The 72,089-nt window shown below is 31.7% G+C and overlaps 1 protein-coding gene and 3 long non-coding RNA genes across 6 annotated transcripts in view; 2 read left to right on the forward strand and 2 right to left on the reverse strand.

The window, feature by feature from the left end:
- Positions 1–1,310: 1,310 nt before the first annotated feature.
- LOC132735846 (deoxynucleoside triphosphate triphosphohydrolase SAMHD1-like) lies at positions 1,311–13,929 on the reverse strand. The gene is made up of 8 exons (XM_060722861.1): positions 13,636–13,929; positions 12,597–12,688; positions 12,180–12,236; positions 11,543–11,723; positions 4,316–4,420; positions 3,817–3,924; positions 3,385–3,522; positions 1,311–2,744 (listed from the first exon to the last, which is right to left on the reverse strand). The coding sequence occupies exons 1-8, from the start codon at positions 13,735–13,737 to the stop codon at positions 2,736–2,738; spliced, it is 792 nt and encodes a 263-aa protein (XP_060578844.1). The 5' UTR covers positions 13,738–13,929; the 3' UTR covers positions 1,311–2,735.
- A 4,504-nt stretch (positions 13,930–18,433) lies between these two features.
- LOC132735845 (uncharacterized) lies at positions 18,434–26,166 on the reverse strand. The gene is made up of 4 exons (XR_009626508.1): positions 26,062–26,166; positions 25,494–25,541; positions 18,745–18,905; positions 18,434–18,567 (listed from the first exon to the last, which is right to left on the reverse strand). It is a non-coding gene; the product is annotated as an uncharacterized LOC132735845 (long non-coding RNA).
- An 18,730-nt stretch (positions 26,167–44,896) lies between these two features.
- LOC132735847 (uncharacterized) lies at positions 44,897–48,564 on the forward strand. The gene is made up of 3 exons (XR_009626509.1): positions 44,897–45,057; positions 47,613–47,788; positions 48,417–48,564. It is a non-coding gene; the product is annotated as an uncharacterized LOC132735847 (long non-coding RNA).
- A 17,816-nt stretch (positions 48,565–66,380) lies between these two features.
- LOC132735844 (uncharacterized) overlaps positions 66,381–72,089 on the forward strand; it is a 10,910-nt gene continuing 5,201 nt past the window's right edge. For 2 of the 3 annotated variants that reach the window (XR_009626507.1, XR_009626505.1), the window contains exons 1-3: positions 66,381–66,507; positions 67,043–67,210; positions 69,281–69,341. This is a non-coding gene — a long non-coding RNA (uncharacterized LOC132735844). The remainder of the gene's footprint in view (positions 66,508–67,042; positions 67,211–69,280; positions 69,342–72,089) is intronic. The other variant, XR_009626506.1, reaches the window with a different exon arrangement.

The following is a 72,089-nucleotide window of genomic DNA, read 5'->3' on the forward strand; positions in this document are numbered from 1 at the left end:
TTTCGCTCCTCGCCCCCGCCATTTTAACTTGTAAATTTTCGACTTTTCGCTTAGCGGGACCGCGTGGCGAAAACACGAATGGCACAAATCAGCCACCATATATGACTGAAAATGTCTGAAATGATTCATCAGTGTCTTATGCTGTCAAATGCCGTGTTGCATTTCAATAAAGATTTAATCAACAAAATCACTCTCAAACAATTGATTTTAAGGGAGAACCATTCTATTACGTTGTCTGCCTTTCTTCTAATGGCGCAATGAAAATAGGGGAAGTATCTTTAATATGTTTTTTTAAAGGGAAGTAACAATGATAATGAAATGTTATACATTAATCTCAATTATTTATCTAATAATAATGAAAAACTACCAACTAAAGGCTTAAGTCATTTCAAATAAAATAAGAATATAAAATCGTTGTGGAACTCAACGAGCAGCCTTTCTGTCAAATAGTCATTGTGGTGCGGGTAAGCTATACAATTCAATATAGTCATATTGATATACAGAAGCAGGAACGGAACGGAGAAGTAAACTACCAACTTTTCTCATATACGTGAGAGTATATTAAGTTTCTAGAGAGGACAAAAAGTCAATATTTGCATGAAATTCAATTAAATGTATCTTATCGAACCCTAAAGGCAGCCCAAATCGACCCCAAACAATGATGATTCATATCTCTATAAAATTGAAATAATTCAAGAGCAGACTATTTAGAATTCTACTTAGCATAGAGTTAGTTTCACTTAGCATATCGTATATAATTTATAATTACATCAAACTATTTAAAGATGGGTATTTTTACATTAAATATTGTTATGAATTGTTAATATCTTAATAAATGGTGGCCATTTTAAAATGGCGGACACCGTTAATTATCTTATTTTTTATGTTAAAACTTAAAACTTTTTGTATAAATCATAAAACATATATTTACAACTCAAAAAAAAAAATGTTAAGATCACAAACTTACTCCGTCATAGAGAAGATATCTAAAGAAATCTTATAAAACTTATATAGAAAAATATGATTCAAGGGGAGATAATCAACTTGTTCTATTGGATTAATTGTAAACGTTTCAACTAAACAAGTGCCAATCGATAGCACATACCCTAAGTTTCAATCCTATATAAGTGTACAAAATACCCAGGGGGCGGGGGGGGGGGGGGGCTAGCCCTGTGTCTATTACTCATAGGAGAGATGTACTGGATACTGAAGCAAAATAAAAAACGCTAGTTTTATGGCACTTTATTAGAAACAGCTCAAACATTTCTCAAATGGAATTTGATAATAGGAAAGATCCGTGCTGGATGGATTTCCTTTGTGTTGACAGATGAGCAGAATAAACATGCGTTTTGTCGTTTTAATTTCAATGCACGGTATTCCGCAAATGTCTTCACGTGAGCTCACACGAACAATTTAGAACAAAATATGGACAACAAAGTCTGAAAAAGACCGTGCATTAAAAAGCGAATCATAAGTTTTGAACACAAAATTGCAAATATTGACTGGCCATATAGGCAAGGAGCGGTTAGTGTATTGTAATTATTTATTAATTATAAAAAAAGTCAAAACTACACAAGGAAAACCTGATCATCATTAAGTTTATTCTTGGAACCTTTTTTTTATTTTGATTTTTAACACACAATAAAAAAATAATTATATAAACATTAATAAAATAATGTATTACTTACGTAATACAATAAATAAAAGGCCATGGAAGTTTTCTTTGAAGTATTATTGTAACAAATTGTGCAACTACATTGTAAATACTTAAAATACAATAGGTAAAAAAAGATATCACATGTATTGCATAGTGGGTAGATGGATCGCCAATGAAAGACCAACGCCTTATTTCTAATGGGATCCATTGCTTATACCAACTTAATGACACATCTTATATACCATACATTAAAAAAACCTCGATAAAAATGAATGTATACCAGAAGATTTGACCTGTTTCTAAATAAAGAAGTGACATCTGAGCGAAACTACACAAATAACTTTCACAACACAATGTTACATAATATTTGTTTTATATTTTGAATTAAATATTAAACACCAAAGAAGTGTGCTGATACGCTGACAATATTTCTTATTTGGAAGATGAAGTATGCTAATAGTATAAAAAGATAACTCTCTGATTGTCTTTTGAATCCCTGCAAAAGTAGACATGAAGTGAAAGGGATTGAATAAATGAAATGATCAACAATACGTCTTAAGTTACCGAAATGATCAGCAATGAGCAAGATTCAAGAGAATGATGCAAACTATAAATGTTTCTATGTTGAAAATATATATAAATGTTTATATGTTTACTATTTTAATTTCATGATTATTTTTACCTTGGTACATGTTGTCATTGTGTTTTGCTAAGAGTAAGACTCACATAGGCTCATATCTTAAATGAAATAAGTATAACTATGTAAAGCTGTGGACAATAGGAAAAGTACCGAATCAGTTATCAAGAGGCCATACTCGGGGCAGGAAAAAAATCTAAGTGAAATTTCTCTTTTACATTGAATTTAATGGTCATTTGTTTAATACCATTGATTCAGAAATGGTGTGAGGTTTAGTAGTTTGTCACTGTAGGAAAAGCTGATAAATACTTGTTACTTATCTAGGAAAACCAGTTCGGAGGATTAACTGTTTAAATTGACTGAAAAAACAAACAAAAAAATGTACACTTCTGTTCCTTATTTGACGGATGTGCTCCACACCACATCGCAATCCCCTCCAGATTACTTGTCCTAAAATATAATTTAATTTTCAATTAAGAACGTGCAATGCATAGAACGAAGGTTCAATACACTGTTATAAAATAAAGTGACGAATGACTACTCACGACTGGTTTTAATATGATATACAACGACAATAACGTGTTACAAATAATAATCATTTATTGTATTCTTAATGAATTTTAAATATCATCAGCACATGTGACTATGTCTATAATTCATAAACTGTGTTTATATAAGCATAAAATATTAAAATCAAATTTACATCTAATCATTCTACTCATGGTTTTCGCAGTTTTTATGGTAGATTCAGATATTTTGCATACATAGATTATGTATTTCATCAAATATTATTAGTTTTATATTACAGATTTGTCACATATCTGGCAAATGTTTGAAAATAAAATATGTGTTAAAATGTCAAATTCGAAAAGTACTACATGAGGTATAGAATGAGTTTCCGTTAGTCCCAGTTTTTTGTATTTATTCTTTTCTCCATTAGGCAATGGCTACGTATACATTAAGTATTTTTGTTGAAGCAAGGGATAAGTTAATGATCCTTCGTTAGCATGAAGTGGCTCTACGAAAGATTCGATTGTTCAAAGAATTCTAAAGATAAATGAAATAAATAAAATAGAAAATTGATACAAACCTTTGGCTCTGGATATCCTTCATCGACGCAACATCTTGTAAATGCTTCTTTTACGATCGATAAGTGCTCACTATCATTGTCTGTACAATAAACACGCACAATTTTCTCCGAAAAGGTTTCCGGCAGTACAAATGAAACCTAATTGAATAAATGATTTATTCGCAAATAAATATTTGTTCATAAAAATTAAAAAACTTCGAAATATTGCATAGTAGTAATAACAATTAAATATTTAGATACTTTAAAAAGGTAACCCAAACACTGCCAAATATTCAAAATCCAATTCACAAACATAAACCGGTTTATTATTATTGCTAAAATATACATATATTTATCCAAAAAATAATTATTTTTGTAGAAAATCGTCAAAAAATGACTTTTTAATTTCATTATTTAACAATTTAAATAGAATGAACGGTGGGTAGATTTTACCTGATCCCTGCTGCTTATCAATATAGCCTCATCTCTTTCAACCTTAGTGTAAAATCTCACATTTTTCAATGGATCTTTGTCATCCAATCCATAATTTAATGTTACTACCTAAAGTTGATAGAATAAAAACCATATATAAATGTCATTTAACTTAAATAATTTGCGTAACAACCAAACCAGAAAGAAATAGGAGAAAGTAAATATAAAAAAGGAATTTTAAAAGCAATCAGAGGTTATTAATCATAGAAAAACTTAAAATCAAAATCAATAACAAAACAACAACAACAAAAACCCAAACAAAACATATCCTAAAAATGATTATACCAAATTCATATAGGAATACGGGAACCACTCACTTACAATAATGACAAATTAAAAGAAATTTGATATACCAGAAACCAGGGCTAAACAAATGTCTACAGACAACAATTCTGTTGTACTAAATGATCGTCTAGGAGCGGAAAAACATTGGACAAAACGTTCAACTAAATATAATTACATCGATTTTAAAACCATTACCATCATGTCTAGCCGTTCTCTCTTCAGCTTCTTTAATCTTTCTAAAAAGTTTCTCCTTGAAACCATTTTCGTCAAATTGCTGCACCTAAAAATCAGAAAACAGAAATTATTTTTTATGATGTGAAAACAAAATCATGTTGGTTTTTGGGTACAGTATTGTCATATGGCGACGCTCCAGCTTAAGTGTGGTGGAGAAAGACAACAAGTTTAAATAGTACAGTTTTATTATGTTGTAAGGATAAATTCAAAGAATATTAGATGATAGAGTTGTGGTGAAAGCGAAAAATAGTTATTAAGGTAGAAAAATGTAACACAGTGATATCTTGTATCCCATACAAAATAAATAATCACTTTTACTATACTTGTCACCAACTTCATCATCGTTTACGTGAAAAACAAAGTCTTTGTGATGTTTATATGGTTAGTAAACGTCTTGCATCAATTCACAGCAAGCAACAAGTAGCTCCTGTCCTCTTAGACTTGAGTAAAACTTTTAATATGATGAGTATGAAAAGCTTTATTTGACAATTTATAACTATGTCACTAAAGGCCAAACAGTAAAATAGGCCAAACTCTTTTTAGAAACAGGCACTGTAATATAAGAGGAATCATCTGAAGACGGACTGGTACTTCTTGGTGATCCAGGGGTCGGTGCTTGGACCACTTCTCTTTCTTGCATACATAGATGATCTCCCACAGCACGTCCAACCATAGTTCGCCCGTTTGCTGATTACACACTTGCATCAGGTTAGCAATCAATATCTCTTCAAAATGATTTTAATACACGAGAAAAACGGAAGTTGGATTGTGACATAGTCTCTCCGAAAACAAAACCGAGAACCAAATATTAACAAGGTGCCACAGCCCTCGAGGCAAATCAGCAGGGTATCAAAAAGGCACCGAATCAAAAACGACAAAGGGCACACGGACTGAGAAGAATGGTGGGACATGTCGATAACTGTGACTTTAAGCAATGCAATAAGTGATATGCTGAGAAATAAAAGAGCTTAAGAACTAACCAATGAAAAGAACTAAAACTCAATCTAAATGTAATCCATGTCATAAGAAGGTGTCATATAATATAACAACTAAAACTTCTTTTCATGTAAATAGTGAAAACCAGAATCCCTAAAGAACACAAAAACGGCAAAATTTACAATGTAGTTGGCTTTCTTTGATTGAGCCTGTTCTTGGACGGTACTGGTATTTGCAAGCTACCATCGATGCTACGTCGGCTTATGCAGAATTCATTATCTAAACATCTTGAACAGAGAAGTCTGTACGGCGGTTATCAAAGAACCTTATATGTAACAGTTCCGTGCTTTTCCATGAAAATCTGCGTATGTTTCCCGAGTATAAAAAGCGTGTGCCTTAAACGTGAAAACAATGGATGGAACTAAAAAATACAATTTTGAAAGGGAATAAAAAGGTAATGAAGCCTGTATGTCGCAGATTAGACGTCAAAAGACAAATTTAAAACACAGGCAATATTTACGTGTAATTCAAGTGGCACTATTGGAACCTCTAATTCAGAAATACGATCAAATAGAAGGAACTAAAACACCAAAAATATGCAAAAACAACAATGGATGTGCTAAAAAATTTAAAGGATAAAAAATATAATATATTTGATTAAATACACGGGTTGACCTTTTACGGACTTCATACGGCACAACTTACTCTGAAGTGACAATGAAATAGAGAAAACAGAGTAGAGGCAGTTACTTCGGCTTATAGAATGACCTTTCAAGGGACCAGCAGATAAACATTTATCAAAGACAAACAAATCCTAAATATGATTATGCACATACATGCAGTGTTACCAAGATGCTAGAGTATCTTAAATGGTGCCGATTAGATCTCCGTCGTATTGACTGATAACAAAATCACTTATGATATTGTCGCCATTCCCATTGTAGGTTATCTCGCACCCTTTAGGATGAGCCATCTGACATACCTCACATGCTGAGCAATCCCAACTCAAACAACCTACTACTTACTGTCATTTTTCCAAAAAAAGTCTCCACTGGAACAGGCTAGCCCTAATATTGTTTCTTAATACCTAACAAAATATATGGTATTTCAGGGCCATTATGGCAAGATCTAGGTCATTATGCAATGTTGGCCGCCTTACTATTCGGCATTATTTTTCTATAATAGCCGAGTGAATGAGCGCCCGTGCAGAGTGACGTAATCAACTCTCAGTGACTTTCAAGATGGCTGCTGACGTTGAATGAACTGTAGTCACTTGCACACAAACTATTTTAAAAGTTTAATGGCATTATTAATCACAATCAGCAAAGCTTAACATTAAAGATTTATAAACGCAAGAAAGTACATGACCCTCAGAAATTCTAAAAAATGATTAAAGATTGACGGTAGGAATGAGATCGGATCGGTAGCATTCAGACCTGGACATAAGTCTCAGTAACCGTTCAAGATTGAAGGCACAAAACTTCATAAATAACTGGCACTTGATCTCACAAAAATGTATAGAGAAGGATACTGTATTTATCGATAAAAACAAAAGTAAAACAACATTTCCTTATATTTATTTTTTGTTGTCACGTTTTCCAAGTTAATCGGATGGTTAAACTGTACATGACAGGTAATTGTTTACATTGACAACTGTTCGTTTCTTAGAAAGGGCGACAACCAAGATTAGCGGCGAAGTCTAAACGCCGTATTTTGGACATAGGTATTAAAGACGTTAATACTTGGTTGCTGCTCGCCATTATGCGAAAATGGCCCTCGAGTTCATAATGTCCTTCGGGCCTGCGGCCCTCAGGCCATTATGCACATCTTCGGGCCATTATCGCATGTATTAACCTCTAAATTGTCCACAATTACCCAGTTTTATAAGGCTGTTAACCGTATTGGTGTTGTTATATTTTTATGGTCCTTCGGGATCTATGAAGCCAACACTATTAACAATCGAGAATCGAGTACCGTTTAAGCCGGTGTTAGGGGGCTTGATGGATGTTGCACTTATTCATTTTCCCTCATATACAGACTCAATCAAACCGATTTTGCAATTTTCTTGTACTTTTGTTGTAATTAATGTTTACCGAAGGATCACTTTGTTTTCAGATTGGTATTTAACATGTTTCACCATGAACTTAAAACGCTTTCTGATGCAAAATAAAGCAGTATTTTGTTTTCAACACAAAAGTATTTGAATCAATAGTTAAGATTACAATAAGACAGAGAATACCTTAAACTGTTGATCAAGTTTTTAAGAGGACTCACGAATGGAAAGCAAGCTAACACATCTAATTTCTTTGAGAGAAATCATGTACGAATCTATGTGTTTCAAAACAATTAATATGTATATTGTATTGTCGCCGTATAAGGCAGACTTGTTTTTCTGTGCTCCTGGATTTTTATTATTTTTTGACGGATTGAAGGTGCTGAAAAGTGCAATTTTGTGACACATTGTAAATGAATGTTTTGTTGATTTTTATGTGTATTTAACTAGCAACAATTACATTTTTTAAATTGTTTATGATGGGTGAAAGTTACAGATATTTAAAAAATATACATATTTCGGACATGATTGAAATCAATAACCAGCCAACCATAAATCAAAAGTACAGGTATTGTCGTGACCAGCTATTGAAAATAGGATTAACGGTTTCGAGTAATTGGCAACTTCATAAATTAGACCATTGTGTACACGGTGTTATACATAAGCTGAACATCTCTCAACCCAAAACACACAAAAGGAGCAAACGTGGTGGTAAAGCTAAAATCCTGACTAAGCCTTCTTGTGCAAACCTACACAATTTGAAATACCCCTCAATACAAAACACGCGTGTTCAAATTGGTGAAAAAGTGTCATGTTTTACACTTAACTGTAGATCTGTTGTTAACAAGGATAATTTTGTTGGCCAGTATTTGAGGGAACAAAGAATTGACTTTGCTTTGTTGACTGAAACATGGTATTCTGACGAAAAACAACATCAGTACGAAACGTCTGATCTTAATCAACACGGTTACAAAATCAGTGTTGCAAACCGCAAGAACAAAATTGGTGGCGGTGTTGCTTTGACTTGTAAAACCGAAATTAAAATGAGAAAGATGGAACATGGGACCAAACAAAGTTTTGAGTTTGGCATATGGAAACTCATTTTCAAAAGTATAACAGTACACGTAGTTGGTTTATACAGACCCCCATCCCTAGCCACATGTGAGCAATTTGTAACTGACTTTTCAAATTTCATAGAAGATATCTTACCTACATACTCTAACTTGTTGATTATGGGAGACTTCAACCTTCACCTTGACAATGGTAGTGGTGCATCTACAAACTTTCAAAATTGCCTTCATGCTATGGGTTTAGAGCAACATGTCAACTTTAGTACACACACTGCTGGAAACTGTTTAGACTTGGTTATCACTGAATCGATTAATGGTGTATGTGTACTTAAATGTGAACAAGGACCTTTTCTCTCCGATCACTGTGCTGTCCACGTAGTCATTAATGTGAAGAAAGAAAACATTACCAGTAAAACTGTACAATTTAGAAACTGGAAAAGCATATCCCATTCTGAATTCTCTGATGATTTAACGAAGATTTCAGTTGATAGTGAAGATGTCAATACTTTTGTAAACTTGTTTGAATCAGAAATCCAATCTGTTATCGACAAACATGCTCCAACAAAGGAACAAACTAGGATATGCAGAACTCAAAAACCTTGGTTCAATGAGTCAATATTGGAATCTAAGCGTATTGTCCGGAAAAAAGAGAGAATTTGGAGAAAGTACAAAAAGCCAGAACAGTTCAAGAAATTTAAAGAAGCACGGAATAGATACTGTAAAGAAATTGATTCTGAGAAAAAACTAGTAATAAGTGAGAAAATTCTAAATGCCAAAGGTGATTCAAAAAAACTCTATGGTTTAATTTCGGAATTAACTGGTACTAAAGCTGAAAATCCTATGCCACAGTCTACAAATGACGGTGAGCTAGCTGAGAAGTTTGCAGACTTTTTTATGGACAAAATAGCTAAAATTCGTAAATCACTTCAGGATTTTCCAAGCTTCATTCCAAATGTCAAACAAATTCAACCTTTAAAAAATTTCGAGGATCTTACAGAAACACAGGTGAAGAGCCTTATTTGTGAACTAAATACCAAATCGTGTGAGCTGGACTTAATACCCACACATATATTAAAGTCACATCTAGATGAGCTTCTGCCAACCATTACCAAACTGGTCAATCTATCTCTGTCTAAAGGCGTATTTCCAACACACTGGAAACAGGCGATCGTTAGACCCCTTCTTAAGAAGTCTGGTTTAGAATTACAATTGTCAAACTACAGGCCTGTCAGTAACTTAATATCGTTTCTTTCAAAATTGATAGAAAAGGCTGCGCTCTTCAGACTAAATAACCATGTCGATACCCATAATTTGTTACCAAAAAAATCAATCAGCATACAGGCGTCATCATTCATGTGAGACTGCTTTACTCATACTTGTCAATGATCTTCTAGACGGTATGGAGAAGCAAGAGGTCACAGCTCTAATTGCAATAGATCTAAGTGCAGCTTTCGACACCGTTGACCACAACATTCTACTCGACGTGTTACACAGTCAGTACGGTGTCAATGGTACCGTGTTAGCTTGGGTGGACTCGTACCTGCGACCTCGTGGTTGTCGCGTCAGTGTTAATTCTACTGAATCGACTCCACGATTGCTGGAATGCAGTGTACCTCAGGGGAGCTGTCTTGGTCCATGGCTCTATCTCACATATGCAGGAACCCTATTTGATGTGATACCACCATTCATATCTGTGTACGGCTTTGCTGATGACCACATTGCTAGTCAACGCTTTCGACCAACTTCAGTGACCAATGAACTTAACGCTATAAAGCAACTTGAAGACAGTGCTGTAATCATCAATGACTGGATGAATGCCAATAAACTCAAAATGAACACCACTAAGACAGAATTCATTATGTTTGGTAGTAAAGCCCAACTTGGTAAATGTTCAATTAAAGAAATTGATATCGCCGGTGATAAAATTCAAAATGTCAGTGTCATAAGATACTTAGGTGCCTACTTAGACGAGGGCCTAAGATTCTCAACACATGTTAAGACCAAGTGTAGAACTGCCATGTTAAATTATTTGAGAATAAAGAGCATTCGCAAATATCTGACTCAGGACGCCACAAAAATCCTAGTATTGTCGCTTGTAATCTCACATTTGGATTATTGCAACGCTATATTGTTTGGCATTTCAGAAAGTGAGTTACAGAAATTACAGCGTATCCAGAATATGTGCGCTAAACTTGTTTTGCAACGCGGAAAATATGATAGTTCCAAAGACTCTTTGTTGGAACTGCATTGGTTACCAATTAAAGCTAGGATCAATTTTAAAATACTATGTACAATGTATAACTGTTTTATGGGCAATGCTCCGGTTTATCTAACAGAACTGTTACACAAGCCTGTCATAAAAAGATCAAATCTCAGATCTGTTGATAATATGGATTATTGTTTTGCTGTCCCCTTTAACAAAAGGAAAACATTTAACGACAGAAGTTTTAGTACCGTTGGTCCAACTCTCTGGAATAAATTGCCTCTGTATATAAGACAGTCTTCGACTTTGGACATGTTCAAGAAAAATGTCAAAACCTACTATTTTAGAGATTTTTACGCTTTGTTTTAAGATTGTGAATAACTATTCTTTTTTTTTTTTTTTTTAGTACAAAAAATGATAACATATTTTTTTGTAGTTCATTTGTCATGCATATGTGTTTTGTTTTTTTATCTATGTGTACAAATTTTTATTATCCTTTTGTACAACGCCATTGAATATGTATATAGAAATAGGCGTTTAATTAAATAGAACAGTTTTAGTTTCAGTATATACGAGGAAGCTGAGAAATTATACATTAATTATTTTAACCTATTTGCTGATCGGATTGAAAACTCGACTGTAAACGTGTATACTCGTGTAGACATTCCTACTTAATGCTATCGAAATGCACAACAATAATTCAGAAAATATGGTGATATGGTTAAATTTGTAGATAAATGTGAGAAATATAGCATAAATGGTTTTCGGAACACGGAAACAAGTCCTTAAATAAAACAGCGCCATGTAAAATATGTGATGTTCCTGTAAAACAGTCAAAATGTATATGGTTGTAAATGTGTGTAATGCTTTTCAAAACTTTCCTAATCTTTTAAAATGCTAGATTACCTCTTTGATCTGTGTTTGACCCACACATTTGTACAGCTTTCTGTTTAGGACACGTTGAATGATTTCTTTTGGTGCTTTTAACTTTTTATCAGGTGACTGATATATCATATGCAATACATCATCGGTGACTTTCGAAAATGCTTCCATATCATCAACACTTTCCTTTAGCTGATACGATTTCCTGTGAACAAACACAGTTTATAAGATAGAATATTAACTTAATTAATTAATTAATTAATCAATTAATCAATCGTCTTTTTTTTAATTTCCTTGCCGGTTTCGTTTATTTCCTTAAATGTATCATTAAAGTTATCACTCCCTCCGTGCTTTGTCTTGTGCCTTGTCCTGGTTTTGCATAGAAATCCTGCTGGATTCCTTGTCGGTGGCCCTGTGCTGAATCGTGTATGGGTTGCGTTCATTGAACACAATCCCTCCTTGATGATTTTGTTTTTCATATTTAAAAGGATTAGAACAAGCACCATTTCACTTTATATTAATTTTGTTGATAGGATTGAACAATAACGTTCATTACTAATGTTGCAAATATCGCTGGTTTATATATTCAGCAAATACTGTTTTGTAGTTCTAAAATTATTCATCAATAAAATCATTTTAAGAAACCAATAAAATATATTACCCGTTTATTCCCTCAAAGAAGAGATTGTCATTTGCTTGAGTTAAGGCATCGCACACCCTATAAAAAACAACAACAACAACGAATAGAACAAACAACAACAACAACAACAAATTCGACACGAAGTAACACATAAACAGTGATCATTTCTCATAGTAACAAATATGTATGCTTAACATGAGGAAATAAATACCCCAGTCTTTAAAAACGTTAATATCGGTATTTCAATATTTGGAAAACTAAATCAAAATATGTCTCAACATCAAATTTAATTTGTTCTGTTAATGTGAGAAGATTTAGAATGAAGGTAATTAAAAAACCTATTCCAAAATGACTCGCAATCACGGAAAGTTCATATTTGTACATGTACTCCCTCAAACAAAATGATTAATAATAATATACGCTATTATCTTAACATACATTTCACTGATAATATTATTTGTCTTATGCTGGTATGCTCTTCTATGTAGTGTCATTCTTGTATAAAACATATCATATATGTCCTGAGCTTCCTGAATAATAGAAAAAAGAGCACCGCTAGGCGGAGCATTATATGCCCGAAAGTGTTTTTTTTTAGTAAGGAAGAAGCATTTGTAAGACATGGGAATTAGCTGTTTATCCTATAAAATTTAACAGCTGTAGGTTGATTAATACTTAAGTCTTTAAAAATGACCTAAACCTTTGACCTTGTGACCTCAAAATCAATAGGGGTCTTCTACCCAATATGGACAATCATCCAATGAAGTTTGAAAATTGTGGGCCGAATGGAACTTAAGTTATGCTCCGGAAACCAAATTGCTAACGGACGGACGGACGTACGGACGGACGGTCGTTCCAACATTTTGGGTTTAGGGGCTATTTTCTTTGTTATTTTCTTTGTTATCTTAAGGGCTACTATCCCATAAACCCTTTGATCACGGAATTAACCTATTGTTCTCTTTTGTTCTCTTTACTGTTACATAGCCCCTTAACCCAAAATGTTTGCTCGGACAGACAGACAGACAGACGGACGCCAGGGGATATAACATAATATGCCCTTTCGGGCATATAAAAAGCATGTTTAAATGCTGAAAATACTTCATATACATGTACATATATTTCTAATGCAACATTCAATATTTACAAAAATAAGATATATTGGGCATATAATGCGGTATTGAAATACTTGTTCATTATATCTTAAATACAAAATCATCAGAAACTTTGTAATATCAAAACTTAGAAAGCCAATATTAGATCTGAGAAATCAGTTCATAAATAAAACAGCATTTAAGTGTTTTTGCTTTACTCGTATTAACTAGATCTGAACGTTCTGCCTTAATGCTATGCTCCGGTTGGTAGTCTAATAGTATTTTGTTTATTCCACGTACAAACAAACAAACGATTGTCAGACTGATATGACAAACAGACGGACATACTGACTTAAATTAACAATGTCTTACTATTATCATTGTACTACCTTGTCTCTGAAGCATATCTGTGTCCTCTCATCGTTCACTTTAAGAACTCTTGCATTTGAAATACATCTGTCGAAGTCAAAGATGCTTTTCATGCCAAGCATATAACTGTCTCTAGCGAGATAATCCCATCTATCGACGTCAATGCCCGTGCTTTTATTTTTTACCACCTTTAATGTTAAACGTCCAATGTTAAGCTTTAATTATTTTTCAATTATATCAAATATACAAGACGAGAATTTAGATACAGAAATCACATCACTCAACTCGAACTTCGTACCGCAGTCTTCGACCAAAACAATAATAATTCACCAGGTATAGACACTCTACTAAGTGAAATTTTCAAAACAACTTATGATATACCATCTCCATTTTTACTCAAACAATACAATAGGTTATTAAGTTGTAGCGAATATCCGACAAGTTGGGGGAATTTATTATAACTCCAATTTTCAAAAAAGGTGATGTAAATGATCCACAAAATTATCGAGGAATTACCCTAATAAATTTTTTAGCCAAAATCTATTCTCAAATTTTATTGAACCGACCACAAATGGGTTAAATTTGTCATGAAAAAATAACACAGAACCAGTTTGGTTTCCAAAAAGGCAAATCAATTACAGACTGCATTTTCATTTTTCATTCGATTATGTCCAAAGTGTTAAACTCAGGCGATCAATTATTTTGTATCTTTATTGACTATGAAAAGTGTTTTGATAAAATTGATCGATCATATTTGTGGCAAAAATTGTTATCAGAAAATGTAAGTTGCAAATTTTTGAAAGCAATTATAGATCAATGTACTATAATGGTAAAACATGTGTTAGATATAAAGATCTCTTTAAAAACTTCTTCACCTCCGACATAGGATAGAAGCAGGGAGATCCGAGTTCACCTTTGATTTTTATGTTGTTCGTGAACGATCTCATTGATAATATAGACAGTAACTTAAGTGATATATTTACAGTAAATGAGCTCAAGTTATTCCTTATACTATTTGCAGATGATCAGGTACTCTCACGAAACCCCTCAGTCAATGTTAAACGATGTTGAGAATTACTGTATCCAATGGGGCATGAAAATTAATGTATCAAAGACAAAAACTATGATATTCGAAAAGGGTATGTATTTTACATATATAATACAGCAATAAAGATCGTTCAATCATTTAAGTACCTTGGGATCACTTTGTTCAAAAACGGTAATTGGCACCGTACACAAAAATGTATAGCACAACACGCACCTTTTGCGCTGCATAAACTTTTTTTAATATTTAAAAATAAAGAAATAACGGCCGCACATAAATGTAAACTGTTTGACTCATTGGTCGGTTCTATTCTAAATTTTGGCTCGGATATATGGGGCATGCATAAGGCAGCTGACATAGAACTTATACATAATAAGTTTCTGAAACGAGTACTCTGTGTAAAAAGTCGACTTTTTTAACGTCATTATATGGTGAACTAGGGCGATTTCCACTTCATATATATAGAAAAATAAATATGATAAAATATTGGATAAAAATCTGAAACAAAATGATTCATCGTAAATTAAGAAAACATTTTATTTTTAAAATCCGATACAGACTAGGGTTATATGTACCGAAATAATAACTGGGCTTCCCACATTAAAACATTACTGACTGAGATAGGGCTAATGTATATATGGAATGAACAATTTGAAATTGACGTTCCTTTTGACATGATCAAACAACGCATTTCCGATACATATCTACAATCTTGGTACTCCGATATAAATAACTCTAGTCGTTTAAAATCGTATTGTATATTCAAACATAAATTAGAGTCAGAAAATTATTTGAGAGTCATAACGGAAAATAAATATAGAATCGCGATGTCCAGATTTAGAGTTTCCGCACATGAGTTATTTATCGAAACCGGAAGATATCATAACATTCCTCGTGAACAAAGAATCTGCAAATCGTGTAATATGCGACAACCGGAAACAGAATTTCTTTTCCAACTCGCTTGTTCGCGTTATCAATATTTAAGAATTATATATCTAAAACCGTACTAATCATCACTGGCCATCAATCAATAATTTGAAAAGTTAACCGTTACTCTAAATAGATTATCTGTAACCTTGCTGAATACTTATATTTCGCAAATAAGAAAAGAATTGTGTAAACGATACTCGATGTACAAAAATATTCTTTGTTTATTTTCACATACATGTATAAATCAAATATTTTGTTGTTTTTTTTCTCTCATAAAAACGTTGCTATCACTACACTTTGTTACCTTATCCTTATAATGGCATGTCATCAATATATTTCATGTGTACAACGGATAAACATTGATGTTAACAGTTTCACTTAAAATTCAAATATTTCGTTCATCTGAAAAATGTGTAATCAGTATACTCTATATTAAAGAGAAAATGCTTTTTCTTTATACTTTATGTAAGAAATTAGAAATCTTTGTTCTTCTGGAAAACATGTTAACCATTACTCTCACTTTGTATACCATTATTAACATTTTTTTATTCATGTTGGCTATAAGCATTGTATAATATGTTTAATGCTAAATAAAATTTATGTTATGTTATGTTGTGTATATCATTTTGTTGTAAATTAAACTATATATGCTTTTGTGTAAGAATGTACTATCCTGATATAGAGAACTGACCTTTAAATGGTGATTATGGAGATAAATATAACTGCTTGTTTACAAATATTTACAATTCAATATTTTTTATACATGTCTTTGTATCCCTAACGTATATTCTCTATTAACAAAGATCGGCATTTTTTTCAATTGATGAAATACGATGGATCCAGAAATACCCGGGATAAATAGAGGATATTGAATGAGTGTAAGTTCATTACTGAATTTATTGCACGAGTTGAATAAAACTATATTATGCGAGCCTCTGGCGAGCATAATATTATTTTATTCAACGAGTGCAATAAATTCAGTAATGAACTTGCACGAATTTAATATTCTATTTATCACATACCCAAAATAAAGACCGTTTAAAGTGAAATAAGAGTCATTTTTCATTGACGCGCCTATAGTTTAACGCTAACATTTAACGCGTCATTACACTATGTTTGTATATCGCCAATGACGTCACGTCAAAATATATGCACGGCTGTGCAATACCATATTTACGGAGTCGCAAAATCGGCACGGGTGTGTGATAAAACCATTTATGCAATAAAATTTATTAAAAATTCACGAGGGTGGAAAAAAATCAGTAAAATATATGTGAATTTCCGCGCTTTTACTCGATATGTGAAGGAGAATATAGGTCAGTTACAGAGTAACTCTTCAACGTATTAAAACTTTATATTAAATTCAAAGCTTTTTTTTCAGTACTTTTTTTCTTTTGAAAATCGAAATGTGATTCTGTCCTCCTTGTTTTTTTTTCTATATTTACTCATTTTTATTGAAATTTTTATGCAGTTTATATAGAGGATATTTGTTTAGTTCAGTGTAAGATCGAAATATATTTCACTTTGTGAACACCAAAAGTTCATATTTCACTCGTGGCTGCGCCACTCGTGAAATATACCTTTTGGTGCTCACTCGGTGAAATATATTCCATATTGTGAACACCAAAAGTTCATATTTCACTCGTGGCTGCGCCACTCGTGAAATATACCTTTTGGTGCTCACTCGGTGAAATATATTCCGATCTTACACTAAACTAAACAAATTTTCTTTTTATTATATGCAAAAGACATTAAATCTAATACTGAATGAAAAGCGCGCCAAATGAAAATACAACGTGACGTCATTTACGACGTCACGTCATTAAGTTGGTACCCAGTACTGTGTACGCTGGTATTTCACTGAAACAACGTAAGGGGTTTAAATTCAAAACAGTGAAATTATCAAAGTGGTAATTTCACTGTTTCAAACCTTTAAAATAATTAATATTGATTAAACATCTGATGCAAGATCACTTTTGTTATAAAGCTACAAGTTTAGTGTAATAAAAACCTTTGTGTTTAAAATGAAAATAAACAAAGAAACATAACGACAGATCTGTAACTGGTCTCGTCCTTTTTGACTAATGTATTTGGCAAGAGTGGATGTTTATTGGAATATCATCTTCATATTATTATGAAATGTTAGTTGAAATACCGATATTGATAAAATATTTCTATTGTTTGTTTTGATTGGGTTATACGTCGCACTGACACAGTATATGTCCAGGTTTGGTGGTGTAGTTTTCTATAGGGCATTATTTCAGGCATGAACCTGCACCTGAATAGAGCTTGGTGACGTTTGTAATACAAATACATCATAGTTACTATTAAAGCTGTTTAATCGTTCTGCTACCAGCACGCCAACAAATAAAGAAATGATGACATACTGGATAATTTATTGCGATTTGTACTGAAATTGAATGTTTTAACAATGAAGACAAAAAACTACAAAGAAGGTTACTTTCGACACTTGAATAGGCCCCAAAGAACTACATTTAGCACACCAGTTTTCAAATAACGAATACAATCTAGTTGCGAATGACTTGATATATATGAACGCATATTCTAAAACACTGGAGATCTATCAAGATTTATACGTGGAAATTTCTACTCCGGTCCGATTGAGTCTGCTTACAGGAGACAAACAAACGAGAAATGTATTTAACTTCCATGCAGCACAATCAACCTTTCAAAACTTGCAAAAATCGCGAAAGTAATAAGGCAACTATAGATAAAGACTAGAAAATCACCAGGGTACTACCATAAAACACTCACATACCTTAAATCCGTCGAAGCGATAAAAACAAGAAAAAGGTATTTATAAAATTGGCATTGAAAAAAATCAACATTTCAATATTACTTACCTAGGTCATGGCACAGTCCTGCAATCTGTACACATAAAATATCTTTTGGGTCCAGTATTCCTTCCTGTTTGTTTCTTATTTCCTTCAATAATTTGCCCGCAAGAAAACATACACTGGAAATTATTGCACAACGTTGTTTTAGTGTGTGCTTAAAGCTATCATATGAAGCAGCTTGTGTTTAAAATCTAATTTGCATTACATTTTCACACATTCTTAAGAAAAACATAAATAAAGTTTATAAATACGGGAACGAAATCAATTCATTTAGAAGGGATTTATAAAACACTTACCCAAGCGAATGCTCAAATCTGTTGTGACTGGCTCCCGGGTAAACCAAATAACAGGTTCCAATTTGTTTTATATTTCTCAGGCGTTGAAAGTACGGCGTGTCTATTATCTTCACACATAATTCAGGCAATTCTATATGCCCATGGATAGGGTCATTGAAGACCTTGAAAATTTTTCATAATAACAATGTAAATTCAATGTTTATTTATGAACGTCTTTAAAACTAATAAAGTATTTTCCACGTGTTTCTGGGAGTAACTGTTTTGGAGATATATTGATAATCATGATCGGTAAATATTCAATATCTTTATTGTACAAGAGGCCTCCGGCCCATACAGAGTGTATACAATATACAATACAAATTGGCAATACGAATTTCTAATACAATTATAAAATACAATCTGAATATAAATTATTCAAAACATTTAAGAAAATTATCCCTTTCTTTCATTGCATAATACATATACTTAGCAACATTACGTATCAATGACTCGTCTTCAGTTGCCATCAAAGAGTAGAACTTTTGAACATTCGGATATTGATAATAATACAATGGTATATAGTAAGAACGTAAAATTGCATATAAAGAACACACAATAAGAAAGTGATATTCGTCCTCTAACATTGATTCACAATACATACAATCACGATGTTCTCTATCAATATTAAAATGTCTACCCTTTTCAACCATTAAACAATGTGAAGAGCTTCTAAAACTAGCAAAACATTTTCTATATTTGTCAATATCTATAACAGAAATATATTTTTCACTTTTAAAGGTAGTCTTAAACATAACATAATGATTTAATTTTACATTTTCTAGACACTTTAATTGCCAATTTTGCACAAACTGGTCTTTTAGACGCTGTTCATATTGCACTATAAATAATTTAGGATTGGCTACAACCTGTGCCTCCCATACGTATCCAAATCCATTTTTATATAGGTTTAATCGTATATCAGTCACCCAATTTTTGTATCCAATACTGTCATAATACATCAGCATTTCATAACATAAGCGTGTATATCTATCTCTAGGGAGATTTATAAGTCTCAACCAAAATCTATACAACGTTTTGCAGCAAATATATACATTGGGTATCTACCTAGATCGCCAAGAATAGCGTCATTACAAGCAGAAACATTGACATTCAAAAAACGTTTACAAGCATATAATTGTACAGTTTCTATACATTTATTGTCTTTAAGACCCCACAATTCTGATCCATATAGCATTATGGATGCTACTTTACAATAAAAAATCTTAAAAAATGTTTTATGTGGTAAACAAGAAATATGTTGAAATGAACTGAGAATATACAAAAGTACTTTTTTCGCTTTGGTGGCCATAGCCTCAGCCATTTTGTACAAAGATAATCTGTTACTAAAATATATTCCAACATATGTGAAACCACTAACAATTTCTAACTGGTTACCATTATACTGTCATTTTTCTCTTCTAGATAACTGACCACCTCTTTTAAATACAATTACTTTAGTTTTTTCAATATTAACTACAAGTTTACTACTAATGCAAAATTGTTGTAACAAGTTTAGTTGTTTTTGTAGACCGACAATAGTATCTGAAAGTAATGCTATATCATCAGCAAACATAAGTAAAAATACTTCAACAATATCAGGAAAAAGTTGGATACCTCTGATATCATTTTCCACCATTAAAATATACAATTCATTTATAAACAAAGCAAACAAAATTGGACTCAAACTACAACCTTGACGAAGTCCTATTGGACATTCAAAAATATTTGAAAGATTCCCATTTGAACGTACACATGATTTAACAGAAAAGTATATACTTTGAATTGTATTATACAATTTACCCTTAACTCCATCTCTTCTTAAAATATCGTATAATATTGTGTGGTCCACGGAATCAAAAGCCTTCTGAAAATCTATAAAGGCTACATATAAAAATCGACGTTTCATATTAAAATACCTAGAGACAATTGATTGCAATACAAATGCGTTATCAATAGTACTATATCCGGCTCTGAATCCTGCTTGGGATTCAGAAAGTTTATTAAAAGCGTCGGCGTAAAAAGTAAGCCGTTTAGTAACAATTGTAATATACACTTTACTAAGTACATCAAGAAGTGCAATGCCCCTATAATTATTGGGATCATTTAAACTTCCTTTCTTATGTAAAGGAATAATAATTGAAGTTGCCCAACTAGTTGGAAATTCACCTTTCGTAAAAAGTCTATTAAATAATTTACGAATATACGGTAATATATATTGAATACCGTAGGCAAGTTGCTGCGGCAAAAGATTACCACCCGAAGCTTTATTAAGTTTAAGTGATTTGATACTTGTCAGTATCTCTTCATCAGAGATATCAGAATTAAATATCAACTGCTCAATTTCATCAAAATGTGTGTTTAAATCTACATCTTCTGAGCCGGTTTCACTATGCTGATTTGTATTAGTATTAGAAAACAAATCTCTAAAATGATTATACCAGTCATCTAATGATATGTTAGATTCAGTTTTAGATTTAATAAGTACACTTTTTATTTCCCGCCAAAATCTACGCGGGTCATGAACACATGAGTCTACTTTAGATAAATACTTTTTAGTATATAACCAATGTTTATGTTTACATAAATTTCTATAATACCGTTTACTTTCTAAATAAACTTTTAATGTTTCATTACATTTTCTTTTTCTAAACTTTTTAAGCAATATTTGCGATTTTCGTTTTGCTTCTCTACAATTTGAATCAAAGCATGCATTTTTTCTCACCACTCTATATTTTTTCTTATCTTTTTAAACTCAGTACAACTTTTATTTATTGACATTTCAAATTCTTGTATAATATCATTAATATCACAATTGTCATTATTTAACATATTGTCAACCGACTGGAAATTACCCTGTAAAATATTTTCAGATAAATTCCTGCGGTATTCTTCGCAATTGCCACTATTTAAATCATAATACACACAGTCGGATACCACATGTTTATCCCTGCTTTGCTTTTGTGACGTAATCATTGATAAAGACAGTGGAAAATGACAACTTTCTGTATTTGATTTGATTTCAAAATTTTTTACACGATCCATCAAACTTTTTGTGAGAATATAGTAATCTATTGTACTGCATCCATTTTGATTTACAAAAGTATAACCATCACTACCAGTACTTCTGCCAAATCTTCCGTTAATGATATAACAAGAAAACACTTTACAAAAATCTATTAACTCTCTCCCAAACTTATTAATTTTAGTATCATTTGAAGCTCTAAAAGTACCAATATCACCATCAACAATATCGTTAAATTCATCAAGCTCTGGAATATTGTGCGTACCAATAATAAAATCACATAAAGTACCTGTTCTAGCATTGAAATCTCCATTTAGCATCAGATCAGTATTTAAGAAATTGTTTCTTATAATAACATCTTCTAATTGTGTTAAACCGGAAACTATATTGTCAGTATAGAACGGTGAATGTTCTGGTGGAAGATACAGTGAAACATATAAAACATCATTTTCTATATTAAACAATTTTTTACTTATCAGTAATATAACACCATAGCTAAACTCATCACAAACGCGCTTAACAAACTTTGTATAACAGTTTCTAACCAGCACAAGTACCCCACTCATAATTCTTCCACCGCAGGTAGATAATTTTGCAGACAAATAAAAAGATGACAAATCAGGGAAATATTTATCACAATAACTATAGTCATCATCCTATGTCTTTTGCAAACTAATGATATCATATTGTGATAAAAAGTCAGAAATATCAGAATAAAACAATTTCGATTTCAAACCTTCGACATTCCATGAAATCAAGTTTATATAGTCATTACTTCGTGTTGGGCTTTGACCTCCATCCTATGCGAAAATTTCTAAATTAATTACATCCTTCCTATCATCAGAGGTAACCACCTCCATATCATCTACATCACCTGTGTCCGGATAATGTGAGGGATTAACACTCTCACCATCTGATCGCTGAGATTTATTTTAAGATATCCCATTTGTAAATTTTACACGAGTATCATCACCGTGTTGTTGCTTAGGTTGCAATTCAACTAGCTGGCCCCTATAGAAATACCCATGACGACCCTTTTCCTTTAGCTCCTTCAAGCACCTACGTTGACGTGCTGTTAGATCATCACCAACGCGAATACCTTTGTCACGCAATCGAGATCGACCGGCATAGACATGAGCCTTGTCATCCTCAAACCGGAAATGGACTATTGTAAGTGGTGTGCTATCGCTGGTAAGTTGACCAAAACATTGTACGTGTTTGATATCATCAGAACGCCAGCAAATCTTATCATCAGCAACTTTGAGCACATTGTCAATAACAAATTTTTTACGGCTTGTCAAATTACTCTCAGGGTCTATTTTAAGCCCAAAAATTCTAATTTTTTCGCGATTCGCATATCGTTCTAAAAAGTCAAGGCCACTTTCAAGCTTCGAAATATTATCTTCATGTCTATTACATCGACCATCTATATAATCGGTATCAATCCTCAGATTTTCACTTAAATCTTGCAACTTTAGGACATCCTTTTCACATTTTCCAACCCGTATTTCATTTATTTTCTGTTCTTTAGACACTTTAGTTACATCAGATCTAAATTCATATTATTGAAAACTTGGAGGGTATAAAGCAAAATACAAATTTCAAAAACTATGCAAAGCAGGTCGTTTAAATATCAAAAACGAGTGTTTACAAGCGTGTCTTGGGGCATCCGTGGCCGAGTGGTTAAAGTCGTTGACTTCAAATCACTTGCCCCTCACCGCTGTGGTTTCAAATCCCGACAGGGACTTTGGATTCTTTTATGTGAGGAAGCTATCCAGCTAGCTTACGGAACGTCGGTGGTTCTACTCAGGTGCCTGTTCGTGCCTGAAATAATGCACCGAAGGGCATCTGAGGTCTTCCTCAACCAGTAAAGCTGGAACGTCGCCATGTGTCCTATACTGTGTCGGTGTGACTTAAAATTCAACTAAACAAACAAACAATCAAACAAACAAACGTGTCTTTTTTATTTATGTTTGTTTAATACGCAAGAAATCATAACAGACTAGTTTCCTATCAAACTTTTGAACTACTTATTTAGCAGGTTAAGAAGCGATATTTTTGTGCATTTGCCGCTCGCTGTATTGGATATAGAAAGGAATCAGTATATCTGGTAGCAAGAGTTAACATTTATTAACAGTTTGAATATAATCTTTGGTTACATGTTAACAGCCCGAGGGTTGAAAAGTAAAAATTGCAGAATTATGTTACTTTTGGAAATACGTTTTTCCAGTTTAATCCTTCAATTTTTGAATGAAACATCATTCCAACTTAGTTCCACTGGACGTTACGCCATACAGTTTCGAATACTTTATGCAACTTGTACGTTTAAACCCTTCCGCATTTTACACGAATCCAAAATTCTGATAATTATTAAATTTAAGTACAAAAAAACCATTGTGTTGTTTATAAAATTCTCTAAATTTTGATACCAAATCTGCCACTATTTTGCTCAATTAAGTACAAAGAATTTCCATATTACCAAGAGCTGACTTTCTTTTGCAATAAAATACGAAAAACTGTGATATTTTCCGACAATATATAAACACTTGATAGATATTATGCATTTTCAAAACTTTAGTTCAATATATGCAATATTCATAAAAGTCAGAGAATGTTTGCATTTTACAAACTTTGCATCACCCTTTAAATAATATCCAGCTAGCTTATGAAAAGTCTGATTCTAAGACGATGCATCGACAAATAAATACAGCCATACCTGAGGGCAAGCTAAATTGTTCATGATTTGTATAAATACTTATTTTCACCGCTCAGATTACGTCACATGCCTAAAAATGAATCATCAACAGTGATTTTATTGCGTATTTACACACACTTTTGGTCCTTATCTCTGTTCCAAAAGAGGAAAATATGGGTTGTGTTACAAAATTTAATATCATAGAGGTTTCCCTTCACAAGTTTTGTTGGATAGTCGCCATATGATCTATACTGTGTTGGTGCGACGTTAAACACAGCAACAACAACAGCAAAATCTTAATCATACGGAATTATGCGAAATTTTAACATTTTCAAAACTTTGCATTAGTTAATATATCAACAGGTTTCAAAGTCCTGCGACCTTTCCAGACGTAATATGAACTTTTGATAGATGTTACGCATTTTCAAAATTTTGTGCCACTTCAAACCGAAGTGTATTACGTTACTTGAGGGTCATTTATGAGCTCTGCATTTTATCTGTTATGTTTATATTGTTTTATCTGCACAACAGGAGCATCTTCAGTCCACTAGTAGATAATGTAGGTAAACAATACAAATATGATAACGGAAATTTATTTAGATATGAAGGATAAAACAGCAACAATTCAGGAGATATGGACGAATTTATTGATTTAACTAAACTTTCTTACATCACGGAAAAATATACAATTTTACATGCATGGTGGAGTTCAGGGGAGGACATTCCAAGGACAAATTTTAAAATAGTTATCTTTAGAATTATTTGATGTGTCTAAGAAATATGCGGCATATCATTAATCTGCTATGTCACATTTCTTTACCATTTTTCTAGAATATTAACATTTATACAGTATTACAAATTTGCGTTTTAAATAATGATTTCTTCAACATAACTATACTGTTATTTAATAATTCAGGACACTATGATCTCGCTCAGGTTTTGCAATGATTGGTATTTATTGTTACTGTTCTAGCTACTTTTGAACAATCTTACCTTGCTGCATCTTCCCATGATTTCTTCCATAACTTTAGTTAAGTTCACCTAATAAAGACGTTTAGAAAGAATGTATTTATATGTAATTAATTGCTTATACCGTTTTGAATGTTAAACATTACGTCGACAGATGAATGTAAAATTAAATAAAAAATTAAGATTATGTTCAAAAAATAAAACCATAGCCAAGCATATAAATAAAGTATAGCAATCAAGTATACAAATAAATAACGTACAGCCAAATATACAAATATAGTTTTACCAAGTATACAAATAATGCATAGCCAAGTATAAAATAAAGTATGGCTAAATATACAAATATAGTTTAGCCAATTATACAAATAATGCATAGCCAAATATAGAAATATAGTTTTGCCTAGTGTACAAATTAACTATAGCCAAGTGGTGAAAAAAGTAAATTAATAAGATTTTGCCATAGCTTTCATACATCTTATAAACAGTCTAATGAAGTATCAATAGTTTTATAATTGTAACATATTATTTCTTTGAGATCTCTTTTCTCCAAAGTAAAACAATGAAAGGACTGCTATAAATGAATTCTACTCACTTGATAGGTAGTCCTTTACGTATGATATGTACAGAAGATATGTAACGCTGTATTTTAATCGGTGGCCTTGTTAAATTATCTTTATTTTAGAACAAGCTTGCACGTGTAATATTGTCCCTGTCATATTGTAGATAAAGACAATCTATGAAATTTTGATAACCATGATCTATGAAAATTTTACAAAGATTTATATGTTCTTGCAGTAATGATACTAATGCACTCGCGACACATATGTTAACTTTTAAGTGACTTTTAACATACTTATTTAAAGCAAGTCTGCAATTTTCATGTTATAATTAATTTGCTGTTTTTCATAGCTTCCGAAGGATCACATTTTTTAAGAGTTTTAATTACGAAGCCATTTACTGCTTTCCGTACTGTTGGCTAGAATCATTGAAAATATTTTCAAGTAAAGTCGTTCCGTTGTCACCACACAGAAATGACGTTTAAATAACCTCATGCGTAAGGAATATGAAAAGACGGTACACTTTATGACAGAATATTCAAACAGTAAAAATATAATAATATAAGATAACAAGATAACACAAAAATAGCAATTTTCATTACACAGTAGCAAGGTTTTTAAAACTGTATTTCGGTCTGTGATATTTTAACAAATGTTGTAAAATAATTGTATGAAATGTTACTGTAGAAAAGAACTAGGAATTATTACTTGAATAAGTACCAGGAGCACGTTATTTCTCTGCAATGAAAGTATTGTGAAGCGGCAAACGCAAATTTTCGGCCGTTTCCGTCAGTCTTCGAATAAGGACCCCGAACACAATAGTAAGAATACACAGAAAGGATAGGTATTTCTCCCTAATCTAAATCAAATTGTACATCAGTTGGCATATTTAAAATGAAAATGGTTGTCAGACATACTTTTTATTATAATTGTACCGAAACAGATGTCAAATTACAATTATTTTACATTATTGAAGATTACACAATCCACTGAAACCACGTGGTAGAACTTCTTTTAATCTGTATTAACTCCATAATAGCCGAGGTCGTTTTGATTTCTGTAACGATTCTCTGCATCGATTCACAAAAAAATGTTGCATATCATGTTTAATAGCGTAAACCATAATTATTTTGACGCGAACGCGTATTTATAGTAATTGATTTCATTCCTTTGTAATATGTTATATCAATTTGATTTACTTTTCATCAAGATATTTACATATTCTTATATAAAAACTCATAATTAGTAAAATGTTAACAAGGTCATCACTTCATCAACAGAACCATTTTATAGAAAGTGTTAACTAAACCATTTTCTTCCATTGCATCTCTTTCAACGTGAACGATGTCCTCTCTTCCCATTGCTAGGCAACTGCGCTAATACTCTGTAAAAGTTTAAAGAAACCTTGATCACTTAACAACTGTTTTCTAAAATGAAAACAAACTTGTAACTAAGCTAACAATAAAATATAAGATACAGTAAAATAAAAACACCATAACACATTTAAGCTCTGTAAGATCTGTAATTTCTGCCGCAATCTGATCATTAGCTACAATATTAAAAATTAGTACCGCTAAAGACTTAATGTACGTCAATTGGAGCTTTATCTGATATAAGCTAAACTATTGCAATGAACTAGATATATATGGTTATAAAGCTTTTACTGACAAAAGCACATTAGCTGAATGGTGTCTTAGTAAATTTTCACAAGACATCAGATCAATGTCAGAAAATACCACAGAGCTTGCAGCCCTTTGATTAACTAAAGGTGCGCTTTAGATTTTTGAAGATGAATCATTTCATAATTTATATCCTTTAAAAACATCATTCTAAGTTTTTAGAAAAGTTAAATAATTCATTACAAAGAGATTCTTTCTTCTTTATAAATATAACAACAAATAAGTACTTGATATCTGTCACTGGTATATCGATGCGACAAAGTATTCGCGCAATTTATGGATACTGCAATTGAATTCTTTTACTGTATATTGCTAATGCAAACATCTGTGTATACAAGTTTTGATATCTCGTTTATTTATTTAATGATGTTTAAAACCAATTATTTACTTCTTTGTATACTTGATATATAAATTCAAGTGAAACCTTAACATTTAAAATGGACTTCTCTTTATTCTAATTGCGATACTGACATATTCGTTGCAACCGAGAACTCTAGCATATTTCTGATACTTTGTTAATAGACCGTTAATAACAGGTCATAAAAAAGCTCCCCAAACTATCCAGTCTACTTTATATGTTTAATTAACAGGGGATCAGACTTTTGACTGCTACTAGCATAGTATACAGAAAGATAAATTAAGACTAGGTGCATTTCAACGACTATTTAAAGCGAAACAATATCATTTGGTCAAAGTCTTAATGTACGTCAAATGGAGCTTTACCTGATCATAAGTTGCAATATCATTAGTTTCGCCAAAGACAAAATGTTGGACAACTGAAACTTTATCTGATCATAAATTGCAATATCATTAGCAAAAGACTTAATGTACGTCATTTGGAGCTCTATTTGATTCGAAGAGAGCCACGTGACTTGAAGAGGGTAAACATTCCCAGTGCCCAGCGTTTATGAACATTTAAACTTGCTACAAATTTCTTAGCAGTCAACAAAATCGGTGATTTACAGACAAATAATGTTATGCATGAACTATTATATTACAACAGATACTTCAAAAAGTTATTTATTATTGAACTTGAGCTTTAAAAATAATTAATAGTACAGTTATACAAATCAGAGTAATCACGTTTCAGCTGAAGCTAAAATTAAACAATTTTGTTAAATTATTAAAAGAGATTATAGTGAAATTATTAGGAAATTCTATCGATACCCACTGCATAAATGCATAACGTTTTTATGTTGGTGGTCATGTAAAAGTTAAATATAACCTATTTAATATGGTTACTTTTAAATAAGACCATTTTATCCTTGGAAAAAATCCGGTGGTCTTCACCTATAGGTTATCAACATTATTACGATTTGTTAAGGGCATTTCCTAGTAATATATTTTATTGACTACAATACTACTAAAATTTTATGAGAAAAATTTCTCATAGAAATATGTTTGAGAAAAATGAAATTGATGGTTAAGCTTTACAGTAGGGTTGATAGTGAACTTTTAAATATTAAGGCCAAAAAATGGCTGATTAATTAATCCAAGTTTCAATATCATAAGTGTTAGTTATCTAGATAGGAAACTTGCAGCATCTGCAATATCTCAGTGTTTTCTTGAACGACATTATCTAAGGGATAATCTATATAAAAAGTGTCATCATAAAAATGTTGTCTGCTTGAGGGAATAGAGTGCATGCCGAGACTCAAGTTGACTCCAGTAGAACACAACAGACTTCTGTTTAACAGAAACTTTTCTTAGCTTTAACCCTAGACCTAATCTGGAATAGTTTTACATTGGGTTTTCAAATATGCATTGTCCTTTCTTTTCATCAGTCCTTGAACTTCTTGTTCATATAATATCATCCTGTATATATCATACTTATGTTTAAAAAATGTTTAACTAATATTTTTCCTACATTCATGGCACCATAGCCGTGCTTTCCCTACGAATTGCCCTTCTTCACTTCATAATTTAAATTTACAAGAAATGCTTCATGTACAATTTTAGAAACAAATGTAACTTTCAGAGTAAAATATAAAGTCCATTCTTTTTCTTTGACTTTTATTATTTTAATTCGCATTTATTTAACAGTAGAAAAACAAGTGGTTCTTTACTATAAACACTTGATATCTGAAGACAAAGCAGTAGTTTAAATTGCATTTGAAATATTTATAAACACAATGAATATTATTAATGGATAATTGCATCCTGTAATATCAACTGATACTTTAGCTTTTCAGTAATTAATGTGGTCAAGATGTGTGTATTCCTTCATTCTCTGTAGTAAATTGTTGTATTTACAATAGCAGCCGTGTGTATAGTCACGTTACGGGCTTTTCGATACAGAGTATAAGATGCAATAATTCTGGTTCCGCCAAAGACAAAATATACGTCAACTTGAGCATAACCTGATCATAAGCTGCAATATTTTTGGGTACGCCAAAGACTGAATGTACGCCAACTGGAGTCTTATATGATCATTAGGTGCAATATAATTGGTTCCACCAAAGACTTAATGTACGCCAACTGGAGCTTTGTCTGATCATAGGCTACAATGCCATTGGTTCCACCAAAGACTTAATTTACGTCAACTGGAGCTTTGTCTGATCATAGGCTACAATGCCATTGGTTCCACCAAAAGACTTAATGTACGCCAACTGGAGCTTTGTCTGATCATAGGCTACAATGCCATTGGTTCCACCAAAGACTTAATGTACGCCAACTGGAGCTTTGTCTGATCATAGGCTACAATGCCATTGGTTCCACCAAAGACTTAATGTACGCCAACTGGAGCTTTGTCTGATCATAGGCTACGATGCCATTGGTTCCACCAAAGACTTAATGTACGCCAACTGGAGCTTTATTTGATCATAGGCTACAATGCCATTGGTTCCACCAAAGACTTAATTTACGTCAACTGGAGCTTTGTCTTGATCATAGGCTACAATGCTATTGGTTCCACCAAAGACTTAATGTACGCCAACTGGAGCTTTTTTTGATCATAGGCTACAATGCCATTGATTCCCCCAAAGACTTAATTTACGTCAACTGGAGCTTTGTCTGATCATAGGCTAAAATGCCATTTGATTCCCCCAAAAACTTTCTTTACGTCAACTGGAGCTTTGTCTGATCATAGGCTACAATGCCATTGATTCCGCCAAAGAGTTAATTTACGTCAACTTGAGCTTTGTCTGATCATAGGCTAAAATGCCATTGATTCCGCCAAAGACTTAATTTACGTCAACTGGAGCTTTGTCTGATCATAGGCTAAAATGCCATTGATTCCGCCAAAGACTTAATTTACGTCAACTGGAGCTTTGTCTGATCATAGGCTACAATGCAATTGATTCCACCAAAGACTTTATTTACGTCAACTTGGAGCTTTGTCTGATCATAGGCTACAATGCAATTGATTCCGCCCAAAGACTTAATTTACGTCAACTGGAGCTTTGTCTGATCATAGGCTAAAATGCCATTGATTCCGCCAAAGACTTAATTTACGTCAACTGGAGCTTTTGTCTGATCATAGGCTAAAATGCCATTGATTCCGCCAAAGACTTAATTTACGTCAACTGGAGCTTTGTCTGATCATAGGCTACAATGCTATTGGTTCCACCAAAGACTTAATGTACGCCAACTGGAGCTTTTTTTGATCATAGGCTACAATGCCATTGATTCCCCCAAAGACTTAATTTACGTCAACTGGAGCTTTGTCTGATCATAGGCTAAAATGCCATTGATTCCCCCAAAAACTTTCTTTACGTCAACTGGAGCTTTGTCTGATCATAGGCTACAATGCCATTGATTCCGCCAAAGAGTTAATTTACGTCAACTTGAGCTTTGTCTGATCATAGGCTAAAATGCCATTGATTCCGCCAAAGACTTAATTTACGTCAACTGGAGCTTTGTCTGATCATAGGCTAAAATGCCATTGATTCCGCAAAGACTTAATTTACGTCAACTGGAGCTTTGTCTGATCATAGGCTACAATGCAATTGATTCCACCAAAGACTTTATTTACGTCAACTGGAGCTTTGTCTGATCATAGGCTACAATGCAATTGATTCCGCCAAAGACTTAATTTACGTCAACTGGAGCTTTGTCTGATCATAGGCTAAAATGCCATTGATTCCGCCAAAGACTTAATTTACGTCAACTGGAGCTTTGTCTGATCATAGGCTACAATGCCATTGATTCCGCCAAAGACTTAATTTACTTCAACTGGAGCTTTGTCTGATCATAGGCTACAATGCAATTGATTCCGCCAAAGACTTTATTTACGTCAACTGGAGCTTTGTCTGATCATAGGCTACAATGCAATTGATTCGCCAAAGACTTAATTTACGTCAACTGGAGCTTTGTCTGATCATAGGCTAAAATGCCATTGATTCTGCCAAAGACTTAATTAACGTCAACTGGAGCTTTGTCTGATCATAGGCTAAAATGCCATTGATTCCGCCAAAGACTTAATTTACGTCAACTGGAGCTTTGTCTGATCATAGGCTACAATGCAACTGATTCCGCCAAAGACTTAATTTACGTCAACTGGAGCTTTGTCTGATCATAGGCTAAAATGCCATTGATTCCGCCAAAGACTTAATTTACGTCAACTGGAGCTTTGTCTGATCGTAGACTACAATGCAATTGATTCCGCCAAAGACTTAATTTACGTCAACTGGAGCTTTGTCTGATCATAGGCTAAAATGCCATTGATTCCGCCAAAGACTTAATTTACGTCAACAGGAGCTTTGTCTGGTCATAGGCTACAATGCAATTGATTACGCCAAAGACTTAATTTACGTCAACTGGAGCTTTGTTCTGATCATAGGCTACAATGCAATTGATTCCGCCAAAGACTTAATTTACGTCAACTGGAGCTTTGTCTGATCATAGGCTACAATGCCATTGATTACACCAAAGACTTAATTTACGTCAACTGGAGCTTTGTCTGATCATAGGCTACAATGCAATTTGATTCCGCCAAAGACTTAATTTATGTTAACTGGAGCTTTGTCTGATCATAGGCTACAATGCAATTGATTCCACCAAAGACTTAATTTACGTCAACTGGAGCTTTGTCTGATCATAGGCTACAATGCCATTGATTCCGCCAAAGACTTAATTTACGTCAACTGGAGCTTTGTCTGATCATAGGCTACAATGCCATTGATTACGCCAAAGACTTAGTTTACGTCAACTGGAGCTTTGTCTGATCATAGGCTACAATGCCATTGATTCCGCCAAAGACTTAATTTACGTCAACTGGAGCTTTGTCTGATCATAGGCTACAATGCAATTGATTCCGCCAAAGACTTAATTTACGTCAACTGGAGCTTTGTCTGATAATAGGCTACAATGCAATTGATTCCGCCAAAGACTTAATTTACGTCAACTGGAGCTTTGTCTGATCATAGGCTACAATGCAATTGATTCCGCCAAAGACTTAATTTACGTCAACTGGAGCTTTGTCTGATCATAGGCTACAATGCAATTGATTCCGCCAAAGACTTAATTTACGTCAACTGGAGCTTTGTCTGATCATAGGCTACAATGCAATTGATTCCGCCAAAGACTTAATTTACGTCAACTGGAGCTTTGACTGATCATAGGCTACAATGCAATTGATTCCGCCAAAGACTTAATTTACGTCAACTGGAGCTTTGTCTGATCATAGGCTACAATGCCATTGATTCCGCCAAAGACTTAATTTACGTCAACTGGAGCTTTGTCTGATCATAGGCTACAATGCCATTGATTCCGCCAAAGACTTAATTTACGTCAACTGGAGCTTTGTCTGATCATAGGCTACAATGCCATTGATTCCGCCAAAGACTTAATTTACGTCAACTGGAGCTTTGTCTGATCATAAGCCATTAGCTGCAATATCACTAATTCTGCAAAAAAATACGATAAACAAGATCAACAAGGAAGGGCGGTGTTCAATAAACTCTCTGCTCCTGAGATGACCTTACATGACAATAATTTATCTAATTGTTCTTTGTTTCTACCAACATCAATAGTTGGGTGCATCATGTAATTGGGACTGTAAAGATAACATGAAAAAATAAGATACAGTAAAAAAAAACAACAAAAAAACCAGCACACTTTTTTTTAGGTCTGTAAGATATGTAAAATCTGACACAATCTGATTATAAGCTACAATATCATTGGTACCGCCAAATTCTTAATGTACGTCAACTGGAGCATTATCTGATCATTACCTGCAATATTATTGGTACTCGAAATACATTATGTACTTCAACTGGAGCATAATCTGATCATCAGCTGCAACATTATTGGTTTCGCCAAAGACTTAATGTACGTCAATTGGAGCTTTATCTGATCATAAGCTTCAATATTATTGGGTTCAGCAAAGACTTAATGTACGTTAATTGGAGCTTTATCTGAATATTACGAGTAGCTACAATATAATTTGGAACGTCAAAGACTTAATGTACGTCAACTGGTCGCAATAATAATTGTGAAAAAAAAAAACAACATGGTGAATTTTGCTAAAATATTTTATTTCAAAACTAGAATAGAAAAGAAATCAAGTCATGTCAGGTAATATTTTTCATTAAATTGGGTATTCAGGATATGAAATCACAAGCTCTGTAGAGCTTTTTAAGCCGACGTAAAACAACGTTACATGATAGCAACATATATTGCACATTTATACAAAAAATGAAGCATATTAAGATTAAATAAATTAAATTCGTTCAATATTCGAGGCCAGTCGTCTTCGATGTTGATTTTATGAATGAGTTTTGCCCTTGTGTTCATGGTACCGTCTCTGTTGAAATTCAAACTGCCGATTCTGTCCTATGTTTTGTAACTCAGCCTCCTGGTGATGTTTATTGATTTGATGTCTTCAAACAAAAAAGTAGAAGTTAACTTTAATACTTAAATTATTTCAACGAGACATGAAAAAATGAAATCTGATACAAAAGCCGTAACAAGTCAATTCAAAATTGATAATGTTTATTTTTTAAGCTTGCTTTATTACAATATATTGCAACCCTATCATGAAAGTCAAAATGCACAGCGCCCCTACAGTGCATTATATTCTACAGTGTCCCCAACAGGTTTAAAATAAAATGCTCCAAGTTAAAACACCATATTAATATTTATTTGTAAGCATTTACAGAATAGAACTAGTCACGAGCGGTACCTCGGCGCTATGTGTTTATGGTATGGAAGAAAATAATTATAAATTATAAAATATCAAAATAATTCAATTCTAAAACATTAAGATAACTTTAAATATGTGTTCGACACGAATTCAATGTATCATATATTTATGTACCGTCATAGTCATTTTGATAGTCTAGCGTTTTTGATTTGACCTAGTCTTTAGTATAACTCTTTCTCATGACCTATTCACAAAATGTAGTGTTCACTTAATAAAATATTTTATCTTTCAATATGACTTGCGTTTCTGAAACATTATTTTCCAATTAAATCTTCTTTTAAAAGGAATGTCCATTTAATAAGATATCTTATGTCTTTATTACATCGGGTTAAAAGGTATTCTATTGAAACCAACGAATAAGATTTAAAATTTTACTTAAGATTTTAAATTAAATGAAGCACAACTATGTCATAAAGGCGTTAGCTTTATCATAAAACTTTATTGTAATTTTAATGCGCATGTAATTCATTCATAATTAGTCTGTGTCCATCGTTTAGGAACGCTTAAATGTTGTTTTAAATGTGCAAATTGAAAAGTTTACATAATGCAAAATAATATAGTCTGCATATTTTATCAAAGCAATTAAACAGAACGTGTTAAAGTGGTTAAAAGATTTAATATTTTTATTGTCAGTTGGTGTTTCATGAGTATTTTGGGGACACCACATATATATTAGAAAATAAGTAAGGATTGCCGAAACATAAGCCAAATATGGTTTTTCTATTGTGTAAACGGTTATAATTAAAAGCTATTTTTTCTTCAAGAAATCGTCGTGAAAAAGGTTGAATTAAATTGAAATTGAATTAAATGCAAGTAATTAATCAAATCCACGTTATTCATTTATCAATAAATATTTTAAAACAACAAAGTTTTATTGATAGCAATTTATGGTATCCCTTTGCCTTACGAATAAAGATTCACAGTAAAGAATATCCGTTTTAAATATATTATAATACTAACATATATAAATTACTAGTATACACATACATACTGTACAAAATTAAAAGCGCGTGCACGCACGCACACACACACACACACACGCACGCAGGCACCGATATAAACATCTATAACGGGAATTGAGTTCGAGACCAAACAAACGGAGACTTCTTCATTTATACTGCTACAGCCTTATATTACAGTAGACATATTCACTATTGTTATAAAAAATATAGTGATATCTATATTTGCGCTAAGGCTGAAGAAAAAACGGGAAACAATCGTGTGAACGAACTAGGGAACCTGTTAACGGGAGCAAATCAGAGAACCAGTGTATTTCTTTAACAAACTATTTATTCTTCTTTGACGGGAACATACAATTGAGGTTTTCCTCTTCGAGGTCACCAGTGCTAAAATAGATTTTTACACTTTTGTTCATACAGCTTTTTTTTATTGATATTATTGACAATAATTTTCATATTTGGTAGGAAGATGACTTTAATGGTATTCTTCCTTCTAATTGAGGAAGGCATCAGTTGGTCAAGGCCAAGGGTTCCAAAAGTTGATTTTCCACAATTGCTTATACAGCTTTTATTTAAGGTATATGTTTTTCATATTTTGAAGGAATATACCTTGGTGGTCCAGTGCTGGGAGCCCCAAGGTCAATGTCACTTGTGCTAACAATATATTTTTTACACTTTCTTATACAGCCTTTGAAATTTGTTTACCAATGTCAAAAATATGATAAACAAGATCAGCAAAGAATGAATGCAACCCCACATGACCCAGCAACAAGAATCAGTGGCAAGGAGCCCAGGCGGACCCCAAACAAGAAAGTCTTACCAATGGCTAAGCAATGACAAATTGAATACTTTAAGGTCAAAACTATCAAATCTAAAACTATTTTATTAGGGATGAAATATCTATGGTGGGAAACAACCTATTTTTGTCACTTCAATATCGTCTGAGTGAGCTTATGGCTTCAAAGAAATGTACTTGAAACATGTGTCTGAGACATTTCTATATAAAGAGCTTAAGAATTTAAACTCATCAAAGAGTACTGGCTTGGATGAAATTCCTACCAGATTTTTCAAAGATGCAGCTTCCTTTTTGAAAATGCCAATTATTTTTATTATAAATATGTCAATGTCAGAAAATTGTGTTCCTGATGACATGGAAGTAGCAAGTGTAAAACCTTTATATACAAAGAACAGTATTCTTGATGTAAGTATTTTAAGCATTGTATCAAAACATCAAAACGTTTAGTAAAAAAATCAGTGTATTCACAACTTGAAAAGTTTTTAGTTGAAAATAGTTAATTGTATGAATTTCAGTCAGGTTTTAGAAATTCCTATTCAACTGACACATGTCTTATGTATCTTATGTATCATGTCAGAAATAATAATTCCAAGGGTTGTATACAGGTATGATAATGTTAGACCTACAAAAAGCATTTGATACTGTTGATCATGACATTTTATGTGGAACACTGATGGGTATCTCAAATACTGACTGGTTTATGTCTTATCTTAAAGGTAGAAAACAAACTGTTACTGATGAATATATTTTATCTGATAATATGTCTGTTACATGTGGGGTTCCCAAAGGTAGCATCCTGGGTCCTCTTATATTTTTGTGATGTGTAAATGACATGAGAATTAGTATAGATCGAGAATGTAAGCTCATTCTGTATGCCGACGACAGAGCAACTCTATTTGCTCGCAAAAATCCAAGTATTATTTCTAAAAATATTTGACGAACACTAGAGTCTTGTTCATCTTGGCTTGTAGATAACAAATTGTCATTCCAACTAGAAAAGACTAAATGCCTTATTTTTGGTACCAAGCGAAAACTGAAACAACTTAAAGAGTTAAAAATTGTTTGTTATGGACATATTATTGGATCCACAAAATCTGTTTAATATCTAGGTTTAAATATTGATGATTGTTTGTTAGGTGATTTTATTGTTTATAGTATTCTTACAAAGGCAAATTCATGTCTTAAGTTTTTGTATAGTCAAGCAAATGTTTTACTTTATAGGACTAGACAATATTTATGCTCATCACTAATACAGTGTCACCTCGATTATGCATGTTCTTCTTGGTACCCGAGTCTGTTTTAAAAGTAACCTTCAAATTTGTCAAAAAAAATTGTTAAATTTATACACGGTATGGGACCTATAGATATTGTCAATAATGTTATTCTGGCTAATATGCCTTTATTAAATGTAGAAAACAGAAATAAGCAATTCCGTCTTAATCATGTTTTTAAAATTGTTAATAACCAGTGCCCTTCATATATGAAAGAAAATGTTGTACCTGTTAGAAACATTCATTTTTATTCAACTCGGGCGAATCAATTTTAGGGTCCAAAGAAAATATAGGAAAGATAATGTAACTTTTTTACAAAAAGCAATTACTGATTTGAATTTCTTGCCTACCGGCATTTTAAAAATTAATAAGAAAGGAGATTACAAAAGCTCAGTAAATGCCCATTTACTAGAACAGTTAGGAAATCATAATTAAATTCACTAACATAACTAGATATTGATCTTCATTTTTATTGTGTTTTGCAGTTAGTTAAGATTAAAGAAAATATTAAAGTTTAATATTTTATCTATACAAAAATATATAGGTTAAATATTTTATCTATAGGACATTTTCCAGTTTCCAAAGTTTTTTTAAAGTTTTTCTTGTCTTTTATATTGTATGTTCTATTAGTATATATCCAAGGACCCCATTGGAAGTAAATCTTCGGGCTTTCATGGGCAATCCGAGGTTATTGCACACTACTTTATACATGCTAAACTTACGTTGCCACATTATTATTAATTGGTAAATTAATATCTACTCAAGGGAAAGAGAGATTTGGTCTCCAATGGATTTCTTTTAAGAATTTGTTCTTTATTATTATTATTTATTATTTAATGAGCCTTCTGTGATATTAATGTTTGACAAACTTCTGAAATATTTTAATACAATTGTGTTATAACTTAGTCTTTTATATTAAAATGCATAGTGTTTGTATTATGTGTATGTGTGTTTAAACCTGAATAGCTGTCTGTCTGTCTGCCTGTTAGCTGCCTCCAGTAAGGCAACGATTTGTTTTCCAATCAATTTCAGATAGTAACGCCCGCATTTATGGTCTTTATGGGATAACTTCCATCTTGTTGAACAAATTGAAATCATGAGACAAAATGACCAAACATTTGCAGAAATATTGAACATTGTAAGAACTTGAAACCATACTGTACAGGGTATTGAAGAGCTAAATAAATACCAGGTAAAAGAGAATTATCCAAGCAATACTTTATATGTTTTTCAAGAAAATGTAGAGATGTTGATTATCACAATAAGGATAAATTAGCCACACTGGGAACGCCTATTAGTACATTGGTAGCAATAGATAAGAAGCCACAGGCTCTAGAGAATTTCACACCTAGTGATGATCAAAAATTCACTGCTGGACTTCCTAAGCAGATTAAACAAGCAAAGGAGTCCTTTCAAATTGATGCAGTATTTGTGACAATTGATTATTCACAAATAGGTAAGCAGGCATGAAAAAATGCACAATTTATACTTGAATTGAAAAACTTCCCAGAAGCCACACCGATCCTCATATACTGTAACGAAAAAACAAACAAACAAAAAACCCTTAGCATACACAGATACCAGTTCAAGTTACAACTTTCATGGTAATTTACCATTTATAAAGTTCAAGGAATTACTGTTGGCAAAATTCTTGATTCATTTGAAAATAGATTTTATAATGGACATGCATATGAAGCTTTAAGTAATAGATTTAACAATGGACATGCCTATGAAGCTTTAAGTAGATTTAAGTCAGTTAAGGGACTTTTTATCAAAAACTTTGAACAAAAAAGAATTAAGACCAGTAAGAACATATGATACACCTTCAAACTGAGAAGAATGCTTTTCCTTTCTACAGTTTTCTATCGTGGTGACTACAATCTTATTTCAGTGCTAAATGCTAGGTCACTTCCTTTACACTGTAAAGATATTCTTCAGAATCCAGCATTCTCTTTATAAGACATAGTTGTTTGCACAGAAACTTGGTTAGCACCTTTTCAAAATTTAACACTTTTTCTGCCATTGAAAAATTATTGTGTTTAAGATGAGACAAAATGAAAGACTAATATACCACACATTTTCGTATTTCCAAGGCTAAAAAGCGCAAAAAGTAGCAAAATCATGTATACGTTAATACGACACATACGACAAATGAAACTTGTCCTGTTGTCGAATGTTTTGTTACATTTTCATTTTGTTTCATTGTCATTTTCGCGTTCCGGTTGTACAAGCATATGCGCACACCAATAGAAACGGAGATGGCTTACAAACAATTTTTCAAAATTATTTTCATAGTGCAAAATTACAAACTGAAAAGCGTTCAGATAAAAATAGGAAAACAATCGATTTTTAATTTAGTTATCGGTATATTTCTTTTTAATCCTTAGCAGGGTTTTTTAATTGTAAGAGTTTCACTTGATATCTGTAAGCTTTTCAAATTCTATTTTTCTCTCTGTTTTAGGCCTAAGTACCTCAGTGTTGAAAACTAAATATTATACAATGTAATACAAATGTACATTTATTCACTTAACTGCAATTCAGCACCTTTTTGGGTGTACTTTAATTTAGTTTCTAAAATAATATGAGACCTAATAAAATAGTCATAGTTTATTTTGCCAGACTGCATATTCATCTTGAATTTTCTGTATCATTAATTACCTTAGATCAAGATTAAGCAAGAGGTTTATTTCTTTTAAAATGAAAAGTAATGCAGTCGAAATTGGGAAATTACATTTTTTCCCATCAATTTCCATTTCATTTTGTCGTGACATCAATTTCAATATGCAGTCTTCACATATTATAAGCTTTTAAATGATTTTATGTTGTCTTAAGTATGCACAATAAACGCAAAAATAATATTAAAAGGTATCCCCAAATACATTCTTTCAAAATTGTTATGACTTTTTAATTTTGCACAACGAAGCAGAAAACCCATTTTAAAAAGGCGTTTTACATTTAATTCTACCAGTTTATGATGTGTCAAAATTTTTCAACGGTCTGTAAATTATCTTTAAAGTGCAGGGCAATAAAATTATTCAGTTTCAGAGATAAATTGAATATATACTAGTATTCGATATTTCTTTATACAGTCACGCCCAAAACACTTGACAAGCAACTATAGATTAAGACTATTAAGAAGATTATTATTTTACAATTTACAAAATTTTCCTAATGTGGAGGAAAATATTTGTCTTAAAAGATTCGAAATTAAATTCAAGCCAAAACAATCTAAAACAAAAATAAAATAATTTTACGAGAAACATGCAAAGCTATATAATCAGAGACAAATTCATGTGCAATGGATGCAACGTATCATTAATTTTTTTAATACTGCACGTTTGTGTTTAATACTGCACGTTTGTGTTTTAATGATGGTGACTTTTACACGGCTTTATCAATTTATGATGTTTTTTTCCCCGAATTTCCCAAATAAGGTTACTTTGCTGCATTATCAAATTCGTTATATAGAGATGTTGTATGGTCATGTACAGCGGCTTATTTATATAAAATAACTGTTATACTAAGCCATGTACGAGTAAAATGTAAGGTGTTTTTATAACAAATTTGTCGTGACGCGGCTCACATAATTTTGCAAACAACTTAGCAGAATTACCTACCCTTGTTAGTAAACAAGTATTTAAAAGTTGAAAGTGAATATATGTGACAGGTTTTGAGACATATTAAGAATATAAAGATATTAAAACTTGAGATTAAAGACCCATTAAACCTTAAGTTGTCCATTTTAACAGCTGTTACGGTTTCCAAAAAGATATACATTGGCCATAGAACTTAAGAAATTAATAAGATAATGATTTAATATTTTGTTTATAACCCACTTTGTTTACATTTTGCGATCTTTGTCATAAATACCGTAGCATTCAGCGCTATTACCTTCATGATAATATAAGAATCTTGTATGTTGTAAATTCATCAGTTTCCCTTTCTACAGAAAGAAAAAAATCATTTGTAAGACAGTTTGTATTTTTAAGCAAAAATTACTTCCTTAAAAATGCATTTCGGGAAAATTGACCTTTACCTATTATCTTTTACAAGTCTCAGCGACATTCACCTTGTCCTTTCGATCATTACGGTGTATAAAGTGTCGATGTAAAAGCGAGTTCAAAGAGCTAGCCTCGCAAAGCGAGTATTACGGTAATGTGAGTACCTGCTTAAACGATGGATTATAAAACTTTCGCCTGAAGTACAGCAATATTATTGGTAATAAGTTTGCCTACTCTTCATCGGAGGCGATTTTGGTTTCCCTGTCCTGTTATTATTGGAACACGCCAGGAATCAAAACCAGCAGGTTACCTGCACTATTATTTACCAAAAATCGCTTGGAAACAGTTTTTCTTGTTTTCCTTTCGCATTATGGTACCCATTCAAATTGACATTCAGAATTCCTTGCCAATAACCATTAAACTAAAGGAGAAAAAAAGAATCTGGAAACAAAGTGATCCCTGGAAAGCATTAAATCACAACATCACAACAAATTACCTGAAAATTGCAGACTCGGTTTGATTGTGTCTGTAAATTAGAGATAATGAATAAGTGCAACATCCCTCACGCCCCTAGGACCGGCGTTACTAAATTCTCAACGCTTAATAGTGCTCCCAAAGGACCAAATATAACAACACTGAAGAGATTTACAGGGCAATTTTTTGCAGCTGCCACACGGCACTTGACACCTTCTTTTGTGAAGTAGATAAATCTGGTAACAAAGTGATTCCTCGAAAGTATTAATAACAACAAAAGTATATGAAAATAAAAATCTCGGTTTGATTGAGTCTGCACATGAGAGATAATGAATAAATGCAACATCACTCAAGCCCCCTGGCACCGGCTTGGGCGGTTCTCAATTCTTAACTTAATAGTGCTGGCATCAACGCTCCCGAAGGACAGATAAGTTTCTTGAAATTACATTTTCCCGAAATGGGACTCTAAGCGCGTTCACAATCGTTTGATGAATAAATCATAAAGTACGTAAATAGAAGTTTTAATCACATTTTATGATAAATTGCAGTAAAGAAATAGCCTTTATAGGCATCTTATCCATAATAACTTCCGGTACGTTACCGTTTCGTTATATCATTTTCCGAAATGGAATTATTAATCCCGAAATTGAATTTTAAGTGAATTGATGTTATCTGACGGTATGATTTAATAAATATACCATTTAAAACACGAAATGGCCGTATTTTCGAAAGTAAAAATAGTGTTTGGTATTGTTGAGTGAATTGTGCGTCGGAAAGTGTACTGCATAATGTAATCACTACTGTAAAGTGAAGGTGAAGTTAAAAGTGTGCAGTCGCTGATAGTTTTAATAAGTGTAGTTGTAAAAGAACTATAATTTCTTTCAAAGAGCTCGCTCTGAGGCTTTGCTTTCTTCATACTAGTATTTACTTTATTAGTACTGAAATTTTTTAGCATAAACGAAAAATTAACCAAAATGTTATCCTTAAAGATTAACGAACGCCGGCGAGTGTGTTTTTACAATAATTCGTTTTTCTTTTGTAAAATAGAACTAATGATACCCATATTTGTTCATTTTTGATGACATAGTAGCGCTTTATGTAATGTTAGGCTTTGGCATTCTTACTGAAAATCTCCTGTTTTCTTCCGTATACGCGATTTTTGTATCTGTCAATGAATATAATTCTTCAGATTTACAACTTACAACAATTACAAACATATCTTCTAACAAAGGATGACGATGAAGTTCCCTATATCAAAAAGCATTTGTTTATGCATGCAATTAACATTTTTGGCATATGTTTGTCATTAGTATATTATCACCATCATTGCCAGTACACATCATCATAATCATTGTACATGATGGTGATGATAAAGGTAATAATAAAATTAAATCCTTGAAGAAAAAATTATTATAGAGTTGATGAGAATTATGGTTTCGTTGATGTCTATCATAACGATTGCGATAAAAGTGATTATAATAAGTGTTATGGTGTTGAAAATGGACGTGATGGTGATGATGATGTCGATAATGATGAAGGAGGTGATGATTGTTTTGATTTCGATAATAACAATGATAATAATGATGATTTTAATAATGATAATGCTGATATCTTTATTGTTGTTGATGATGATATGAAAAAAATTGGTAGAACTATCATCAAAAGATGCAAGTTGCAAGTCAATAATTTGGTGCCGACGTTGTTGTTTTTTTTTTAACTAACTTCATGACGGGGTGCTTTATTCGTCGAAGAGAGGCCCGATGCTTGTTGTTGACGAATAAAGCACTCGCAAGCTTTATTTGTCCATACATAACGAATATAGATCTCGAAGAGCTAAATGCGTACCAGTGGGACGAAAGCTTGATTCGTCTGGAGCAATATGCGACTTGACAAAGCTTTTTACACAAGAAAAATGTTGGTTTTATTTTCATTTAAAAGAAAAGTGAACACAAAGGACACACTATCAAAAAAGACTATAGGTATTTCTTTAACATATTGACATGCAAAGAAAATCTAGTGTTCATAACAAAAACAATTAACACAAGTTATAAAAATTGTATTTTATTGTTATTTATTAAAGGTTGGTAACAATTTATAAAACATCTTAAATTTCATAATTTTGACTCATTCCTGAAAATAAATTAGTCCTTAATGCTACAAAATCTGTAGATAATTATTTGACATTAAGTAAAGTTATTAAAAATCTTTAGATTAATTATTTCATCGATGTTTAAACTTAATCAATTTCTAAAATTATTCCCACATACAAATTTCATCATGATTTATTTCATAAACTATGTTATGCTAAAATTAAAAGTTTGTCGCTTCGCCTGACCATTATCACATAACTTGAGCTTGTAAAATCATAGATTTTTCTAAATTTAAATTCATTCCCTGACAGAGTTGAAATCTGTTCAATACGATTAGGCATAAAATGTTGCATAATGATGAAAATAACACGTGGCTTATAAGATAAAACACTTAATCCAGTCTTGTTGAAAACTCCCTATTAGATTTAATGCAGAGTCATTTTGAAATCATAAATTACGCTCGATTCTGTGATTTTATGGGAGGGACTTATTTTGTTAAAGGTATATAAAGAAAGGTTGGTCATATGTTTGATACAGAGGAAACTCATTGGAATAACAAATTAGCGTATAAATTGTATATTCTCCTACGAGTATCTGACAGTTGCAGAGAAATCAAGGTAAAAGTATTTAATATTTTATCATTTCTTTTGGCGTAGCTTTATTTCAATCGTTTCAAACTTCATTTGTATCAAATATATTGTAAATAACAAAGCTTACAGCTGAATAAAGATACTTATTATTCGTTAAAGACGAAGACACAGCTTTTATGAAATATTAGGACACTACTTGCAATTTTTAGTTTAAGCGTCTCTAATGATAAGTTGGCATTAACAAATAACACAACTTTCAGATTATTTTTTTCAAATGACGAAGACGGTACATACGAATTAAAATACAATTTGTTTTTGTTTTTAAATCGCCAACCTAGTTTCTATTGAAAAATGGGGTGGTTTCATTTTATTTTAATTCATATAGTTTTAAGATGTACTTTAATGACAAAGATGTGCTCTGTTGCAAAAGAGAGGAACTTCCGAACAGTTAATAGTAAAGATGAATAATGATAGTGGAAATTTTATAGTTAAAGTATATGACACTAGTTAGAAACAGGGTATAACACTGACTGGGCGATACCGATTGATGTTTATGCCATAAAAGATTAACGAGGTCGTCAAGCGGAGACAAAATTTTTGCAGAAACATCTTTAGATGACGCCCAGCCAGTGTTTAACTAACGAGTTTTATATATATGTATTACAGTTGTTTATCGTTATTTCATTCGGCTGCAAAGCATCCAAGTCTAATATGACTTTGAATCAGACGCATGACTTACTGCGAAATGGCACGATTTATTTTACGCGTCGTCAAAAAAACATAAAAAACACAAGTACATAAAAACATTCACATGCATCAGATTTAATTTCAAATTTCTGGCTTTGTTGCAAAACATATTATTTACATTTTCTTCAATTGGAAAGACAACGTTTTCTTATCTCCGTATTTAAATAATGAACTGTGCAACTGTCTGTAGTTTACCGATATATGCGAACCAGGCTAAAATTGAATCATGTCATCTAAAGGGGAACTGTTTTGCATTTGGACAAAACGCATCGGTGTACAGATGTTATCTTGTTCAATGCACTGTCATAAAACATCTGAAGTTTTCAATATATCCATTTGTTGGCTTTTAAAAATTAGGAAACAAGTTTGTTTTGAAAAAAAGATATATTTTAAAGTTTTGAGATGATTTGGATAGTGCTGTGCGGAAATAGTTCTGGTTTCAACAATTTAAATAGCCGCCTTTATTATAGGAAAGCGTGGTCACACATGTGATGTTTTATTTTGGTTAGATTTGATAATGAGTCTGATGCCTTTAATGCCTTATAAACTACGTTAATGCTTAAATTTGATTTTTTTATCATTGGTCATTTGCTTATTAAAAGTATATATATTGTTTAATCGGGATATTATTAATTAATGGTCAAGGCAATATGATAAACCTTTACGAGTGACACTGTCTATATTAAAAATAAGAAATATGTTGTCGGATTCCTAGCACATTACGGTATTGACTGAAGCGTACCCGTCTTGTCACTGTATTAAACAAGTGCTACTAGTATGGACGTAATGGAATGTTTGTGTCCTAACGCTTCATCTTTAATTTCAACAACTTTGCAGATGTAAACACAGACATTTGCCTAGGTATCATTTTTTTGGGTTCTGCTAAAGGTATGCAGTGCACAGCTGACCATTCCTTTGCAGCCGTTTTACGCGTGCCTGAAACTTTGCTTGTTTTTTTGGTATCAGAAATCAGAAGGAAAAAAACAACAACAAAAAAGGAAAAAAAAAACAGAAAAAAAAACACACACAAAAAATATGACACCTCTATGCTCAGTGTCCCTTTCTTGTGCCCTTTCCCAAATGTTTCAAATGTAAATCATAATAACATTTTTTGTTTCAAGGATAACATTTTTTTATTTGAAATATAAATTCATTTGGACTAATCAGGAGTTTCTAGAACAATTATTTTTTTGCGCTTTATTTATTATGATATTTGTACAAAATACGACGAAATGATGGAATGCAATAAATTGCTACATGTAAACTACATGTATTTTCGAAAAGATTGTTTAAAAGGGAAAATAAACACGGATTAGATATTTCTATAGATATAAACGCATGCAATTGAAATATTTTCACAAATTAATATAGTACAATATCAACAAACAATAAATACCATGGTAACTTTCTGAATCGAATTGCACGTTAAGCGTCAAAACAACGTTTAGCAACGTTATACCTACATTTAGTACCTTTTAATTCGTGACATTCAACAAATTAACGATACCGCTTTCCACATGAATAGTAAAAAGCTCTAAAAACATGATGCTGTATATATTATACGCCTGTGACAAAAATGTGAATTCCGTGCTAGAATCGAACCTCCGACCCCATGTAACACCTGCTTTAGCTGTTGTAAGTAGACGACAGAGATCGGTCTTCCTATTCGTTCGTTCTTGTTTTCGCCTTATTTAGTGCAGAACATGTAGAACACTTTGTTTCTTTTTCAAAAAGTGAATGAATTTCGAGTTTCTCGTCATTTTCTAAAGGTATTATGATATCATTTTTTTCACTATATGTTATTTTTGTTTACATCCTTTTCTTGTATTTTACAGACCGGTGCAGGAAAAAATGGATTCAGTCAAATTTTTACTTGCATTCTTCCTGTTTTCTTATTCAATGATTGCTGATGCGGCACCTTCTTCGAAGTGTGCTGGCATAACATGTATATTGCCGAATGACTGTGAAGTGATTCCAGCTAAAGGACAATGCTGTCAAAAATGTAAAAACGGTATGTACAAAAATTGATTAATCTGATCAATTCAAAATATGTTTGTTAGTTTGTGAGCAGTGTAGATCTGAGTATTTGTTCACTAGAATCCTATTGTAGAGACGGTCCAATATTCAAGCAAAATCTAGACGTAACAACTTATGTAAAAAATATTTACCTATTGTTTGCAAATATGCTGATGAAGACTGGTTTCAGGAAATGCTTAATTTTACATTTACATAGTATATCACGATTTTTTTTGTCTTAGATAACTCATACAAGGTATATAAATATATTTTGCTAATGCTTATTCAACATTTGCTAAAAAGTTAACAAAAAAGGCAAACAACATGTTTATATGTAGTTTCCTATTGGCTTAAACAACAGATGGACGTCATAGTCTTATAATTGATCGCCTCAAGTTCAGATGATTATCTTACCAATACAAATTTGACGTAATAAACATTTAGATAACTAAGATAATTAAATAAAGAGAATTTTTCTTTAATACAGAGATAGTAAAACCAGAACAATTGTGTTTTTTTTCCAAAAAAACTATTTGTAATCAGAGTATGCCTATAATCATTATTCGATATCCTTGCCTTGTAGTTTGTGAATAGTTTCAATATTCGTTAATTTTTATTTACAGTTGCAGGTAAACCATGCTTCTACGGTAAAGGTCAAGATGCCATAAAGGTTGACAATGGCAATAAAATAGAGATTACAGTTCATCAAGTCCCAAAAACCTGCGAATGTACTGACGGTGTTCTGGATTGTTGGGGGTAACAGTTGTTTTTTTATCAGATAATAGTTTCATTTGTGTATTCGTTTCAGTTAAAACGCATTATTTCAGTAACAAATTCATTTAATTTGAATGAACGTTGAATGAAAGTTTAATATGTTGAAGTATTGTTTTGTGTAAGACCATTCCAATTATTTCAGTCGATAGAATTAACAATATATTTCAGATACTGTTTATTATACATGTATACAATTTGTTTCAGGCAGGGAAATTTATCTTAGTCATTAGTATCTTGTACAAAAATCGAAAGAAGTTTCACCAATGAAGTTTGATGCGGGCTTAAACAACATTGTCTTTGAATTGTCTTAATTAATTAATTGATTTATTTCACATTAAAACTCTAAAAATATTTTATTCTATACGACGTACTTGTTCCATCAAAAATAAAAATATCAGATAATAATATAATCTTTGTTTGTTATTCATAAAGCTCTTTTTTCTACTTGATTGAAAAAATAAATTGAAATAAAATTGCTATGTTGGCTGATTTACATATATTATATTTACATGATATATGTGTTTTCATGGCGTTTTCCCTTTTTGTATGTATTATTGTTATTGCAAACGTAGCAAAATTAATACGAAGATGCTATGAAATTTTGTCTCGTTTTAGCGTTTTTGCACGTTATCCTTTTCATATTTCAGTTTTCTCATGATGCGTTTTTCGGACGAAGTCCGTCTGTTATCAGTTTGACTTCCTGTAAAATTGACAGGGGAGGACTGAATATATGAAGAATTTTCATTGGTCATTTTAAAATTATAAAATGAAATAGGTGAATCTCACTGGTCAGTCTAAAATAAAATGTAAAGGACAGTTCTATCCATTATGTAATAAAATGTAAAGAATAATTCCTACCATTCTAAAATAATATAATAATAATTTTAAGGATAGCTTTTTAATAAAAGTTAAGGGAATGTTTTGCCACTATAAAATAAAATGTAAAGGATAGTTCTAAAAATAAATTTACAAGAATGATGATAGTTTTTTTAATTTTAAGGTTAATTTGTAAATGATTCCGAAATTTATACAGTTAAACGTAAAACAATAAAAAGGAACACCTTAGATAGACGTTGTTCTTCTTTGAAAAATTATCAATATAAATATGCTATAATTTGCTTTCAATGTTAACAAAATGGATCTTTTCTAAATAGCTGCAAGAAATAATTATCATGTCATTGTTATGCAAGCATTGCTAACATTTCTTTTTGTATTGAAAACTTAACTTTAACATAATTTTGCATGTTAAACATATTTACTTAGGCTGATAATCGTTTTAAAAGATATTTCTCGTTTAATCATAAATATGGCACAGGGTATATTTACTCTATGATATAATTTCAACCCACAGGAAATTTCCGAGAAGTGTTACTCAAACTGGTTTCAGAATGGAAAAATAACAATGTGGTCTTACAATGATATTATTAATGCCCCACAAACATTTTAGATTACATATACATGTATTTATGTAATGTCCAGATCAGAAAGAGCAGTCTAGATCGAACTTGTTTGGCATGAGGAAAATATAAACAAAAAATCTTATATATCTTAACGCGCTATGTGAACTGAACACATACCTAGAACTTCCGTCTGACTGATACTTTAGCAGGTAATTGTAGATAAATATATTTTTCGTGATATATATGCAAAGATGTATAAGAGAAATAGTTGAAATTGGTATGAAGAGTTTCTTGAAGTAAACGCGAAAATATATTGGATACTTAGCGTTATTTTGAACGTACTCCCCCCGGGTAAAAAGAAGCTGATATATAGAAATAATCGTGTAAAAGAGTTTAAGATGATATGGAGAATTAATCGTAATAGATGTTCAGAAATAAATTTAGATGATATTTAAACACATGGAGAATTTACGTTAAAATAATTGATGCGTTATGCTATCCTTAGTATATTCACATCGTAATGAAGACTTAATACTTGAACTACTTTTTATCCCGCAACGTTCCCGCAAGCGTTTGACGTCTGACGTTATATCTCTCTACATGCATGTTTCTTGCGCGCTTCAATAAAAATAATGTTACTATGAAGGCATAAAAAATTTGCTTTATGCCTATGATAAAAGCATACCTGGAAGTAAGAAAATATTAACATTTTCACGCGTTAAACCACTGCTCTTCTCATTGTGATATATAACAAACAAATAGTCTCTCTATAATGTGTATTAATTATTCACATGGGAATATGTTTTGCTAGATTATGATGGTAAACTGATTATGCAAATTATGCGATATGAGACTTATACGATTTCGTTCCTAGAACCAATAAGTACTGAGCATTTTGAGCTGATAAACTACTACAATCTGCATGCAAGAAACACGCACTTCCCTTAAGTAACATTCGCGATATTTGCTGCAAATGATTATATACAGGGGGTGGGGGGTCGAACGTATAGCGGTGCGAAACTTTTTAAGCGAGGTGAAATGTGCGATACGGAATAATGGCGGAGGAAAGTGACAAATAATGTGGGTAAGAATCAGTTTGCTTCAAATATTTGTTGTATGTTGTATTATTTTGTCCCAATAACAGTATACATGCGGAGCGGAAGATATGTTTGTAAATAATGGTTAAAATAAAAGAATCCTTTTCATTGTTAGGAGAAAGTTATTGAGGTAATTGATACTTCAAATGCCACCGGCAATCTGACATACTTATAAAAAGAATACATATGCAGACGTTATGGAACAGATATTATAACAACAATATGTTTGCTGTATATAGCAAAACGAAAAACACGAAAAGTTTTAACTATCTATTTCGCATATATCTACAATATTTCCGTATTTCTTACTGTACTCATGATACTTGAGCCGATAAACTAACTGTACGCAAAAAAATATCTGTTTTCTACGCATTGGCAATTAGTTACTTATATGATGAAAAGCAGTTTAATTTAGTTTACAGTTTACTATACCATACTTAAATTATGCGTATAGCATTCGAAAATGTACGTAAGGAAGTACAGGTCTAATTCCATGTACTGATACAGAGACTAAAAGAGTATCTAAATCGACACGTGTTTTCTATTCAGTAATTAGTTGTGGTGTGTGGGTGTGTGGAAAAATAGCTTAGCTCTAGATACAGCTTCATACTGAAGATTGTGGAATGTGTGTGACATGCCCAATTTAACGAAGGATCCGTTAGACACACTTGACAGTGCATATAGGCCTCCTTTATGTTTTCCCAGATTATGGAATGAGTCTAAAATCCATATGTTTTTGAAAAATGTAGTATGATATTTATCATGGAAGGACTTTTTACCCGGAAATTTAACCAGTCAGCTACACATTGAGAGAGTAAACCACATACATGATTAAAATGTTATAGTGATTTAATAAGAATGATTTATAAAAAAACCCATCATCACCAACAAGAAATTTTACATTTAATTCAATATTCAGCAAGTTTAAATAATGAGTGAATATATAGCATTCAAATTACCATGTATACAAAGAACAATCGGTATTGTAGCGAAATTTTACATCCAAACTGCAAACTATCCAAAATTGATATACATTGTACACATTATATCTCTTGTATTCATGTTAACTATTGTTTAAGATGATTGTTTGAAATAAATTGTCAAAACTGTTGAAATTTTTTCTTTAAATTAACAAAGTAACATGCCATTGGTTTGTCCTTAAGCTAACAAAGCGATTATCGGCTTTCTTCAACATTGTAACGCATTCTAACAGATGCACTCCCATCCCCAAAGTGCCTTATAATTCCTTTCTTATTTTTTTTCTTTAACTGGTGGTCGTACATCAGGTTCATGGATTCTGATATACTTTATGAAAGTAAAAAATAAATAAAAGTAGAGCAGGATAAAAATCAGCTATGATAAATATTTACCCATTCTATACTAAAGAAAGTTTTGCGTCAGACATGAACAATGGAAGTAAAATATAGATTGTCAAATCAAATTTCTGTTTTGCACCTCGATAAACTGCATATAATTCAAAGTAATTTTTCAGTAATAAAATAGAAAGGAGAGAAAATCTACATACAGAGTGAATAAAAAATTATCACGATAATCAAGGGTCAAAGATTAGGTAATTCTTGAAATAAAGGTGACGGAATTATGTGAGTACTTTCAAGTGTAAGAAGGTAAATGCCGTTAGTAATCAGTAATCCCCCCCCCCCCTACAAATAAGATTCTTGATGGTTTATAGTTTTTAGAAGCTATAAGCACTGTCAACATTATCGTTATCAAGCGGTTGTACATATAAATATATGACAGCAATTCGTAAATATATATCTTAACGCAAAAAGAATTTGATATGCAGCTCAACAATCAGTATCTACATAAGTAGTAGAAATAGTAACTAACATGCACGATATTGGCTTTAACCTTTTGACTTTGTCGCGGTCATAAAATCAGATACTGCCAATTTACGATGCTTGGTTCACTTGTTATGCTCAAATCGCTTAAATCACAAGTTTTCTATTGTTTTTTCCTCTTTTTGCCCATAAAATCGTACAGGACATGTAATTAGTGGTTAAGTGGCAGTGTAACATTAAATTTTGACCCCGTTGAAAAATTACCCAATTGGTATTTTTTCAACGTTGTTAATTTTTCACTGCCAACGTTTTAAGATGTTTTGATCAAAAAGTCGCTGAGATTTGATCAGTTGTTATTTTTTTTTATATAAAATGAAGTAATATTTTAACGGTTAAGTAAATTTAAGTTAAACATAATTTATTGTCAATTTGTGATAGAAAAAAAACTTGGACTTATCCGAAACTCTCAAAAGCTTCTTGGAAATTACTTCACAATGCAATACCAAGTCCAGACTTAAAATGACAACGTATCCTTGAACAGCAATATACTAGCATCTTAATGGTGGACACGGAATTGTTAACACGATTTAAAGATCCCTTATTCACATGTGTCGCCACATGATGGCCAATTTCATGTTGGGACAAATTTTGTGGCAGACGGACAGTGCACAACTAGACTTGGCACTGATCATTCCAGTAAAGTTTGGATAAAATTGCACCAGTAGTTTATGAAGAGTAGTACGGACAAGCTTTTGCGTATCTGGCAACACTCAGAAAAAAACACAGATCAATCCTGTAAAGTTTCAATTGCATTAGTCATAGTGGTATAAGAGGAGTAGTCCGGACAAGTTTTGTGACGGACGGACAGACAGACGACGGAGAAGTGATCCCTATATGTCGCCACTACTCCGCAAGTTTTATCTTCTTTCTTTTTTTTTGGAATAAATTTGTTGTATGATTTCTTCAAATTTAAATTGTAACAAAAATGTGTTTGTACTAAATACGCTTAAGCTCTCATATTAAATTATAGATATCAAAACCAAAGAACGGCACTAAAATGTAGTCTGTAGAAATAGAGTATGAATAAAGCCTTATGCTGACCATGTAGCTGATGTAAAAGAATGTGACACATTCAAACAACAACATGTCAGCAATAAAAAATGAGTCTTGTCATTAATTTGCTGTGTATCCTAAACAAACCCTAGTCTAGGGAAGCCTGCCATAACAAGGCAAGTTTTTGTTTTATATTTCACATTGAATCAATATTTATTTATAAGTCAGCTGATTTTAAGTAACTTTTTTGAAGTTAAAAATGAAATTTGAAACAAAAACAATGCAAATTTCTTTCTATAAAATCTTTACGCCCCCAGAGTTTTCAATTTTACTCCACTTAGATTTTGATAAGGGTAAACCACAAATTGGGCCCTAAAAAATTATTTGCAGCTTTATTGAACTTAAAACAGCTTATTTTCGAAATGTTTGATTGTTAGACATTTAATTAGGCGCATTCTCAATGCTTTCACAAAATGGTCTTTCTTCTTTATTTTTGAAGCACTAAAAAGCCAAAAAGGAACCACACCCAAAAAAAAAAAAAAAATTTATTAAAAAAAGTAATTACGAAAAGGAATATTTAAATATGTTGTTCAATGCATGTATCAGCCGGACATGGTTACAGTAAACGAGAAGAGTATTTTCAGTTTTTAAAAACAATTTTTTTTTCAGTGTTGTGGGAACAATGCCACAAGAAGCCTATCAAAATATCATGTTCTTTTCATAAATAATTATTTAGTTTAAACTCTTCTTATTTTAAAACAATGAAAGGAAGAAAGGAAGAAAAAGTTTGATTTGTTGAATATTTCAATTTAATGTGTTAAATGGTATATAAAAAAATTATAGTCTTTAGAAAGTGTTATTTTTGTACAAAATGTATGCAAAAAATACCATTATGGTTCGGGCTAGTTAAAATGTGTTTGGGCTAGTAAAATTTGTAAGCTGCTAGCCCGACTGGGTTAGTGCTGATAAAAAATTAAGGCGAAGACTGAATTGATATCATTTTTTTGCATTTAACTGCCAAAAAATGTTTTATTTTATGCTTGTCAGGCTAACTGTTAAGCAAGGTTGTTAACAAATCATTTTCTAGGCAAGGGGAGCTGCTCCCAACAAGTGAAACATGTGGCGCGTAAACATTTTAGATCCGTATATTAAGAAAACGTGACATATTTTAAACTTGTGTTGCAAGAGTTGCTCCCTTTTTCTACGGGAAGAAAACAATATAAAATAGATAAACAAATAAAATCCCCCCTCCTATTGCGTTTTTCCCCTCCAATCAAAGGGCACCAACCCCTTCCCAAAAAATTACACAAAAACAGCACTGGTTTATTAATTTATTTTACTACAAAACATAGGAGTCCCAAATCATTCATGTAAAATATGTTAGGCAGTATTTGCTGCATTTATGCAGTTTATTAATACATGTATGATGAATAAGCAGAGTAGAGTGGGAAAAGGGTGGGGTGTCAGAGTTTGAATATTGAAAAAGCTCAAGAAAAATGCTAATACATGTATGTCCCAAATGGGAAACCTGTACTGTACAAGAAAGATTTGAAATATAATTTCTAGAACCCTACATCATCAGACCATTAAGCTGTATTTTTCTTCGTGATTTATTTCACACACCCCTTAGAAAATATTCCTTATATCTTTAGTAGTTTCATCAACTCATTTTTTGTGTTTTACACACATTTGAATATATACATTCCGTTAGCGGCATCGCGAAAATATGTGACAAATAAATTTTTACCAATTTCCTGCGGTAACATTCACAATTATTGTTGTTGTTTATTTCAATTATATTAGATTTAATACTTTTTATTATATAACGATAGTTTTTCATCAGTCATTTCAACAGGCATCATAAAACGAAATGGTTTGGTTGCGGGTTGATTTCTGTACATGTGATACATTTAGGGTCTCCCTAATTACCGACAAGAACCGTCCAAAACCGACAAGAGCCTTTATATTGCAAATAAACACGTACAAATGTGTTTTTATGATGGCATATATATATATTTCTTTGATAAGCTGTTTTTGTTTTTGTTTTATAGAAAATTAAATATACCTTTGAAAATGGCTGCTGTGGACACGTTGGGGTTCTTGACTAGGAAGGGAAAAAAGTTGAACCCCTTGCTTACCAAATTCTCGAAAACCAAATTATTTTGTAGTGTAACGAATAACATGTAACAAAAAGGAGATCATTTAGATTGAACCTATACGGATTAATTAATTTTTCTACCTGTACATATAACAAAGCAAACACACATTTTCATTCTTTTCAATGTCAATGGTCATAATTCCCTTGAGTATTCATCTGGCTTTTTAGATACAGCAGCTTCACAAAATCAATGGCAGCTTTATTTTTAAGTCAACCAAAATTTGATTATCCCTTTTCAACATTTGATAATGGATCAATTGCATACTGAAGAACAATTAGAGTGGTGTTTAACTTAAAATTTAAATCTTGTTCGATTAAATATTTGATTGAAACAAAACGATAAATCAAGAAAGTTAGATCAATGTCGGACAGTTCATATAAAAAAAATCAAAAATACAGTAAAAAAACGCTCATATTTTCGTAAAGGGAAGGCTTTAATTTTTTGAATTCTTATTGTTTCTCAATTATTCCACATATACCTACATTAGTAAAAGTGGTATTTACAAAAAATAACACAATTTCAAAAATGAAAGTAGGCTGCCATTTTCTTAAAATTGAACTTTCGTCTGCTAGATTAAAATGGTCAAAATGAAGCTGTAAAAATGGAACTTTGCCAAAACATAGGAAATGTTAGTGCTTGTCACTTTATAAAACTATCCCTTGCTGCACAAAATAAATTTGATTTGTCAAATATGAAATTGGTCAAAATATTTTTGTAAATGCGTATAATTAAACATTAACCTATTTAATGATCAACATTTTTTTTTTCAACCAAAAACAAGGCATTTGTCTAAATCACCGATTGCTCCGCCCTTTCGCTCTACAAGATGTCTACACCTTGTCAAGTTTCAAACATGTCACATTTAGATAAGCTTAATAAATGGCCCTTTCAACATATAATCAGGCACATTTTTACTGAAATGTCACAGAATTTATACCTTTATCTACAGTAAGACTATCATGTTTCTATAACATATCTGAAAAAAAACAGGGAGGAAGGGAAACGATGCTATTAGGTAAAAACAATGGAGTTAATGAAATGTGTACATCCTTTTAAAATAAATGGAAAATGTGAGAAAATACATTAGAGATAATTCTTCATAAATTCATGTTATTCACTAACATTTAAAATCCCTATTGATTTGCTCTTTTGAAAAACAGTTCTTTTTTTTTGTGTGTGTAAATTTTGGTTAACAGGTGGAGGGGGTCCATTTTTAAGGAGTTTTCCAGCCAAAAATTTAATCATTGTATCCTTAATATCAAGGATTGTTAATGCATTTCTTTCCTATCAAGTGAAAGAAAATAATTTTTTGGTTCCTTTTTCTAGAAAATATAAAGTTTAAAACAGTCAGCAATTTATAACAGACATTTTTCTTAGAGTTAAAAGGATATAAAAGTTACTATGTAAGCATTTGTCTCTGCGTGTCCCATATGTATTATCTATGTAATAAATCAATTGTTTGTATCCTCACATTTAGAAAGCCTTATTTATTTTACCTTGGCATTGTTTTGCTAACCTATATATATTTTACAATTCAGAGTGCAAACCACACCTCTAACTCCTCCCTAATATAATGCATTATTGAAATTTGTTAGACTGGTTAGACGACATATTAAGTAAATTTTATTGAGTGAGTACACATTAACCAAAGTTAGACTAAGCAGAAATTTGAAAAATACTTTGGAAAAAAAATAATGTTGATCATTAATAGGTGTTTTTGGAAGTTAGATACTTATTCATTATCTAACAGAAATAAAACATATTTAGTGGGTCTGATAAATATCTGTTATTCAACACGAAAACTAACTACATAGTAAGTCAGATAGTTAGCGCAATAACTGTGTGATTAACGTTGACAGAAATATGCCACCATAAAAACCTTATTTAGTTGACGTCAAACAAATCGAAATAGTCTTTTATGATGTAGAAACTGACTAACGTTGGTAGAAAACTGTCAAATGCAAAGATTACAACTTCAATGATGTAGCGAAATGCTTTTCAACCTAAAATTTACACTGTTGTTATCTATTTGTGCAGTTGGCCTTATAAAGTTTACATGTCGATGGGGCCATATTCAATCAACAAACATAATGAAAACATGCCTTAAACATCTCTTGCTAAAGTTCAATCAAAAGGTTGTAAAGGATTTCTATATGTTAACTAATTTGCTTTATTATGTATTTACAGTGGAAGCTTGAAAATAAAGCTCACCATAATTGCTGAACACATACGAAAGAATATGAACTTCTATTGCTAATATCTGTTAATCAAACTTTAAGATGAAATTTTTACCTAGTTACGGTTTGTTTTATTTACATTTACAGTACATAATTATTTTAATATTATTTAATATTTGACCATACCCCGTCGTGTACATTCCAGAACTATCATAGGCGAAAAAAGAATAATAATTGGGTTATTAATAATATAATTGTAAAAAAGCTTAATGATGGAATAAAAAAATATATATAAAGTGTCTTTATCATGTTGTTTTTATGATTTATTATTCTTTCACATACAGTGAAATACAAGATAAGGAGGTATAAGATCATATGCAAGAAATAGAGGTATAAGAATACGTTTATGTATTATACTTACATAATAGAAGTTCATATCCCTTCGTTTGTGGTCAGCATCTATGGTGAGATTTATTTTAAAGCTTCCACTGTAAATACATAAATAAAGCAAATTAGTTAACATTATAGAAATCCTGTGCAAGCAAGAGATGTTTAAGTTTGTAATGATAATGGTAGATTTGCAAAAGGCATTCGATACTGTTGATCATAATATTCTCTGTGGAAAACTTCATCTTATGGGAATTACCAATACAGACTGGTTTAGATCTTTTCTGAATAACAGAAAACAATTAGTACATGTTGGAGAGGTTTCTTCTTCTCCATCAATAGTAAATTGTGGTGTTCCTCAGGCAAGTATTTTAGGTCCCTTGATCTTTTTATGCTACGTAAATGATATGATCACCAGTATCGATTCTGAGTGTAAGCTTATTTTGTATGCTGATGACAGCACTTTACTTTTTTCTCATCATGATCCTGATTTTATTTCACAGAAATTAGGTAAAGCTCTAGAATCTTGTTCAGAGATTGGCTAGTTTGATAATAAACTGTCTCTCCACTTAGGAAAAAAATCTGAATGTATGATTTTTTGGTCCAAAGAAAAACTTAAAAAGATTAATAAGTTTAATATTTATTTGTAAATGGTCACACTATTGAATCAACTAAGACAGTCAAATATCTTGGTTTGAAAAATTGAAAATTTTCTGTCTGGAAAAGAAATTGTTAATAACAATCATATCTAGAAAGTAAACACTAAAACTTAAATTTGTGTACAGTAACAGTAAATGTCTATCATTTAAACCGTAGAAATTGCTTTGTTCTGCATTTTATCCAATGTCATTTTGACTATTCTTGTTCGATCCTCCGGTACGAAAGTTTAATTTATTAAAAGTTTGAAAAAGAAAACTGCAAGTAGCTCAAAACAAAGTCATAAGGTTTTATTAAAAGATTACCATTCCAGGAACTTAGTTTAACTCCTTCTGATTTTACAGATGTTAACATGTTAAATATTGAAAACAGAGTAAAACAACTAAGACTTAATCATATGCATTTTTTTATAATAAGTGTCCAACTTATATGAAACAAACTTTGTTCGGATGTCTGATACACACAACTTCAACGCCAGATCAAATAAGTTTAATTTTTTAATTCCTCATTGTAATAAGACATGTAATAGCACTTTTTTCTATAATGGTATTAAAGATTGGAATAGTTTGCCAGATGATGTAAAATGTATATCAAATCCAACTTTATATAAAACTTCTGTTAAAAGCCATCTTGCTTCAATTTGGGCTGCGCAACATCAAAGTGATTTTTATATCACTAAGTGGCGTCATAAGTACGCCAAACTTTATTATTTTTTTACTTATCTTATTTTTTCCTGTGCCTTTCTTTCTGTGATAATGCAAAACTACTGTGATTATAAGATTCTAAGAATAATTTGAAGATTATCTCTTTGTCTATTTTTATTTGAGGAATGAGTGTCTCTCTGGTTTCATCTTGTTTCCATCTATTTGGTTAACAGGACCCCATTGGAAATAAGCACACCAGCTTAATGGGCTATCCTTGTAACCATAGATCACTTTTAAACAAAACCTTTGTATTGAAATTTTATTGAAATTCTTTTATTTCTTTTATATCATGTTTATCAGTAACTTTAAACAATATTCTGTGATAATTATAATTCTGACTGTTGTAGTCTTAATCTGAAATGTGATTTTTTTTAAATACATTTATCAAATGCCTCATCTGATCTCAGTCATTAACTAAATTTGTTTTATTTATTATTAATATGAAATGATATTTTAATTTTGATAAACTGTTATTTTACATATATATATATATATATGTATTTATATATATACATCTTATTATGTAACTGTGATCTATGTTGTTGCTAAAAATAAAAATAAATAAATATGCAAGATAAAGAGGAGTAAGTGTACGTTCATGCATTATATGCAAGATAAAAAGGTATAGGAATACCTTCATGTATTTTATACAAGAAAAAGAGTTAAAAGTTACGTTTATGTTATATCACTTATAGTTATATTGTTTTTTGTATGGAAGTCAAAATACTGCTTTGTTTACATTTCAGACATTTTCTGACAAATAGTTTCACATTAAGTACTATTTTCGACATGTTACACGCGTCTAACATGCATTAAAACCAATATTTAAACATTTAAAAACTCAAGGTTGCCCTTTTTAAAAGATGTAAGAATTTATTCGTCTCTGAGGCATAATTTACCTTTAAAGAAAATGACATTATGCCCATCCAAGGATATACAGTAAGTGAACAGTTGCCATAATTCCTTTCAATTCTATAATTTATTTCGCTTTAACGACAAATAAAATAACTCATGTGACCAAAGGTAATACATGTATCTATATATAGAGATGTGGGCATGCATTATAGATATGCTAACATGCAAGAAAGAGAGGTATAAGAATACGTTCATGTATTATGTACAGGATAACAAGACGGCCAAGATAACCCTAGATCGCTCTACTGACCCATCGAACTCATCCAAGCACTTACCTAGACAAGCATTCTGACCAATTTCATGACAGGTGAGTCAAAAATGTGACCACTATGTTTAAACAAGGATTTTCCGTATTTGAGCAGTTTGACCTAGTTTTTGACACCAGGTGATCTATATTCAAACTTGGCCTAGAAATCATCAAAACAAATTTTCAGACCAATTTCCAGGATATTTGGAAATATCTGAACGATATATAACTCTTGTGAGTCCCCAAGGTAATATTTATAAATATCCTTTGAAATTTGCCTACTATGTTCAAATTATGAAAAGAGTGGAACAGTCCTTTTATACTTATGATTAAGATGTACGATGTTATATCCTGAACAATTTTCAATATCAACTGTTGGTAAATCACCATTATGATAGTCTATTATGTTATATATATACATGTAGTCAACTCAGCTCAACATAACAAAAAAACAAGGGAAACATTGTTGCAAAATACTCCCGTCACAAAAGCTTTTGACATAATCGTTGGCATTATAGATATGCATATAGGAGATATGCTCTGGGCAATATCGGAAAATATCTGGATATTTTTACCATCTATCGTGCATATATTAAGCTAAACCAATGTTTCACATCCGTACTCATGATAATGACTATTTGTGTTTCAATACGCCAAAATGATGACTAAATAGTCCAATACACATTTTCATATTTTTCATCTGAACTTTGGTCCCTATGTAATGACCTTGACAATGGTATCATAGACCTGAATATTGCACGCGACACTCCGTCACACAATGGTGAACATTTGTGCCAAGCAATATTAAAATCCCTCTATGCATGTAGAAGATTTTCTCCGGACAAGCGCTTTTTAATGACCTTTACGTGTGAGCTTGACCTTTGACCTAGAGAACCAAGTGCGAGATCAGCTTCTTATGTGGTGGATATTTCTATGAAGTTTCATTAAATATCCTTCATGTGTGTAGTATATATATGTTCCGGATGAAATCTCTATATTTAATCATCTTTAGTGACCTTTACCTTGCATATATTAAGCTGAGTTACATGCTTTACATACGTAGTCATGAAATGACAATTTGTGTTTCAATCCCTCAGTAAATGATGACTAAATGGTCCCAGTTCACATGTTCATATTCTTATCTGAAATTTGTACCCTTTGTGTGACCTTGGTCTTGACCGCAGGGACCTAATTTTTGCATGCGATGCACCGCATAACAATGGTGAACATTTGTACTTAGTTATATTGAAATGCCTCTATGCATATAAGAGTTTTGTTCTAGGACAAACGTTTCTCAATGAACTCTTAGTGTGACTTTGAACTTTAACCTAGAAATCTGGTTCATGCGCGCGACGTAGCTTCTCATAGTGGTAAACATTTCTATGAAGTTTCATTAAAATTTCTTCATGTGTGTAGGAGATATGCTGAGGAAAATATTGGACGCCGCCCGTCCACCCGCCCGCCAAAGGAGTTCGTTTTTCAAACGGGTGTATGAAATGGGCCTAAGGTCACTTTAACATCTACAGGCATGTAACCACACGCTGATACGACAATAGAGACTCTTATTCACATATGACTGTTTATTATCTCTACATGTTTTTTAATCTTTTTAAAGGATTAAAAAGGTTGCACGGACGGAAATAGTGTTTACAAAAGTTATATAAACTTATTTACCATTGATCCGGTGTTTGGTATAATAAAAAACTAAAAAAATCTGATGATTTAGAGATAACTAAGAACAATAAATTTAAACTAGTCTCGTTAAGGCCAAGTAATTATTGAAAATACTGTATGTTCACAGACAAGCTATCTTTTCAACTAATCTCTTATGTTTGAGGAGTTGTATTAAATGTTTATATGTTATTAAAGAGATCCTGAAGAAATTAATAATAAACGAAACATGTGATGCTTAACAACTAACATAATAGGCATAGACATCGGTTACTTGAAGTTATTTTTGTTAATGTATGCTGATGTTATTGTAATATTTGCTTCTTCAAAAGACGAATTACAGGATAATCTTAATATTTTGCATAAGTATTGTAATCGTTGGAAATTAAGTCTTAATAAGGCTGAAACAAAAGTAATTGTTTTCAGGAAAGGGGGCCGTCTGCCACAAAATCTTAACTTTTATTATGATGGATATCCTTTAGAAATAGTTAGCAAATTTTCATATCTAGGTATTGTTTTTACGACAGGTGGTTCTTTTAGTGAGACTCATAAAACTTTATCTGGTCAAGCACAGAAAGCGATTTTTAGGTTAAGAATGTATCTGTACAAATACACTAATATAACAATTGAACACACTTTAGAAGTATTTGATAAAATATTTAAACCGATTTTTTGTACTTTTCGGAGGTATGGGGTTTCACTAAAGCTCCACAAATAGAAAGAATTCATTCTTTATTCTGTAAATCTATTCTTTATGTTATAACCTCTACTCAGAATGATTTTATCTATGGTGAACTTGGTAGATCTCTATGCACAGCGTATTTTTAGAATAATTAAATATTGGTTAAAAGTTACAAGAATTATCGAAAGCAAATATATCAAATTGATTTACATGCAAATGTTAAGTGATATAGATAAAAAACCAAGGGTAATTAACTGGGCATCTCAAGTCAGAGACGTTTTAGGAAATTTAGGATTTTTCGAAGTTTGGCTAGCGAAGGGTGTTGGTAACCAAACATTGTTTTTATCTAAGCTAAAACAAAGAATTTCAGATGTTTTTATTCAGGAATGGACAAGTCGTATAAATTTATCATCAAGAGCAGGATTTTATAGAGTATTTGCAAAATTTGAATACAGCTTTTATCTAAAAAATGTTAACATAAGTAAATACTTGACAGCTTTAACCAGATTAAGACTGTCAGCTCATCATTTAAGTGTACAAACTGGCAGATGGGGTAACATTTCCTTTAAGCATGTCAAAAATTAAAGGACGAATTTCACCTATTGTTTGAATGTAAATTGTATAATTCTATTAGGAAGCGATATGTCAACCAATATTACGTAATAAACACAAATATGTATAAAACAGCAGAATTATTTTTACTCTCATTCAGTACAAATTGTAAGAAATTTAGCAATGTTTGTCTATAAAGCTTTCGAGATTAGAAAAAAATCTACATTGCAATCTTAAAGAGTAATAAATATTCATATACTGTATAATTCTAAAGTTCCTTTCTGAACTTTCATACGTTCTTCTTTACATGTAAAAACATTTTCCTATTTTTAAACTTTATTTGATACCTTTTAAATGTTCAATATGTTGTATCATGTTCGTTATTCTTTTTTTCCTTTTTCTTGTCCTTTTCATAGTATTTTTATTATCCTCTTGTTAAAACAATTTTTTTTATAGCAAAAACTAAAGGTAAAGAAATCTTGATTATTGTTAACATTAAAATTAACATGGTTATTTCCCTTGTATGCGTCATACGCGTCTTGTACTTTCGTTTTCGATACAAGGCAATTTGTCAAATACTAAAATCCATATTTGTGTGTCAAAATCTGATTATTCATATCTGACATAAAAGCATGGCATGCTTTAGATTTTAGTAGTAAAAATAATGGTCTTGTAATTTCATTTTCGATACAAGGCATTATGTTACATATATATTTATGTATACATTTGATACCAAATCTTATAAATATTTATATATGAGCATATTATGATAAAACAAGTAAATATTTATAACCATTGATGTTTAGTAAAAAGAACACATGCAGAACAAGGTAACAAACCAAATAATCAAAGAGAAAAATATGTATGAAATTATAATTGATATGAATCAAAATGTGAATGACATCATATAGATTTGATAATATGTGAATGTAACAATATGTTGAAAGCGAGTAATATTATTATTCAATGTCCGTCATTGTATTGTAATGTATTGTGTAATGTATTGTATTTCTGAGAATTTTGTAATTTTTATTTTGTGTCAGGTCAAGGGGTTATTAGCCTAAACCAGACCGTTGTTATTTACATGTGGATTTTGACATAAAAATTCTTCTTCTATATAAAAACAGATAAACAGATGTTGTATTTTTTAAAATATGTATTAGTCATGTCCTGCTATAAACATCATTACAATTTATTGAGTGTTAGATCTTTAAAGACATATTCGGAAAAAATATAAAGATAAATAATTAGAATGCAGTAAGAAAAGATAGGAAGATTAAGAAAGGTTAAGATAAAAGTCCCCTTTATCAAGGGTGAGATACCATATTATTTATCATTAACGATGTTAAAAAGATCGAATTAAAAGTATTAAAACCTATCTCTAAACTGTCCAAAAGTCTCAACATTGAAAATATTGGAAACGGATTATATTGAGAAAAAAAACAAGAAATTCCCTTTTTTCTTTTTTTTTTTTTTTTTTTTTCTTTTTTTTTTTTTTTTGTTTCATTTTGAAAATCACAATTGGACAAAGGACAATGGAATAAAACAACTGTTTAACCAACAGTCGTTCGATGTTGTGTATTAAACTATTTTTATAATTTGTAGTACAGGTTGAACGCGATAGGTTGATAGTATTTAAAAATAACAGATGTATGTTATGAAATGCAAAGAATTATTTCATCAAGTTATTCTTCAATTTGTTTACAATTTCATCATAAAGTACTTATTATGTAGCGCCATATTTTAAGTATGTTTATGTTTTAGAAACTGTTTTAAGACGAGTTTTTTCCACCCGATCGAAATAATTCTAGCTTATGCAAGTGCAATATTATCGCAATTAATCGACGACATAAAGTAATAAAAAAATTCAATTTAGACCTTGTATTAGAAATTGCTTTCAATGAATGTTCTTTAAATTGCCTTCAAAATATAATTGTAATGTAAACTGAATGAAATGATTGCCATGTCCCGTATTTGACAAAATAAAGACACAGTGCATTTTCAACGTCTATTTTTCTTTTTGTTTCAAAACACGTCTTCATTTTCTGTTTGAGTTTCACTCATATGTAAGACTTTACTTTGCCCCGTCCTTTGATTTACATGAAGTGTTAATAAAGAAATACATATTCTGAGCTGTCTTAGGTTATATCAATTACAAGTACACTTTAACAAACTGCTAGAGTATTAAATAGTTGCATTTTGTGTTTAAAAGGCATTTAAAGAGATCCTCAAGTGAAATTTTATACGTGACTCATTGCAGTGATCATGTAAAATGATGATAAATAAACAGATGTAACAAAAAAACAAACAAGACATTTTAGGTATACCGTATATAGCAACCGCCTCGTTATACCTGTTGATCAACGTTACATAAATATACTTTTTTTATTTTACGCAGTTTTGCTATATAATAAGACGGATATATTTTAAAAGTTGTTAGGTAAATATTAACATATTAATTGTATGTTTGATATTCATAGACATATTCGGGAAATGTATGATAAGTAATTAGAATAATGTCAGATAAGTTTGAAGTAAATTATAAGAAAAGTTCGAATAAAACATCCAATTATCGAGATTGAGATATGATTAATAACATAATTGTAAGGTAGACAAAATTAGAGCTTGAAAATTTATTTTATAAAGACAAAAATAATTTTCTGAAATGACCCTAAAGGTAGCAATTTTGACAGTCCTAACGTTAATAATATGATGTGAATTATAAAGAATTCTTTAAGTTTTGAGAAGCAATGTTCTAGAATCATTTTGTGACAAAGGACAAGAGAATAAAATAATTGTTTTATGATACATATTTTATAATCAAAAGTACTTGTGGTTTAATGAGATGGTTTATGATTATGAAAAACAACAAAAAGATGTTATGAAATATTATACATTATTCCTGACTTGTTGATAGTTCATCATTTTGTACATAAATATGTAATGCCCTATTTTTTTTCGAAATTTGTTTTCAGACAAGTGCAGAAAAAAATGGATTCGGTCAAAATAATACTTGCATTCGTTCTCCTTTCTAATTCAATGATTGTCAAAGGAGACCCAGCAACGTGCCGTGATAAAATGTTATTATCCACCTGGTTGTGTCGAGATACCAGCTAAGGGACAATGTTGTCCGAAATGTAAACGTATGTGTGTTGTTTTAACATTCCGAATTTTTAGTCATTTATTTATTTGTTTGTTGTTTATTTGTCTGTTTCATTTTTTAATTAATTAATTAATTAATTAATTAATTAATTAATTAATTAATTAATTAATTAATTAATTGATATTTATTTATTTATTTATTCATAAACGCGTATGTGTTTTGTTTTTGTATAATTATTTTTATTACAAATTAGGGTTATGGGGAAAATGATTGACGACATACTTTCAATTTTTAACTAAGTAACTTATACAATGATTCATAATAAAGCATTGAGTGTATGAATGTCACTGGTATTCAAGATCTTGTCGTGACCTTTTCACTATATGTAGTATTGTTAAAATAATGTATTTTATAAGCTGTTCTCCTTGTTGTTAAGATGAACAATAAATGTAATGATGATAAACTGCCACATCAGGCCAGTGATGTTGCGGAGTTGTATTTCAATCACTCCAGTCTTAGAGAGTAAAATAATGTATGATACGATTATTATTATAATTATTCAGAACATCTTATTATCTACATACTATAAAACTAGTGTACATACGACTAGTTACATTATAACTTTTAATACAGGATACTTATATATAATTTGTTGACAAATGTTGCGGTTTCATAAATACTGAGGCGTAACAAACATATAGTTTTTCGGAAAATTTTACACCTGTATGCACTACCAATTAGTTGAAAATACGTTAAGATCCAGGTGAACTGACATGTTTATAAAATGTTTTATTCTAGAAATATTCAAGCGTGAATCTTGTCTTGAAGTTAAAAACAAACAACAACATTTTATTTTTAAATATGTATCTCGGATCTTAAGATCTTATTGGTCTATGCACATTATGTGGCTGTTAAACGCTATCAAAGTTAATACAAGTAAAATGGTTTCCTGCGGGGAAAATTTTTAATGATATAAATATATTTCATTTAACTATTTTCAACGTTGTTTGGGGGATAAATAAACGTTTGTTTCAAGAATATAGTTGACAATTATCGATCAATATAGAAGAAGGTCTTTGGAAACTAGTGACCGTTGAAGACCTGAGAACCGGAGAAGGTCGAACTTTAAACAATTATTCCTTTTCAAGAAAATGATAGAATACCATTTTCTGAATAATTCCGAGCAAAAAAATTAAAGTTAACACACAAGTTTTAACGCATAAAATATCTCTTTTTAGTATGGCAGATGCCACTACGAATATTTTAATTTTGTAGATTTTCAGTGTAAACATTTATTGTTTATAAAAATTTGAGATAGATATTAAAGAAACTTTGATAATTTTCAAAACACATCATTCAAGTTTTTCCATTTAAACGGTTAAATAAATATAGAAAATTAGAAATATCACGTAATAGTTTTTTTGTTGTTAATTATGTGTAATTCGGACTAACTCCCTAGAGGTAATCCGTAACTTACCGGCAAACGGTATTTAGCTAGGTTTTCGAAATGGTCAATTAACCAATTATGTACGGTTTACAGATCACATACCTATCCATATACCTAAAACAGGTCATGTGCTCATCCATGTCTCAAAAGTTAAATGCGTACCAATTCCCTGCGGTCTTCAGACCGCAGGGAATTACCCTTGAGATTGTGTTCATCACTGTCAATTACATCACATTTCTTTAAAACTGAATGTGTAATCGTCAGAAAATTCAATGAACAAATAGTTAAGTAAGTAATAGTTACCGTACGAGGAATAGGTCTGCATAGTGTTTACAGACACGGGTGGCGATTTGAAGACCGAGAGAGCGTAGCGATCGAGGTTTTTAAAAGGCGACCGGGTCTGTAAATACTATGCAGACCTATTCCGAGTGCGGTAACTATCTTACCTACATGCTCTTTTGTTTTTCTATCCATACATCAGTTTTTAGCTCAGTATTTATTAATATTACTTACAAGAAACATATAACTTATGTATTTTATCATGTTTAAGAAAGCATTCCAAAGCCAAGCAAAGATACCATCCACTACGCTCTTGTAATTCATTCGTTCACAAATCAGGTGTTATTTGGATATTCTCGTGATTCTCGTGGGGTTTCATTATAGGTAATGTACTTGTTGAGTTGAGTCACAGAAAATGAAAACAGAACTTGTCGAGTAGGGAAAGGTAAGATCATTATTTTGATATATGAATACATAAAATATTAATAAAATAAACAAATACTGAGGAAGATAAAAATATTTTCTAATCATAAAAAACGGAACACTTTTTCTTGCATATCAGACTGGCGTTTCCGTGAGTTTTACCCATGCCGGAAATTTCATCTGGCATGGGGGGTTCCAGATGAGTCGCGTGCTGTACAATGGCACGATTAGGATGACGTCATTTTACCGTTATGAATGAAGTTGTAATTCATACGTTGTTCTAAGAAAGTAGTTACGGTTGTAATGATATAAATTTTCATTGAAAATAAAGATAAAGAATTTAAATATAATGGAATATGGTAGAATATGCAAGAAAAAATATCTGACATATGTTTGCGGTTCGGATCGGAATATCCGTCCCTCGGTCACCCGCCCATGGGCGGTAACTCGGCAAGCCTCGTTACCGCCCAATGGGCGGGTCACCTCGGGACGGATATTACATCCGAACCGCAAAATATGACAGATATTATTAATCTTTATACATAATAAATTTCCTGGTAAATAGATGATCAGGCTATCTCTTATATAATTAAAATATACATTTTTTCAAAAGAAAGTAAAAGACGGGGTTCTATAACTAAATATTAGTAATACATGTAGTTACACCGTTATGTAAGTTGGGTTTTGTTGTTGTTGTTTTTTATGATGGCTGATTTTAAATGTTCTTAGAATTTCATCCATGTTTAGAAGAATTTTCTTTAGGTGTATTCTTAATTAGCATCATCCGTTATAAGACCGCATATAAGCACGCGATCAAGAATGGAAGCGAAAGTCGTATTCTTGGTACTGGTATACAAAATCTAAATTGTGATGTAAAAATAACTAAAAAATGAGAAAAACGATCTTATACTTAAGATGAACTATACTCTCACTGAAAGTAATATTTTTTGAAAGAAAGATGCAGAAATTGACTTTGATTCGATATGCACCAGTAATATAATCGTCGTATATATCCTATAAATGCAGAATTGTTAAAATAATGCAGAATTGTGCAAATTTAGACATAGTTGTGGAAATAAATACCGAAAACTAGTATCTTATGAAGCTATATAGTACGGCAAATGTGTTAGGTATACCGAAAAGCAAACTTTAAAGAAAGGCTTAATGTGCGTTGTTATACGCCAGAACAGTAGCCAGTTCGTTTTTCTCACAAATAATCTGGAATATAAGTTATGAGGGTCCTTACAGTCGTATGCGCTAATTTATTTCGATTAATCTTTAAAATATACATCGACCCTTTTCCTATTCAAAATGGTCATTATCCCTCCCCCCTCCCCTACAATTCAGCGTTATTTTACGGTGAATATTGTGTAGTGTAATGCACGAGTTTCTCGACTTCACATATTTTCTATTGTATAGAGAACAATAGAACAATAACCGCTCGGTATCTATTTGCAGACCTGTTAACCGGTCGGTAAGTGATTTACTAGACCGCTTTTAATAAAGGAGCCGGTAGGTAATTACGTATCTAATGTATCTAGTAATTCAAAACGAACGATCATTTTTTTGTTATAAGTGGCAAATATTACAAAGTGTAAAATACGAACTCTGTAAAATGTAAATCTAACCATAATAAAGTTGCATGCATGAATAAATAAGTGGTTGATTTTTGCAGGCGGTTAATCTTGTAAATATGAAATTGGTAATGGGAGTGATAAAGTTAAAGTAAACATTCTACACGAAGAGAGCAAACAAATTGATACATGTAATACATGTTTATCACATAATACGCGGCGCAGGAGTGTAATAAAGCCATTTAATAAAAACGATATTACACTAGTGTAATATCACTTTGACGTGACGTCATTTGCGCTAAATATATACATAGCGTTAAAGCGCGCTAATGTTAGCGTTACACTATAGGCGCGTCATTGAAAAATAACTCATTTTAACAGTTTACTGTTCTTATTTTATATATGTGATAAATAGAATATTATATTCGTGTAGATTCAATACTAAATTTATTAAACTCGTTGAATAAAACAATATTATGCTCGCCAGAGGCTCGCATAATATGATTTTATTCAACTCGTTTAATAAATTTGGTATTAAACTACACTCATTCAATATCCTCTATATCTGCAATGACGGTATACTTAGGTGTACCGAGAAAGCTTGTTGTATGATTTATTTTATTGGCGACGCCGGTGAGCGGCGTCGTCTATTATGGAATGCTTTTTATTTTTGCCTATGGAAGGAGCTGTTATTATTAGCAGATAATTTCATGTTGTGTTAATTAGTTTTATTTTGATTCGTAAAAATCAAGTAAACAAATGTGTTGTTATATTTGTATTTAATAATTTTATGTAAAAAGCATGTGCATTGTGATATTATTTTCCCGAAATTGCAGGTTAAGTTTAACAGCTTGTCCCTTAGTTTTAATGACAATACTAAAACCCGGATTTCGAATATCGTTGTGGTCTAGATTGAGGCCGTATCAGTTCATTCATTCATTTATACATTTTCAAAATTTTCCTACCAGAAGAAAGTTCACCTGCAATTGAGTATAAGGATAGGTAATGGAACTTTTGTAAACGATTATCCTATTGATATTGTCCTTATTACATTTATCTGTTGCGCAGAATGGTTGTTTTTACAAAGTGTACCAGTATCCGGATGTTGAAAGCAATCCGATTTTCTGCAATTACTGCTGACCCATGGCCATCTATATTTTTATGAATACTTAATTACATTAATTTGCATGGCTTGA

This window comes from Ruditapes philippinarum, unplaced genomic scaffold, assembly GCF_026571515.1.
Source record: "Ruditapes philippinarum isolate M1 unplaced genomic scaffold, ASM2657151v2 ctg2987_1_1_1_1, whole genome shotgun sequence".
Lineage (NCBI taxonomy): Eukaryota > Metazoa > Mollusca > Bivalvia > Venerida > Veneridae > Ruditapes > Ruditapes philippinarum.

Excerpts from the sequence above, each read along its gene's own strand:
- LOC132735846 (XM_060722861.1), bottom strand. The coding sequence starts at position 13,737 with ATGCTTGGCATGAAAAGCATCTTTGACTTCGACAGATGTATTTCAAAT. Across the intron at positions 11,724-12,179 it reads TTCTTTGAGGGAATAAACGG|GAAATCGTATCAGCTAAAGG; the intron begins GTAATATATTTT and ends GTTTGTTCACAG. Across the intron at positions 3,523-3,816 it reads TGATAAGCAGCAGGGATCAG|GTTTCATTTGTACTGCCGGA; the intron begins GTAAAATCTACC and ends TTATTCAATTAG.